Below are 71,256 nucleotides of genomic sequence, written 5' to 3' on the forward strand. Positions count from 1 at the left end.
CAGCGAGAGAGAGAGAGAGAGAGAGAGAGAGAGAGAGAGAAGCAGACTCCCCACTGAGTGAGGAGCCCCATGCAGGGCTCTATCCCAGGACCTCGAGATCATGACCTGAGCCAAAATCAAGAGTTGGACTCTTAACCCTACTGAGCCCTTCATTTTGCATATTTTTATGATCTCTCTCTCTTGCTCAATAAATAAAACTCCTTGAACTAGGATTTTGCCCTTTCCAGCTGCTTTTGGGAGACTCCCTCCAATGGGTCTTCAAACCCAGTGCGTTCGTCAGCTGTATCCATTCTGCTGTGTGTTCCATCTGTTTGTTCTTTATTTTATCTATTGTATTTTCCATGCTTAATGTTTCCACTGGGATTTTTTTTTGAAAATTATTTATTTTTCTTGCTTGATTTTACTAATAAGTTCCCTTTTGACCTTAATATATTTATCATGCTTATTTAAAATTCTTAGTGTCTGTTCCAATAATTATGCTTCAGATGATATAAACTGTTCAGCTTGCAGTCTTTCTTTTACACTAGTGGTGCTTCTCAGGTGTCACAACTTAGCAATTTGGAAATTGTGCATCATGAATAGTTAGGAAAACAGAAAAGTACAACAGAAATAACAAAATAAAAAAGAAGAAATAACAAAATAAAAACCACCATATAATCCCACCTTCCAGAAATAACCAATTGAACTTTTTTGTTTCCTCCCAGTCGTACTATTTACATGTATTATATTAAATATATAAAATAAATATATGTAAATAAATATAATATTACATGTATAATTATATTAAAATTTTTCTATCTGGATTTTTCATTTACCATTTAAGTTTTTTTTCAAGTTATTAAAATTGCTCACAGACCTCATGTTTTTACTGAAGTGTAATTAATATACAGTGTTATATTCGTTTCAGGTGCACAATACAATGTTTCGACCACTTTATACATTGCTCAGTGCTCATCAAGATAAATGTGCTTGGCCTTCGTGCAATGACATCCTCCCCACAAACCACGTGTCCCTCTCCAGGACCTCCTCCACTCAGCTCCAGAAGAGGAGGAGAGGAAGCACAAGGAGAAGTCCCTGGTGCACGGCCCCAATCCCAACCTCACGGATGTGATATGCCCAGGATGCTGCAAGATCACGGCTGTCGTTAGCCATGCGCAGTGGTAGCTTGTGTGTTGACTGCTCCATGGTCTGTTTGCCACCTGCAGGAGGAAGAGGACGCTCCTTCACACCGATGCAGCGCTGCATGCACCCAGAATCAAGAGGAGCGGGAAACCATCCCAATGAGCACATAGTTTTTTTTAAGATTCTATTTCCAAGTTGACACTGAAGGTGGAGCTCAAACTCACAATCCTAAAATCACATGTTCTACTGAGTAGGCCAGCCTAGTGCCCACCCCCACCCTACCCCGCTGCCACCATAAACACATTTTGGATTAAAAAAAAAAGTGAAGTGTACTCTTATTCCCTTTATCACTGATTTCCATTATCCCATCCACTACCCCTCTGGCAACCACCAGTTTATTCTCCATAGTTTTGAATCAGTTTTTTTGTTTGTTTGTTTGTTTTTTTCTTTTCTTCTTCCTTCGTTTGTTCTGTTCCTTGAGTTCTACACATAAGAGGATTCATACGGTATTTATCTTTCTCTGACCGACTTCTTTCACTGAACATTATGTGGTCTGGATCCATCCACATTGGTTGCAAATGGCAAGATCTCATTCTTTCTTCTGGTTGGACATACACACCACACCCTCCTCATCCACTCATCCGCGGAGAGATGGTTGCATTGCCTCTGTGGCGTGGCTGCTGTAGATAATGCTGCAATAGACAGAGGGGTGCACCTACCTTTTTCACTGAGTGTTTTCATTGTCTTTGAGAACCTGGTAGTGGAATTTCTGGATAATATAGTGTTTCTATTTTTAATGTTATGAGGACCCTCCATCCTGCTTTCCACAGCAGCTGCAACAATTTGCACTCCCACCAACAGTGGACAAGGCTTCTTTTTCCTCCGCATTCTCACCAATCCTTGTTGTTTCTTGTCTTTTTGAATCTAGCCATTCTGACAGGGTGTGAGGCTCATACTGGTTTTGATTTGCATTTCCCCAATGATGAGTGATGTTCCACATCTTTCCAGGTGTCTGTGGGCCTTCTGGATGTCTTCTCTGGGAAAATGTCTATTCAGGTCCTCCGCCTATTTTTCAAATTGGATTGTTGCCCTTGTTTTACTGTTTTATTGTTGGTTTCCTCCACTGTGCAAAAGCTTCTTATTTTTGTGTAGTCCCAATAGTTTAATCTTGCTTTTGTTTCCTTTCCCTGTGGAAACATCTAGAAAAATGTTTCTATGGCTGATGTCAAAGAAAGTACTGCCCATGTTTCCTTCCAGGAGTCTTATGGCGTCAGGTCTCACATTTGATGGTCTCTAATCCATTTAGAATTTACTCTGTGTATGGTGTCAGAAAGTGGTCTAGTTTCATTCTTTTGCACGTAGCTGTTCAGATTTCCCAGCACCATGTGCGGAAGAGAATGTCTTCTCTGTTGTATATTCTGGGCTCTTTTGTCTTAGATTGATTAACCATATAAGTCTTGGGTTGAGTTCTGGGTTCTCTCTTCTGTCCTGTTGATCTCTGTGTCTACTTTTGTGCCAGTATCATGCTGTTTTGGTTACCACAGCTTTGTAGTGTATCTTGAAACCTGGGATTGTGATACTTCTAGTTTTGTCCTTCTTTTTCAAGATTGCTTTGGCTATTTGGGTTCTTCTGTGGTTCCCTCCAAATTTTAGTGTTATTTGTTCTGTTTCTGTGAAAAATGATGTTGGTATTTTGATAGAGGTTGCATTAAATCTGTAGGGGCTTTCGGTGGTACAGACATTTTAACAATATCAGTTCTTCTAATCCATAGCATGGGATATCTTTCTATTTGTGTCATCCTCAATCACTGTGTTATCTACGATCAATGTTTTATAGGTTTTGGAGTTCAGGTCTTTCACTTACTGGGTTAAGTTGATTCCCAGTATTTTATTATTTTTGGTAAAAGGGATTGTTCCCTTACTTTCTCTTTGTGCTGCTTCATTATTAGGTATACAAATGCAATGGATTTCTGTATATTAATTTTGTATCCTGTGACTTTACTGGATTCATTTATTAGTTCTAGTAGCTTTTTGGTAGTCTAGGGTTTTCTGTATATGCTATCATGTCATCTGCAAATAGCGAAAGTTTTCTTCTTCCTTATCAATTTGGGTGCCTTTTATTTCTTTTTCTCGCCTGATTGCTAGGACTTCCAGTCACAGACTTAACTATTCACGATTGCAAATGATTTTGTTTTGAGGATATATAGTAATACATTTAACTCTTGGGCAGTTAGAATGTTTACAACTTTTTCCCTTTTAAAATATCACTGCAACAAACATTTTTTGGTACATACATCTCTGTTCACATTTCTGGTTATTTTCTTAGGATGCAATCCTAGAGTAAGTGATTCAAAGAGAACAGACACTTAAGATCCAGTTCCCAAATTGTTTGCCAGAAGGTTTCTATCACTTTACACAGGAAGTGTATGATACAGATCCTTCTGTTACACCCATCGTGATCATGTTCTTTGCTAATTTGACAGAGGAAAATGGCATTTCACCTTTTTCTAACTTGCATGTCTTTTGTTACCGGTGATCATTCATTATTTTTATTTATTCTTCTGTAAATTTGGGGTTCAGGCCCTTCCTCAGTTTTTTTTCTGCACTAGAAGGCTAGCCAACCAAAGCTTTCTAGCAAAGGCAATTTGTTCACACATCCCTCTAATGAAAAATGTTGAGGTGCCTTCCACACAGGGGTCCATGTTTGTGTTCCACCTCAGCTACCCTCCCGGATGTCCCCACCGGATTGGTGCCAAGTCGTGGTGTCAGATGGAGGGCTGGCTCTGAGGGTGGAGATCGAGATGTTTTGGTGTTTGCATAGGTAGAGCAGAGGGGTGACAGTTCAGCCTTGGTTTAAGCCTGGACACCAGGCAACAGAGTGTAAGTGTGCACACGTGTGTGTATTTGTGTGTGTAATAGATAAGCTCAGTCACTCTATACTCCTTTTTTTTTGTCACTGTATGCCAATTTTTTTAATTTTTTAAATTTATTTATGATAGTCAGAGAGAGAGAGAGAGAGAGAGAGAGGCAGAGACACAGGCAGAGGGAGAAGCAGGCTCCATGCACCGGGAGCCCGACGTGGGATTCGATCCCGGGTCTCCAGGATCGCGCCCTGGGCCAAAGGCAGGGGCTAAACTGCTGCGCCACCCAGGGATCCCTGTATGCCAATTTTAAACACACAAAAAATGCAATTAATGATGAGGCTTTCTCATGGTCTTATACGGGATCCTTTTTATTTTCAATGTGTCTGGATAGCTGTACCCCTCAAATCACTTTAGAGAGGCCTTGTTCATCCCAAGCAGAGAGGTTCCTCTTCACATTTCCCCTGGGTGAACTGTGAATAAAATAAGAAATAAATGTACTCTTTCTAGATATAGTAATGTTATTGTTTTCAATTCTCATATTAGAATTAAAAATAATAAATCTATTTCCAAGAAGTTAACTTATTAAACAGTGTAAGTAAATGCTAGAAGATTACAGAACTACAAGCATGTGCTCTTGAGAGTCTTATATGGAAGGTGGTCCCGCCCCGAAATGGGGGACTCCTCTCTGGGAGATGTGTGTATTTTGCAGTTTAATTCCTGATAAATACATCTCTTGAACTTTCGACTTGGGGGTACAAGATTTAAACATGCACCACTGCAGACCACTGAGATCAGAGCTAACTAAAGAAGTCTCTGTTTGGTGTGCGTTGGGGCAGGAGGGTGAGTCCAGGTTAACTGTGGTAATGAAAATTCCTGAGTCAGTGTAAATAATTTCGCTGTTATAAAACACAGATTTAGACCTTTCTGACATTCTGAATTCTTGAGGATTTCTGAATCCTGCTCAGAGGCCATGAAATGCTTGTTTAAGGAGCTGTTGCCCAAGCACAGACTGCTTAGTAAGACCCAGAAGGCCACTAAAATATCTTCTTCTCAACTCCCGACTACACTGCTGGAGACCCATCATTTGAAACTCGATTATGACATTTTATAACAGAATTCCCAGATTAATGGGCAGCCCCGGTGGCCCAGCGGTTTAGTGCTGCCTTCAGCCCAGGGCTTGATCCTAGAGACCCGGGGATCGAGTCCCACATTGGGCTCCCAGCAGGGAGCCTGCTTCTCCCTCTGCCTGTGTCTCTGCCTCTCTTTCTCTGTCTCTCATGAATAAATAAATAAAATCTTAAAAAAAAAAAAAAGAATTCCCAGATTAAAATAGTACCTACTCTTGGGAGAGGTACCACTACCCTCAGCCAGGAATCCCTTGTCTTGAGCTTATTTTCAGACTACCTAACTGGCCCTGGAGAAGCACATTTAGGGGGTGGAAAGAGCCTGGCCCGTGGAGTCCTGTGTTGGGAGAGGCAGCTGGAACCGGGACGTGATGACAGAAGGCTCTGCTCGCCATCACGACCTCTTAACACGTAGCAGCACCTGTGCAAGCCTGATTGCTCAGCCATCACTTGGAGGTACCCACTGCACTGGCTACTGTGACCTCGACATTAGCTTGGTGGTGTGTGTGAACCAACCCTCATGGCACAACCATTAGACCCCTAGAGAATGCGGAAGCAGAGGGACCTGGATGGCCAGAGAAGCATGTGAAGGTCATCTCAGGCCTCTGGGGATTTAGGACAGGTGAGAAGGCAGAAAAGGAATTTAAAAGTGTGTGTGTGTGTGTGTGTGTGCGCGCGCGTGTGCGCGTGCGCACGTGCAGGTGTCTGGGGGAAAATATTCACAATATTCACAAATATTCTGGTGGAGTCTTAACTCCTCCTGCTTAAAATCGAAGACGATGTGCAGAGTGTGAGTCTCCAAGTCTCAGGATTGTGAGCAAGTTGAGGTTACAAATCCAGAAGCGGGGGCGGGGGGGGGGGACTATTGCTGTGACTTCACTAATGTGTGTCCTCTCTTAGGACCATGGAGTTCCCTTGAGGATTTCTGGGGTAAGAAAGGCGCAGGACAGTGACAAGCACACCCTTACTGGGCGCATGTGGAGTCTCACAGAGAGCTGGGTGCGTGGAGGTTCACCAAGGAACAGAAAAGGAGAGAACCACCCCAACGTCCCTTGGTGGACAAATGGACGCACAAAATGTGGCATCTATATAGGAAAGAGTGTTATTCAGCCTTGAAAAGGAATGAAGTTCTGATACATGCTACAAGGTCTACAAGTCTCTACAAGTCTACAAGTAGAGACCGCCTGTCAAGAGGACAAAGGTGGTGCTGCTCTACTTTTGTGAGGCGGCCAGAGGGGTCAGATTCATAGGGACGAGGTGGACTAGTGCTTGCCCCGGCTGGCGGCGGGGGCAGGACCCTGGGGTTACTGTTTAGTGGGTCCAGTTTCAGTCTGGGATGATGGGAACGTTCTGGAAATGGATAATGTGATTGCAGCAACGTGAATATTCTCCATGTCTCTGAACTGTGCTCTTCAGTTCTTGCTCCCCTGCGGTGCCACGGTGACGCCCGGGTGTGCACGTTCCTACTGTGCGTCACTTGCCTCCGCGTAAGGCTCTGGGTCTATTCGCAGGAAAGAAATTAAAAAGTGAAAATAAAGTCAGTTGTGTGCGATGTGTGCGTTAGCTCGCGCTGACCAACAAGCAGACAAAACGCAGGGCGAGGGCGGGCTGGCTGCGGCCAGGCCAGGCCCCCAGGCGACCGGTTTGGGGTGCGGGGAGCGGGGTGGGGGTGCGGGTTGCGGTTGCGGGGTGCGGGGAGCGGGGTGCGCAGTGGAGGAGCGGAGGGCGGGGTGCGGGGTAGGGGGAGCGGGGTGTTGGTTGCGGGGTGCGGATTGCTGGGTGCGGGGAGCGGCGTGCGGGGGGTGGGGGAGCGGGGTGCGGGGTGCGGGGAGCAGGGTGCGGGGAGCGGGGAGCGCCCACCCATGGCACGGCCAGGGCCCGCGGCCCCCCCGCAGCCCCCGCCAGGCGCAAGGGAACGTGCGGAGCCCCGGTGTGAGGCTCAGCTCCCTGGCTGCCCTCCGGCCCCTCCCGGGCCCCTGGGCGCCAGCCCCCGCGCCCTCCGCCTGCGTCCCGGGCCGCCGCGCCAGGAGGGAAGCCGAGCCGGCCGCGGGCCCCGGGGACGCCCCTGCCCCGCTCTCCCCGCAGGCCGCCGCGCCGCCGCCAGGGGGCAGCCTCCCTCCCCCGCCCCGGCCCGGGGCGCCCCGCACGGTCCGTCCACGCGAGCCGGCCGCGCACCGCCCAGCGCAGCACCATCGCCGGGGCCTGGGGGGCGGCCCGGGGGTCCACGCCACCGCGGACGCTCCGCTTGGCCCAGACCCACCGAGTCCTCGCAGGTGCCCGCGCCCGCCCGCCGCCAGGTGACCCGCCATCCAAGGCTCGCGGGGAGCACACCCCAGCCAGCCCCTCTGGTGGGAGCCCTGGCAAGGGGCAGCCAGCCTCTGGCCTCCTCCCTCTTCCCTCCTCGCCCTGCTCCCTCTTCCCACTCCTCCCTCTTCTCTCCTCCCCCTCCTCCCTCCTCGGCCTGCTCCCTCCTCCCTCCTCTCTCCTCCTCCTCCCTTCTCCCTTTTCTCTCCTTGCCCTCCTTCCTCCTCCCCCCTCCTCGCCCTGCTCCCTCCTCACTCTCCTCCCTCCTCACCCTCCTTCCTCTTCCCTCCTCACTCCCCCTTCTTCCCTCTCCTCAATCCTCCCCCCTCCTCGCCCTGCTCCCTCCTCTCTCCTCGCCACCCTCCCTCCTCCCTCCTCTGCGGACAAGGTCAGGGCAGTGAGAGGGCACGAGCACCTGAAGGAGCTGCTGGCCTGCAGCCCTCTTCCTCCCAGTGCTGCTCCTAGTGCTCCGCCTGGCGCCGCGCTGTTGATTTAGCTCTCCGCGGAGCGCTTCTAAAACGGACTTGGAAGTGCCAGCGTGAGGTCCTTGTAAGGACTTGGGCCACAAGAGCAGAGCGACGTAATGACCAACGACAGAGTAGTGGTGCTGACAGTGTTGGCTCAGGTGAATGCGGAGCCCCTTGCCATGATGCCATGGTTGTGCCATTTTTCAAAGGAGAGTCACTGAGAAACCACTTATTTAGGACTTGGAGGCACCGTCACAGCTTTCAAAGACCTGTGATGGATGTTAGGGGTCATTTGTCAGCGCAACTGGTGGGTAGCTGTCCTCGGCCCAAAAAACTCGATTTTAAAAGAATTCTCAGGTTGGGGCAGTTTATTTTTGAGAGTGTGATTGATAAGAGGATTAATAAGACATTGGAAAACGCAAAGAACTGGGTGGGAAAAGTAACATGTACACAAATTCAGCTGCCGGTCGTTGCTACAGAAAGCCACTGACTTTTGATACTTAGTTTTTTCAAGTGTTCATTTTAGTCAGAAAGCTAAAAATTGGAGGTGGGTCCCCACTTTGAAACAGGAGTGCTTTAGGAAATGTAAAAATCCAAAAGGAGTGGCCGCGTGAGTGTCAATTCCACGGGCTATCAGGACCTTTGCACAGCCGCAGCAATTACTGTGGGTTGATGACAAAGATAGGAATGCTTAAAATGACATCCTGTTTGAGTTGTTTCTGCTACGCTGTCACCTGAAAAGGAAAATTGGGTTGAACAAAACTTGAATCTTATTTTACAGCATTATTTCGTTGCTTCCAGCCAGTAGCTATTGGAGATACTTAGATTTTCCAAAAAACACATTTATTTATTTATTTATGATAGTCACAGAGAGAGAGAGAGGCAGAGGGAGAAGCAGGCTCCATGCACCGGGAGCCTGACGTGGGATTCAATCCCGGGTCTCCAGGATCGCGCCCTGGGCCAAAGGCAGGCGCCAAACCGCTGCGCCACCCAGGGATCCCTCAAAAACACTTTTAAAAGCTGGTTTGAAAGTGTTCATTACCCTATTATCAAGCCTGAGTCGAGGTGTGTGTACACCTTATACACATAAGGTTACTGTGGGCTGTTGATTAGAATCTCCCTCTTACTAAGAACCACAGAGTCCCTTACCTCGTCATGAAAGAACTTTCTGAGTTGTTCCTCGTTGTTTCTGTGTGTGTGTGTTTGGGTTTTCACTGACATTTTCTACGTCTTTTCTGCATTCAACGATTACTTGCTTTATTCCCAAGAAATTTGTCAGATCCTCTCATTAGAGTGGCTTAGTTTAGCTGTCAAGTTTCTAGGGCATTCAGTTGCAGATAAGTGACCAAAACGCCAGCCCTAACCACATTTTTATTAACAGATGGCGGAAAACAAACGTCTTTGGAGAAGAACCGAAGGGGACAGGTTAAAAGGTCAGTAAACAATTATTATTGTGCTTAAACGGGGTGTGTGGGGGTGCTTCTCAGCAGATTTGCTGGGGAGCCGCGGGCCCAGGCTGAGGGAGCCGGGCCGGCCCGCGGAGCTCGGGGGCTCCCTCCATGGGGACCGCTGCTCGGGGGCGGGAGCCCCGGGGCCACGTGGCTCCTGCGGGCCTTGTGGGGGGAGGTCGGCTGGCAGCGGAGTCCCAGGGAGGAGAGGGTCAGCTGGGGGGACGGGGTGGGATGCTGAATGGTGCGGGCCGCCCCAGGGAGGGGAGGGAAGGGGAGGGTCAGCTCGGACCCGGTCAGAAAGCTGAGCGGTGCACCGGCTGCCCGGGGAGGGTAGAGGGAGGGTCAGGTCGGGGACCAGCCGGGATGCTGAGAGGTGCGGCCGCCCCGAGAAGGGGAGGGGAGGGGAGGGGAGGGCCAGCTCAGATGGGGCCGGGATGCCAAGTGGTGCGGCTGCCCCGGGGAGGAGAGGGGAGGGGAGGGTCAGCTCAGGGACCAGGCCGAATGCCGGGATGCTGCGGTGCGGCCGCCCGGAGAGGGGAGGGGAGGGAAGGGCCAGCTCCGGGGCCCGGCCGGGAAGCCCAGCGGTGCGCAGCCCCGGGGAGGGTGGGGTAGGGGAGGGCCAGCTCGGGGACGCCAGGCAGCCGCGAGGTGCGGCTGCCCGGGGAAGGGAGGGGAGGAGAGGGGAGGGGAGGGGGAGGGGAGGGGGAGGGGAGGGGGAGGGGAGGGCCAGCGCGGGCCGGGCCGGACGCCGAGCGGCGCGCAGCCCCGGGTCCCCCGCCGCGACCCGCGCGGGGCCGGTCCTCCGTGCGCTCCGACCGCGCCTGGCTTCCCGCGCCCCTGCCCGGCCCTCCGCGGCGCTGACGCGCGCACCATGTGACAGGCCGCCCGCTATAAGCCGCGGAGAGGTCCGCCCTCTCCCGGACTCGGCCGCCGCCTCGGCTCCCGCCCGCCCGCCGCCGCCGCCGCCGCCGCCCGCCGGGGAAGGTCGGCCCCGCTCGGCGCCCGGGCCCAGGCGGGGCGGCCCGAGCGGCTCCCGCGGCCGCCGGCGAGGACTCGCGGGGCGCGGCGCCGAGGCCCGAGCGTGGCGCCCCCGGGGCCGGGGCCGGGGAGCGGCGGGAGCCCCGAGCCGCGCGTCCCGATGCGGCGCCCCGCCCCCGCGCCCCCCGCGCCCCCCGCGCCCGCCGCGCCCGCCGCGCCCCCCGCGCCCCCCGCCGCCCCCGCCGCGCCGCAGCGATGACCCTGAGCGCGGAGATGCCCGGCCCCGCGGAGGACACCGACATCGACGTGGTGGGGGAGGGCGGGGCTGGCGGCGACGACGACGAGGACGGCGAGGGCAGCGGCGCCGAGGCCCCCCCGGGGCCCGGGCGGCGGCGGCGGCGCTCCTACGGCGGGGAGGACGAGCTGGACGACGAGGACGACGACGACGACGACGCGCCCCTGGCCGCGCGCCCCGCGCCCCCCGCGGCCCCCGCGACCCCGGGCCCGGCGACGACGGCGGGGGCGGCGGGCGCGGCGGGCGCGGCGGGCGCGGGGGGCGCGGCGGCGCGGAGCCCGCTGGTGAAGCCGCCCTACTCGTACATCGCGCTCATCACCATGGCCATCCTGCAGAGCCCCAAGAAGCGGCTGACGCTGAGCGAGATCTGCGAGTTCATCAGCGGCCGCTTCCCCTACTACCGGGAGAAGTTCCCCGCCTGGCAGAACAGCATCCGCCACAACCTGTCGCTCAACGACTGCTTCGTCAAGGTGCCGCGCGAGCCGGGCAACCCGGGCAAGGGCAACTACTGGACGCTGGACCCCGAGTCGGCCGACATGTTCGACAACGGCAGCTTCCTGCGGCGGAGGAAGCGCTTCAAGCGGCAGCCGCTGCTCCCGCCCCACGAGGCGCTGCTGCTGCGCGGGGCGGCGGGCGCGGGCGCGGGCGCGGCGGGCGCGGGGCCGGGGCCGGGGGCCGGGGCCGGGGCCGCCCTCTTCCCGCCCGCGCCGCCGCCGCCGCCGCCGCCGCCGCCGCCCTGCGGCTACGGGCCCTACGGCTGCGGCTTCGGCCTGCAGCTGCCGCCCTACGCGCCGCCCGCCGCGCTCTTCGCCGCCTTCCACCCGCACTCGCCGCCGCCGCCCCGCGCGCCCGCCTTCGGGTACCGGCCGCACCCGCTGGGCGCCGCCCTGCCCGCCCCGCTGCGGGCCCCGGCCGCCAAGGCGCTGGCGCGCTCGCCCTTCTCCATCGAGAGCATCATCGGCCGCAGCCTGGGCCCGGCCGCCGCGCAAGCCGTGCAGGCCTCGCCCGCGCCGGGACCCGCACCCGCACCCGCGCCCGCACCCGCGCCCGCACCCGCGCCCGCGCCCGGCGGCGCCCAGGCTGCGGGGGGCCCTGCCGCCGCGCTCACCCGCTCGCTCGCGGCCGCCGCAGCCTCCTCCGTGTCCTCGTCCGCCGCCCTGGGGACCCTGCACCCGGCCGCGGCCCTGCCCGGCGGCGACAGCTTGACCGCCCGCGTCTCTAACTGTTAAGGCCGCCCGGTTAGGGCGCTCGGCAGCCCGCAGGTAGGAACCCGCCCCGCCCCGCCCCGCCCGGCGCGCGCGCGGCCCCCGCCGGGGACTGCCCGGGGTGCGCCCTGCGCTGCGGCGCGGCGCGGCCCGGCCCCTCTATTTATAAAAAGCCGCCCCGAGGCTGCAGCCCCCCCGGCCCGGCCCTGGAGGAACAGGGGGCCCGCCGCCGGCCCTCCCTTGTGTAAGCGCAAGGGCCTTCCTCCGTTTGTGGGAACTTTTTTATTGATCACTTCCTAAATCTAAGCCTTTTGGAGGTCTAGAGAGTCTCAGGTCCAGGCGTTTAAAAAATACCAGTAATGTTCAAAAGAGTGATACACAGACACTAAAGGTCCTGAAGAGCGCCAGCGAAGCAATAGTTTTTATATTCGAGGACTCTTGTCTGGTGTACTTTTTTCATACAAATATGGGGGGGAAATGATTAACGTGTTTACACAAGGAACAACAACAACAAAAAAGTCAAAATGATCGTTTCTTATTTTAACCTGTGTTTTTGTATCATAATAGACACGCGGGATTTTTATTTTGTACTTGCTGCGTATTCTTTACAAGGAGTATTGTAAATTTTACTGGCAATTATTATTGTGCTATTCTAATGTAAGATTTTTACACTTTTTTCAGAAATAAAATGCTTAATTTTCAAAGAAAATCCACCAAAAAAATTGACTCCAGTCGTCCCCTTCTTAGTTTATTTTCTTTTCTGTTAAAAAAAAAAAAGATTTCTGTGGGAATGAAGTAGGAACCCGACATAGAATAGGAAATTTTATTTTCAGAGAGGATTTTTAAAGAGCATCACGGCATCATTTTTCATTTCTGCTTTCCAGGTCAAAGTCAGTGCAAGAAATCAGAAATTACTTCTAAATGGTGACAATAAAATAAGCTACTTTAATAGACATTTTCAGACTTCCGTTCCATTTTGAAGAGCACTGGGGCTGTTGAAATTGATGCCACAGTCACCCTCAGATATTTTTGCAGAACTTTTAATTTTTTTCCCCGAGTTTCCCACTTTAACTTTCACTTCCCTTTGAGCACAATACTGTATCTGTAAAAATTCTGCAACCTGACAGTTATATTGTAATGAAAGCAGCACGAGCAAATAGGCAATCTTTAGTCCTTGCAAATTTAATAGATACAAGTAGCTTTGAAGTCCTGAATAATATTTACCTGTGTAAAATAAACTTTATTTGAAAGCTCTAGTATTTAAAGCTACTATTTTCTTGAAAGAAAAGATGTTTAGGAATTGCATAAAGAAGTTTTTATTTTAAACATTTTTTTTAATTTTTATTTATTTATGATAGGCACACAGTGAGAGAGAGAGAGAGGCAGAGACACAGGCAGAGGGAGAAGCAGGCTCCCTGCACCAGGAGCCCGACGTGGGATTCGATCCCGGGTCTCCAGGATCGCGCCCTGGGCCAAAGGCAGGCGCTAAACCGCTGCGCCACCCAGGGATCCCCAAGAAGTTTTTATTTTAAAAGGCAAACAGTGAAACTCTAAATGAGTAACGTAGAGTATGTAAGAGAAATCTTCAATTTTAGCATAGTACACGCTTTAAGAATAAAAATGAAAGTGTATCAGTGTTTATTGAAGTAATTATACAGCTTTTGTGATTTAGGGTTTCTTTTTTTTCAAATTTTGAGTATTTTCATTAACTACTTGTTGCAGGCAATTTCTAGTTATGTGAAAAAATATGAGACTCTAGTTTTGATAACTATAGATATTTGCCACGGGCTACAAATAAAACCAAAGCATATGTAATACGTAATTTAAACACTTAATATCAGTGAGTTGCAGAGGAGGTTAAATATGTTTATCAAATTCTTTTCCAAAAGCCTAGACAGGTATGTACCTGAAGATCTGCACCACTAACCTATCAAGTTAATGAAGACTGAATTATAGGCCAATATTTTTGCAGTGACAGTCGCTCTTGACGCCCTGGCCTCGTGTGCCTCTTTAGGGAGGAGAAACTGGACTCTTACAGCCTTAAAATTAAGTCCTGGGTTTTTTCCTATCAAGCATTTGGAGAAGATTAAGTAAGAGTTCAGACATACCCTCAAAGTTCACCACTGACTATGCAGATACAAATGGAAACATTGTTAGACCAGAACCTTATATGCAAAAGTTACTTTTACCCTAGCCCGGCTGGCTGCCAGAGAGGAACCCCCGGGGGCTGGGATGTCCGGATGCCCAAGCCGCCCGCCTGGGGAGAGGCGTTAGCAGGCGGATCCCGGACAGCACAGGCGCTGCTGCGCACCTTGCAGCCTTCTCTCAGTAAGTCACAGACCTGCAGCTCAGAGCTGGAAGTCATTATGACGAGCGGGGGAAAGAGCAAGACCATGCGGGTTATTATTTGTGTGATGCTTGGACGTCCTGAAAGCAGGGAATCTCTGCTCATCCTGTTAGATGCCCGCACCTGTAAAAAAAAAAAAAAAGTGCCAGGCTGGGCTCTACCCCCCAACTTGTCAGAGCGGTTAAGGGGATGGTAACAAGGCACCGTGCAGACCCGCCGCGGGCTCATCTGGAGTCTGGAGCCCGGTCCCGAGTCACACGCACCAGCCGGAGAGACCAAGCGCTTGTTGAGCCCCCAGCCCGGAGAAGGAGGAAGCCCCAGCCGCCTGCAGGCTCCCTAGGTTTCCCTCCTGCACCCCGGGGGCTCTGGGCTCCTCCCCAGGTGTGGCCAGCGGCGGGGGGGGGGGGGGACGAGATAGTGGGGCGCCCAGGCGGCGGGGCCTGCAGGCGGGGAGCGGGCCGCCCGGAGCGCAGGGCGGCCGTCGGGCTGCACCGGGAGCAGGTGCTGGAACAAAGGCCGAGGGGCTGCGGGCTACCGGGGCCTTTGATGGGCAAGGACGTCTCCTCCCGGGCTCCTCATTCGCATGCAAATCCAGCCCTGGTCCCCTTTTCTTTGAAGGCACACAGAAGGATGTTTGTGTGTTTGGAAGGACCGAGCTTGCTTGAACAAGCCTTCCTCAATAGGCTGGGTCTCGAAAAATAAACCAGTTGGACAAACATTGGCCACCAGCTCTCCTCCTCCCAACTACAAAGTGTGGATTTGCTACAACTCATTAACCCGACGCTTTTCTCCCCTCCGTCTTGTTTCTCTGCTCATCAAACGCCCCCGTCGAGCCCGGAGACAAATGACTGGGGCGCAGTCGGGAGGGAATTGCAGTTAATAGGGAGAGGGATATATTGGGGCTAATGGTGCAGGCAGCTCCGGGAGGACGAGGACCACACAAAAAGGAGCGTCTCCATTCAGGGCTCTGCGGAGCGGCGGCGATTTACTCTGCGGCTGGATTTAGCCAAATGTTATCTATTGCGGGGGTAATGAAGCCCTTATGGATTGAATTGCTCCTTGTACCACACACGGTGTCACGACCTTAGATCGTTTCTTGGTTGATTTCTTTTTTTCTCTGTTGGGTAATTATTTTATTTCTTCAAAATGAGAAGCTAGCGCTTCTGTTCAACAACGTGTTTCCTTCCCATCCCCATCCTGTGCATTTATTTAAGAGCCACTTCCTTTCCTCTCTTAAAAAGGAGAAAAAAAAAAAAAGAAAAGAAACGAGGGATGAGAAGGGAAACATTCTGAGAACCTTTCCCTTTCGCTCTCACTCACCGAGCCATCTCTGTATGCGTTTGCACATCCCTCCTTCCCTGGCCCCCACTCAGTGGCCCTTTCCTGCCCAAACTTTCTGCTGGTGGAACTGGGATTTGGCGTAGGGTTACTAACAAAATTCTTACAGTGAATGTAGTAAGCATCCATGTGGGGGAAAAGCTTCTGCCTTTCAGTGCCCCCCCACCCCCAAAGCTCACCATTTCTTCCTGTAGACTGTCCTCTGAGAGAACTGGGGGAGGTGGATTTTTTTTTTTCAAATGGAAGGTGATTATTTTGATGGAATACCAGCCTGTGTCATTTATTAAAGGCTGTCGGAGGCCAGTGGTGGTGCCTGTTTTGTTTTCCTCTCTCTGGCCCTGGTGGCTCTCATTTCCTTGCTTGACCGAGGACCAAGCTTGGAGCGGCTAACGGTGTTATTACAACTGCTCCAGGCGGGCAGGGATCTGATCTTACTGCCTGAAGCCAGGAATTAAGGACTCTAGGTTTAGTTTTAAAACTTCTCTGCTGGCTACCCATTTTGCTCCCACCTATTTTTATTACTGACTGAGAAAAGTCATGTGGGGGTAACTTTAAGGTCGTATCCCCATCAAACTCAATCCGAATCAGAAATTTGCCCACCAGTCACTCTGGTCTCTCTGGGCTCCTCCAGGGGGATAACCGTGGGATGCGTTGGAGTGCCGGGGGTCCCCGTCCCCTTTGAGAACTGAACCAGACGAGGACAGGCCTGGGAAGCAGAGGACAAGCAGAGTGGGCCCAGCATTGTCAGCATCCATTCTCATCTCTCCCGGCTTCCTGGCGTTGCAGCTGGGTCACACATATACACACACACAGGCATGCACGCTCATTGCCCATCAGCTGCCACTTGCCTCTCTTCTCCCCTATGATTTTGTAATTAGGCATATGCTTTTTGTTGGTAAATGTGTTTGATGTCACGGCCAGTGAAATGTGGAGTGTTTATAGGGCCGTGAATGTAAATGTGTAAATATGTTTAGTGTAAAATCTGGCCCTTCGACTTTAGCAATAAATACCCTGCCAATTTGGATACGATTACATTTGACAGAAAGATGGAGAATCTGATCATGACCAGCTGCTCTCGGCTCTTTGGGACTTGTACTTTCCCAACTGAATTCACTTTTCAGATAATTTCTTTGCATGTCACATCTCTCTAATCACATCTTCCCCCTGATGTGAACAGCTTGGGCTCCTTTCTTTTTTATTGTTGACCCCTCTGGCACGCGGGAAACTTCCTGGTTCATTCCTCCTGCCTCTTAACCGGGAAAATACTATTTGGTAACAAGCAAGAACACACATAGAAAATAACTGATTGTTACCGTCAATCCCCCTGCCTCCCTTGAAGAGTTCCGAGCCTCCAGGTGTGATAAGATGGCTAGGAAAAAGAAATGAGATCAAGACTATGAGTTTCTGGCCCACATTTATAATTTCCTTATCTTTATCATCATTATCACCAGCCTGACTCTAAAGACCATTTTTGAGCTATTCTTTAAAAGTAAACATTTTAGGAAGTATGATATATATATGTACAGAAAAATGCACAAATCTTGATCACTTCTCACAAGGTGAACACACCCTTGTAATCAGCATCAGGGCAAGAAGCAGATGTCCCTTGTTCCCTAGGAGCCGCTTATCCGTCCATTCCATCCACTACCCCTCAGCACACATCAACTTTTATTTATTTATTTATTTATTATTTTTAAAGATTTTATTTATTTATTCATGAGAGACACAGAGAGAGAGGCAGAGACACAGGCAGAGGGAGAAGCAGGTTCCCTGCGGGGAGCCTGACTCAGTCCTGGGGCTCCAGGATCACGCCCCGGCTGCAGGCGGCACTAAACTGCTAGACCACCCGGGCTGCCCACACATCAACTTTAAAAAAGGATTTTCACTAGTACTTCTCTCAACCACACTGGAATAGTGAGGACAAGAGTTATTATGGATCTCATTTTACAAATAAAGGTATTAAGTTTAAAAAAATATGAAATGACTTGCCCAAGGTCACAGCTACTGGGACTTGAGTATTTAAATCCCATTTTATCCCCTTTACATCACACTGCCACTTGGTGGCCATCATTGCGGTTTATTAGGCACCCACTGTGGCAGGGCAAATTGCCTTAGAGGTCACGGTGTAGAAGAGTCATTTATTTCTTACACACTTTTTGCTTCTTTGCTTGCTCTTCCTGTCCCCTGTACTGAGTCGCTACCCCAGTGCCTTCTTGCAGATACATTTGGAATCTGTAGCCAGTTACTCCAGATGTGTCAGCTTCCTCTACCTGCTTCTACGTGACGCTCCCCTGGCTTCGCTCTTCCGATCCATCGGCAGTCTTTGAGTCATTACACACACACATCTACCTAACCCGGTTCATCTTTGTGCTATTTGTCCATTTCTTCTGCTTTTCTCCCTGATTTCTAATGTTCAAAATCTTCCAAAGTGACAGAACTTTTTTGCCAAACTGCTAAGCATGTTTTATAACTAGACTTAAGGTCACCTTGTCTCCACGTGGGAAAAAGGAGGAATATGTATAAGAGACCGATCGACTGATCTAACACTTAAGGAGAAAGCACGTCATTTTTCTCAGAATGTGCCCCCACCTCCATCCAGACACATTCTTGAAGATTTTTCTGTCTTTGAACAGCTCTGTAGGGTATGGGTTATGCGGATCCTCTTAGCCCTCCCACAATCCATCCATTGTTCTGGAGCCTCCCAAGGGACAATCCCACCTGGGACTCAGACCTGCCTAAAATGCTTTGTTGGGGGAGAGAGGGGATTCCAGGCCACCTCCTGGAATCACACCTTCCCCTTGACGGAAACAAAGCATCCTTGCCAGTCGCCACCACAAGTGTTCCTGAAGCGCAGCCACCTCGGCCATTGCTGGGGCCAGTGCTCTGTCCCTTAGGAGGACCTCCAAGCCAGAGTCCAAGTCCTACAAGGATTGCATCTGATTGTGAGCTGCAGACCGCGGAGGAAAGTGTAAAACGCCGATCTTTCCAAAGGGCGGTGCTTAACGCAGGATCACATTGATTTTTCTAGAGAAAGAGTGTTTCTGTGAAACCAGAAACGTTTTCTTTTTTAGATACTACACCGTAAAAGACAACAAAAAGCCCATTTCAGGAAGAAAAGCCTTCGGTTAGTATCAGAGGCTTTATTTAGAAAACCTGCAAAGTTCTGATTCTGAATTTGGAGAGAGGAGAGTTAGGAAGGTTATTTTTCTCTTCTTAAGAGTGACTTGATTTTTCAAGATGGGGTGTTTCCCTGTATGTAGCATCTTCTAGTTAAAGACGAATCTATGTAATCGGTTAGGAAGAATGGAAGCTACATGGAATCGTGCAAGGCCAGGGAGTCTGCTGAGCACCAGGAGAGGATCTGGCCGCCAAGGGTAGCAGATCTGGGGCCCTGGGGCCTTGCCTGTCCCTCTCTGTCCTGGGGGAGCCAGGCACAGATTGAAGATTCTCTTATTTGCAACTACTGATTAATAACAGACTAGCAAAGGCAAAGCAGGAGCACATATTAGTTATGGCAGAGGGCAGAAGCTTCTTTGCATACTTGCTTAGGAATTCCCATTAATATAAACAAAAGGCAGATATTTTCAGCAATATAAAGACAACATATTTTCTGAAACATCAACAATGAAGCATTAGTATGAACGAAGAATAACTATTATTATTTAAATGCAGAGCTTCACATATATGAAAATGACAGGACAAGATTATGTGTGTGTGTATGTGTCTGTGTGTTTTTTAATGATTGACTATGGAAGGGAAAAAAACCACAAACCAAAAAAAATCTCTGAAGCTCACAACAGAATAAATGAGACTAGGTTGAACTTAAATGTTAGATCAGTTTTTACACTCGTTTGTCATTTTGGGGCGTATGGGGATAGGTTGTGAGAACGAAATAGGACAATTCATGTGAAAATATTTTGGAGAACATAAACCCTGTACAATTGTATAGGATGATTCCCTGTGATTCCTTTCCTACATCCTTATTCTTCCAGGAAGTAAAAAGTAGAACTTCTAAACTTTGGAGGACACCCGAATTCTTACATTAGGTTAAGGGAAGTCTTTGGCTCAATGTGAAAACTCTTTCTTCAAAATTCCCATTCTATGCATGAAATAAATTGTTACTGAACCCCTTCTAGAAATATTGAGAAGAGATAGCATCGTGTCTCCTTGTGCTTCAGCCAGTTGTGTGTTTGGACATCTAACTTTCTCCTCCCTTCTAAAATAAACAAACCAATAGTGTTTTAAAATCCACTCTTCTAGACTCTTGATCCACTTCTTTCCCCCAGTTACTTATCTGCCGATCATCTCTTTAACCTCTAAGCTTTGAAAAGTGGGATTAGTCTGCAGTATTTATTGAGCACCTGCTACAATGCAAATCCCTTTATTCCCACTTTAAACATAGGAAACAAGTGAAAGAATTCCTGCCACCAAGTTGCCTCTGATAACGCAACCATACAGCCAGGGAAACGAGGAGCAAGCCATTTCAGCAGGAAAGCAGTGGGGTGGAGGGAAGAGGAGGAAGATATGTTTTTTCACCCCCCCCCCCATTTAACAGAACTCTTTAAAAAAATCTTGATGGCCTATAAACAAAACAGAGATTGGTTCTTGATAATATTTTCCCAGTTTGGCGGTTGACTCACAAAACGCCGAAAACACCGAAGGGTCTGCGTGGTTTGCAGACAACTCAGTGCCAAACTCCTCCATGCAGAAAACTAGAAATTTGAGTTTCCTCCCTAGTTTTTAACGTTTTTTCCTAAGATATCCCCCATTTGTAGTATCCCTAGCCACTATGCTGTGTCTGTGAAGTACTGGCAAGGAGGAGAAGCACATTCTGAAATGCTCATGCTACTGTGAACTGAGAATGTGAGCTACTCAGGAGGAGTGTACGTTCACATGGGTGTGTGAAGAGTTAAACAGAGGCACCAAGAAGAACCCTAGGATAGTCGCCCCCCACCCCACGCTTAAACATTTTATTACAAATCAAAGAAAATTTAAAAAGCAAAGCACAGTCTATTTTTCGTGTATTCTTTTACAGACTTTAAAATAAATATTTTTCCACTTGCAGAATTTGTAGACACATCAATGTGCAAACTCAGAGAGTGCAGTCCTGGCCCCCGGGAGTGCACGGCACCCTGAGCTTTTGTGTCTTCAGTTCAAGCGTTACCCTCACCTTAGCGTTGTCAGCACAGAGGAAGTGTCAGGGCAGGTCACCAAGTGCGGGGCTTGTTTTCTTCTTCAGAAGTAACCAGGGGTACAGAGGATAAAAATAAAATGCGGAGGCCTCTGCCTTCTGTTTTCCTAGGTCAGGAATTTAATATTTCTTCGCCTCCCTCATCTTCCCCTTGCTCGGCCCCCCTCCCCCAGCACAGGCAGGGACTCCAGCAAACCATCCCCCACACTTCTGTAGAAGGATCTGGGGAGGGAGTCCTTATTTTAGGGAGCTGGGGGGTGCGAGTTGTTATTGTAACTCTATTCTGTAACTAAAGCTCTGGCATGTAATAAATCTCTCCCCAAAGACTTTTGGATCTTTGATTTGAAAAATCGGATTCCTTTTGTGGAAACAGTTGACAGGAACCTAAAAGGATTAGTTGCATTCCACATAGGATAATTTTTACTGGCAACATTTTGAAACGATTTGGTCCCTTTCAGACCTTAAACAATGTCCAGAAAAATGATCTAACGAGACTTGTATTGTTTTCCTTTGTCTGTGAATCCGTTTGCCGCTTGTGCCAGCGTCTCGATACCGAGTCGACAGGCTCTTTGCTCCTGAGCCGCGCACCGGATTCATTCCTGATCGTCCTCTCCACTTAGTTTGTTCCCTCCTCCGGCCGCCCCGCCGGCAGCCTCCGACCTGGGGCCCGGCGGGGCCTGCGTGCCGGGGCGCCGGGGGCGCGGGGCCGGGAGGGGCGCAGGCAGCGGGCCGCAGGGGGCCCGGACCTCAGTCCCGCACGCGGGGGCCCCGGGGCTCCCGGGCCTGCTTCGCCTCCTTCCCTCCAGCCCGGCTGCCCCGCACCCAGCTCCGAGCCCCCGCGCCCCCGGGGCCTGCTCGCCCGGCCGCCCCACCCAGGCTCCCGGGCCCCGCGCCCCACCCAGGCTCCCGGGCGCCCCCAGCCCCCCCCAGGACTCCCGGGGCCCTCCTCCCCCCCAGGCTCTCGGCCCCCCCCAGTCCCCCCAGGCTCCCGGGCCCCCGCCCTCCAGTGTTTACTTTGTTGTCAGCGGACTTATCAAGATGTTCGTTTGCAGAGGCGCTGACCTGCCGGGCGCTGCGGCCAAGCGGCCCCGCTCTCCCCTCTGTTTTTACACCTGCACCAGCCGCCCCCCCCCCCACGGCTGATTTATGGCCCGATTAGAGGTTCAGCGTCTGGAAGCCACCCGCACCGCTCCCCACCCGGCCTCCCGCGGGCCGCGCGGGCGCAGGAATGCGCGGGGCCCCGGCTGGGCTGCGGACACCCGGGAGCTCCGCCCAGGGGCGCGCGGGACCCCGACGGCGAGGGGCCTGCCCCGCGACCCTGCGCGCACCACCCCGCCGCCGCGGCCCCCCCTCCTCGGCCCCGGGGTCTCTCCCACGCCGCGCGGGGCCCTCCTCGGCGGGTGGGCGCGTCCGGACGCAGGGGCCCCGAGGGCGCGCGGCTTTCGGTGGCTACGCGGTCGGGCCCCGCCGCTGCGCTGCGCAGGCCGCCTCCGCTCGGTTCCCGGTTCCCCGGCGGGCAGGGGGTGCGGCGGGCCCGAGGGTGCAGCGGGGCGGCGGTGGGGCGGGGCGCGCGGGTCAGGGACCCCGGCCGGCGGGTCCGCTCCAGCCTCCTTTTCTGCGCCCTTTCTTCCCGGAGAGAGTAAGTGGCAACCCGGCCGAGATTGGCAGCATCGAGCATCTTCCTAACCCAAGTCTGTCTTCCTCCCATTTACAGTCCACCTTTCTAATTAGACTAATTAGGAGCGCTCCGGAGTGTCGCTGGGCCCGGGACTGAGCCGCTTAGGGGCTGTGAAAAGAGCCCTGAATGGCCACGCTGGGGGCAGCGGGAGCCTCCGCGACCCATTCAGCCCAGAGTAACAGTGGCTACATTTATCCGCGGCCATTGAAAGGAGGCTCGATTAAAACGTTTGGGAACTAATGCCACCCTGCATCCCTTCCCTAATTAGAGAAGCCTGGGGTGGCGGCGAGAAGGCCGGGGACCCCGCAGACTCCAGTCCCGCGCGCGCCACTGCTTTCCGCCCTTTCAGCGCAGCCCATTTCCTTCGGGAGACAAAAGTGCACCAGCTCCTCCCCACCTGTTGCTGGGCCTGCTTCCCCCCAGTCCCTGCTCTTCCCACTGCTCCCCCCATCCCAGCTTCCCCCCCTGCCCCCATCCCTGCTTCTCCCCTCTCCCCATCCCTGCCCAAGTCCCTGCCTCTCCCCATCCCTGCTCCTCCCATCCCTGCTTCCCCCAGTCCTAGCTTTCCCCTGCTCCCCCCAGTCCCAGCTTCCCCCTACTCTCCCCAGTCCCTGCTCCCCCAGTCCCTGCTTCCCTCCCGCTCCCCCATCCCTGCTCCCCCCCTCCCCGTCCCTGCCCCCCATCCCGAGCGCCTTCCCCGGTCCCCCGCTGGAGGCCCAGCCGCCTGTTAGAATGCCCGGCACAGCCTAGAAGTTGGGGCAGCCAAGTGGAAAGAGGCTCCTAGTTCCCTCTTCCTGAAGATACCCCTTTGCTTTCCGCAGCAGCCTCCATACTTTTGTCTCCATCTGTCTCCCTCCTTATTCCTCACATTGTCTCTAAATAGCTGGAGCTTACCTCTCCCCCAACCTATTTTTAAATGTGGAATTTCCAAGAGGAGCATCTGGAAGTGGGAGTCTCCGCAGGGCCCCCCATCCTCCGTCTTGGTCGCACACGTTGCTGCGGGAGTTCTTCACTTGCATAAATAATCTGTGTGCTGTCACCAGCCTTCTTTAAAAGAAATATATATTGAGCATCTACTATGTTCTTACCATACTTTTCAGCCTTCTCTCACCCTTCTTAGCTCATCATCCCCAGATATGCTTTAAGAAGTTAAACCTGGCTTGGTTCAGTTCCTTAAGCGAGCTGTTGATTCTATCACCATGGTTTATGTGGAGATTTTTTTTTCTTTATTATTTTCCATGGTTTGGTTAGGAACGACCCCAAACACAATGATCAGGGATACCAGAGATGGAAATGAGAACTAGAAGATATATTGCTACTACAGATTGCGTGTATGTGTGTGAGGTTGTTTGTCCATTTTGTTGGGGAGAGGGGAAAAATGTGATGCTCTAACAAAAATTTGAGACACATTTTATTCTAAAATAAAGATGACCAAGACGGTTATATTTCTTCTCTCCCTCCCTCCTTTCTCCTCTCCTCTCTTCTTTCTTTTTCTTTCTTTCTTTCTTTCTTTCTTTCTTTCTTTCTTTCTTTTTCTCTTTCTTTCTTTTTCTCTTTCTTTTTCTTTCTTTCTTTCTCTCTCTTTCTCTTTCTTTCTTTCTTTCTTTCTTTCTTTCTTTCTTTCTTTCTTTCTTTCTTTCTTTCTTTCTTTCTTTCTTTCTTTCTTTCTTTCTTTCTTTCCCTAATCCTCCTTTTTGGAAAATAGCCAGTGTACAAAGAAATATCATCAGGTCACTGTTCTTGATCTTGTTAATTTAGAAAATGGAACCTCAGCTAAAGATGCTATTAACTAAATGCCAACCCACAGCATGCAAAATTCCTTGGATCCAAACTTCAAAAAAGGAATGAGAGATGTCATGTGAGTGAAGGGAATCGTGGAATTTTAAAGGCCTAAACGGATCTTAATAGAGTTTTATTGCTTCCACACCCTGCTTCACAATATTTTAATTTAACAGTTACAACATGCATGACTTTGCAACATAAATCTAACTAATTAAGAAGCTGGGAGGGGAAAATAAAAAGAAGCTAGGAGGGAAAAAAGAAGCTGGGAGGGGCAGAGAAGAAGTAAGAGTTGAGAAAAGTGGTTCACTTGCACTGAGGAGAATTATAATTTGCAAAATTTAAAAATTCTTGGAACCTTTGAAATGGAATACCCAAGTCTATTCTGTCTGTGATTTTATCATCAGACCTCTGATTTTTTTATTTCCACTGCCAATTTAAATTTCAGTTAGAGAATAACAGCAAAGTGTTCAACTCCTAAGCAGTCAACTTGGTGGATTTGTGGGTGTACACACACGCAGGTGCACACACACTCCCCACCTGTGTAGCCACTACTTAGATCAAGATATGGAACACTTTTACCATCCTACAAAACTCCTCCATGCCTGTTTCCCATCAATACTACCCTACCCCCAACCACTGTTCTCATTTCTGTCACCACAGATTAGTTTTAAATGTTCATGAACTTCATATCGATGGAATCTTACAGTGCCTATGGAGGCTTTTGTTTGGCTTCTTTTACTGATCGGTATGTTTTTGAGATTCATCTGTTCAACTTTTATTTATAAGACAGTATACATGGTAAGCCAATTTGTATAGGTCAAGAAGAGGAGGTAGGCACTGGAAAATCTTACCTTACTCTGAAATTAAAAACAAACAAAAATTAAATTAAAAGCAAACACTCTTTCCCCCACCCCCAAACTCCAACCCCCACCAAAACACATCATTATCAACCAGCAGAGGTAGTTTAATGATTGCAAGTGAGTAAGTAAATACGATGAAGTGTTTTAACTGTGGTAACTATTAGGCACATCATTTTCAATGTACATTTGTGGGTCCCTGTAAGGAGAGCAGAAGCCAAAAGCTGCTTTTGTAATTGGATTCTATTTCCTACTTGCCATTTTAGCCCTTAATACTGGTAGTAAGTACTTTGGGCCTCTTCACAAAGAATGGCGTGAACTTGAGAGCGAAAGTGAATTACATCTAGTTTGTTCTACCTCAGACGTGCAAGTGCTTAACGTAACAGCCTGTCAAGTGTGCTTTGAATTCTGTTTGAAGTAAAGTGTTCATTTTGCAACTAACCTAGCGGTCTGTACCGTTTCTATGGATCGGTATACAGGCCGGTTAACGCTGACCATAGAAAAGCTGTTCTCTAGGAAGGAAAGAAGCATAGCGAACCTGCGGAATTATGGGCGTCTTGCCCTCTCCCTCAGTCTCCCCAGCGATGCAGCCTCAAAGCCAGCGCCCAGGAACTCAACCAGTGCTCCCCTCCCGCCCCCCCGAAACACAACATAATGCAGCCGGTAGGATGTGTCTCCCCAGGAAGGACAGGACAGGGAAGGTGTGGGCATGTTTGTGCCATGGGAGAAATGATGAACCCCAGCGGAAGAGCCTGCGGTGAAGTTTTGATTGCTAATTACTGGATGTTGATAAATTTGAAGTAGAAAACACATATTTTTATAATCTTAAATCTAAAAATCAATATAAATATAAAGTAAATCTAGAAGTTCCTACTGAGGAAGACAGTTCAAAGACAAAGGCCATCCCTACTGAATTATCATAGTACCCGTGGTATAGACTGAATCAGCAATTTCTGAAAATAAGAAAGGGAACTACACACCTAAAATAAAAATAGCAATAATATCAATTACTGGCGGGGATGCAGAGAAATTGGATCTGTCATGCATTAGTGGTATGAATGTAAAATGGTACAGTTACTTTGGAAAATATTCTGTCGGCTATTGACAAAATTAGATATGTGCTCACTCTACAGCCCAGAAACCATACTCTAGGGCATTATCCCACAGAAATGAAAATGTATGCTCATAGAAAAATCTGTACATAAATGTCCACAGCAGCTTTATTTGTTATACAAAAAAAATCTATATTTCCTTCAATAGGTGAAACTCTGGGGTGTTCACACAACAGAAGAATACTCAGTAACAAAAATGAATAAACTATGAAGCGTGCAACAAACTAGATTTATGCTTAGTGAAAGGATATCAACCTCAAAGGGTTACTTACTGTAGGATATTTGTATAAAATCATTGAAATGACAAAACTGTAGAGATGGAAACAGATTGGTGGTTACCAGGGACAGGGATATTAGGGAAGGGTCCATATATAAAAGGGTAGCAAGAGGGGGGTTCTTTTGTAGTGATGGAAGCATGCTGTGCCCTGATTATTGCGGTGGGTTACATGAGTCTATACACGGGATAAGGTTGCATGAGCCACACACACACATACGTGCAGACACACACAAATGAAAGCATGTAAAAAATGATGAAGACTGAAAAAGTCTTCTTATGACCTATAAGTTACTTAACAGTGTTAGATGATGTCCACTTTCCTGGTTTTGAGATTGTACTGCAGTTAAGTAAAATATCACCGTTGGAGGGGGCTGAGTGAGGGCATATATGAGCTCTGTGTGCTATTTTTGCAACTTCTTGTGAGTCTATAATTTTTTCAAAGTGAAAAGTTAAAAAATCAGTTAAAAAAAGTAATCAGGCAGCATTTCATTAATAGAACTCTCCAATGTGACAATAACTTTCATTGGTTGATTTCTCATAATTAATTATGGCAATGAATTTGGCCCTGTCCTTCCAACAGGTATTTTATAAGTGATGCTTAAAAGACTGATCATCTGAAGTTGTATTTTTCTATTGATAGGCCCAATGCTGAAACCTTTTTGGAACATGAAAATCTTGCCTGTTTGTTTGACAAACTTCATTTCTGAGGGTGTATTTGATTTTTACAAATGGCCAAATGTCAGTGAGAGTCAAATGTAGTTAATAAAACCGATGACCAAGTTGGGTCATATAGGTTTTTCTTGGCAAAACTGAAACGTCCCTGATGATTTATCATCTTGTATGAAGTAGTTACACAAGAAGAATTCTCAAAATGTTCTTGGGAATGATAGCATCATTCATATGGGTTTGGCCTCCCAGACTGATTGCTTAGAAGGAAACGCTCATTTGCATATGTAAGAATCCTAAGAAGGTTTAGAAATTTTGCCTCATTTCTAGAGTCAGTGTTTAAGGATGCTTCTTGGAAATGTGTGCCTTACTTTGGAAATCGTATGTTAAACAAGGTGTGGAGTGTTTAAAGAATAGCACTAATTAACCTCTTTCTAAGCAAAGCAGTACACATTTCCTTACTTGTGTAGTAATTTTGAACTTTTGCAAGTGAAATATTTACTAACTTTAGACATGGTTGTAGCTCTTTTACTCCCTCTACCAAAGCATAAGGGTGACTCAACCAGTACTACTAACTGGTAGTTTATTTCTTAAAAATCTCCATGGAGGATGAGCATGTTCGGCAGTTGCATAATTACAGCACGGTCTTATTGCAGATAGTGGTTAGGAGGCCTGGCCTATCTCTAAGTGGACCACGACATAAAAGGAATCTAAATTCCCAGCGTAAGCAGACCAAATCGTGAGTGATTGGATTTCAGGCAGGCTTTGAGTTCTGATGCCAATGTTTTAACCATGGTGCTTGTTCTTTTCCTTGAATGGTTCACTGCTTTATTATTTTATTTCCACTAGGAATTGTGGAGTTCTAAATATTATTAGTGGTTCACCACTTTTACACACATGTATCCTATTATTTTTGGAGATCTGTATGTGGAGAGAGAGACTGGCTTCATTTATTCACCCATTCGTCTACCTGCTTCCATAGATGGGCCCTCCTTCTTTTTAAATAAGCCAGAAGGGACCACACAGAATCTAAGAGACTTGAGCAGAAGAACCAGATCATGGGTATCTGACAAGAATGTGGGTTTATTATAGAAAAATCTCCAATTAAATTAAATTAAATCTTTAATCTTTTAATTAATATTAAATTCTGTTCACTTTTTGATTCGCCTGAAAATAGCTCATTATCTTAAAAATAGAGTAACTTAAGATATGTTATTTTGTTCAATCTGAACAGAGATTCTTGAAAAAAATTATAAACATTTTCATTTAAAAATTCAATGAAAAACATAAATTTAAGAAATTCAATGAAATACACGAAAAATTAGTAACCAACTAAAACCACTTCCTGTGAAATGCCTATATGGTGTCAAAAGTTAGGAATTTGTTACCAGATTCTTGGGTCTATATGGTATTATAGCCATAAAATAGCATACGGGTTGAAGAAAATACAAATAAAAGTCTTATGTTCAAGGCCTTTCACATGTGGGCCAAATACAAATAAAATATGATATTGTAACTAAAAGAAATGATTGAGGGAAACCAAAGACCTGTATTTGATCATTCATTCCTTTATTCATCCTGCATTTGGTGGGCACCTGCCGTGTCGCGAGCATGGTATGACATGTATGCTATGGATACAAAGAAAAATAAGATATTGGGGTTGGGTGTAGGTGTGGAAAATATGTATAGTAATTAAGATATTTTATGATGTGTTTTAATAGAAGTGTGAACTGATTTAGTAGAAGATTACAGAGAAAGAAATAACAATGTCTGGAAGGGGTCAGGGAAGTCTCTGCAGAAGAGGTAATGCTTAACATGAGTCTTAAAGAAGGAAGAAAAATTGTACATGGGAATAGAACGTATTAAAAAAATATTAGCACGAAAGAACAGAATGTTTTCAGGGAGCAGATAAATGAATACTGGAGCCTCATCACACTGAGTGTCCAGTGTATACAAATGTAAATAAAGTGATCAACAGACACTCCCAGTCCGATCACCATATCCAAGGTTTCTTTGGCTGTGCCTGGAACCATTTTGGACGTAAAGAGAAGGAAAAGGTGGCCTAGGGGTCCTTTCAGTTGAGTTACGTTGGTTAAACAATGTTGTTAAACATAGTTTTGTCCGACTCTTCCCGAGTATCCCTATTACTTTGATTCCAAAATGGAAAAATCCTATGGGATGTGGGACTTTCTGAATGGCAAAAGGAGAAGAGGAAGGGTGATTTTAGAGACAGGTCTCAAACATGTATCGTTTAAAGCGGTAGAAGGAGGGATCCCTGGGTGGCTCAGCGGTTTGGCGCCTGCCTTTGGCCCAGGGCATGATCCTGGAGTCCCGGGATCGAGTCCTGTGTCGGGCTACCTGCATGGAGCCTGCTTCTCCCTCTGCTTGTGTCTCTGCCTCTCTCTGTGTCTATCATAAATAAAAATAAACAAATAAATCTTTAAAAAAATAAATAAATAAAGCGGTAGAAGGCGCTCTCACTGGGGCCTGAAAAGTGAAAAAGACAATGAACGACGAGGCACAGGGAGCCCGAACCCTGATGATTGACTGAGGTGCCACTTACAGCCACCCATCAGGCCCTTCCCTTACTCAGCTGATAACAAACATCTTCTCCATGCTGTAGTACCACATTTTCCACTCCTGCTACACAAATCCACTTAAAAACCTCCACCTTTACGTTCCTAGGATTAGCACCCTTCTCTAATCTTAGGCTTCCCTTCCTGACCACTGTACTTCCATCCATTTTCCTATTAATCCTGACTTAACATTTTCTGAATCGTCTTTTATTGCTTCATCCCTATAACATCCCTATAATTCTCCCATCCAGTCGTTTGCCACACATGGTCAGTCCTTCCTATGCAAAGACTTGTCTTTTCTCCCTTCTCCACTCCCACTGTTAGAATCAGAGATCAGGCCTTGATTGCCCTGTGTCCATACCACTGAAATATGTTTTTCCCCCTCTGGTCTCCTTATCGCCAGTATCCCCGTTGTCCAATATAGACTGCAGATGCCCTTCCCCCAAACCTCTCAGTCATATCACACTCTGCTCAAGAAGTAGTTCTTTATTGGGGCTCCCAGGTGGCTCAGCGGTTGAGCACCTGCCTTCAGCTCAGGTCGTGATCCTGGGGTCCCGGGATCCAGTACTACATCGGGCTCCCTGCAGGGAGCCTGCTTCTCCTTCTGCCTGTGTCTCTGCCTCTTTCTCTAATTCTACAGAAGCTTTTGTGAAGTGTCCACTATGTTTTAAGTTGCTTTAAAGTATGGCCATGCCTTGTGATTCTTTGCTGTCCCATAATGCCTTGTACATAATTATCATAAATATTTTTTGACTAGTGAATACGTTGACCATTGTACTTGGTGAATAATCTGGGTAAAATAATTTGGAGTTGATTGACTTTGTCTATGAGGCAACACAGTAAAGGTAAGAAACTGCTCTAACCATAAAATTTAGCCTAGTGGATCCGCACTGTTCAACTAGAGTGGTAGAGTTACAGTGCCCCGTGCCCCCAGATGTTTGACATTTGTACTTCTGTGCTGGATGACTGTTGATTGCTCTGACCAAAAGTCATAGACAAGTGTAGACATATCTATAATCTCCACTTACCTGATGAGAGGGAAGACCTCTTATTTTAATTTCTGGTACGTGACTTTTGAAAGGCCTTTTCCATTCAAATTGACTATACTTTTCTTCCAACTTTCATTTATTTGCCTGCCAAAAGTTGATTTTTGATTTTTCTTTATTTATTTGTGAGAGAGCAAGAGTGAGAGAGATCACAGCAGGAAAGGGAGGAGCAGAGTCCCTGCTGAGCAGAGAGCCCGATGTTGGGCTCAATCCCAGGACCCTGGGATCATGACCTGACCTGACCTGAAGGTAGATGTTTAACAGACTGAGCCACCCAGGTGCCCCAAGTTGATTTTTTTTTAATTAAGCAAGTAAAAGTTACACCCATACATTTACAAATTAGTAAGTGAAATCTATTCATACGTGTCTTTAGACACTATAGTTCTTTGGAGTTCTCCATAACTGTAAGGCAGAGAATTGGTTCTACAAGATCTTTTTTGACTCAGAGACCATTATAAAACTGGACTAGAAGATTTGGTGTACTGTACTTTCTTTTGTGGTGGTCGCCGTCATGTGTGTTTTTTACTGATATGGCTAACTTACAGTAAGTCAACGGGAGGATTGGAAGAGCTGTCATTTTGGCCCTTTCTTCAGCCGATGACCACAGAATTGCCAAAGTAGGGCAATACTCTTCAAAATTTAAGTACATATGTAGTATGGGTAAACTCTGTTGGCTGTACCCACAGAGACCTGGGAAAGAGGTGTCAACTTACAACAGTGGGGCTCGTTTCCCATGTTCGCTATCCATATGCCAAGAGGGCAGTGGAGGTCTTGGGTGTTACCATCTGGAGGTATCATCAGATACATCATTATTGCCCTATAGGGAACAGGACACTGCCACCAACACAATCACATGAGGTTGTTGAATGAACTACTCATATCAATACATTTAGTACATTATATAAATAATCAGAATGATTCTTTTGGAGAATCTGCCTCCTATGATATTAAGAATCTACTCACTCTGTGCGCTAACAGTGGACTCGTACATTTGTTGGCTAGGTTGTATGCTCTTCTACTTCCCGAAAATACCCAGCCTGTCTGAGGGCATAGGTCTGGGTTCGCTAAAGGCTTTTTTTTTTTAAGACTTAGTTATTGGGCAGCCCCGGTGGCTCAACGGTTGAGCGTCTGCCTTCAGCACAGGGCGTGATCCTGGAGACCCGGGATCGAGTCCCGCATCGGGCTCCCTGCATGGAGCCTGCTTCTCCCCTGTCTCTGCCTCTCTCTCTCTCTCTCTCTCTCTCTGTCTCTCATGAATAAATAAATAAGATCTTAAAAAAAAGACTTATTTATGTGAGAGAGAGAGAGAGAGAGAAAAAGAGAGTTGGAGGAGAAGAGAATCTTCAAGGAGGCTACCCGCAGAGCACAGAGCCTGACCTGGGGCTCGAACTCACAACCCGTAAGGTCACAGCCCGACTAGAAACCAAGAGTCAGATATTTAACAAATGGAGCCACCCAGGTGCCCCAGGATTCTCTGACATTTATGGAAAACCTGAGATGTATAAACTGTTATGCTAAACACTAAGGGGAATGCAAAGGAAAGTAAGGGTAGAGTAACATTTGTCACACCTGTGTTCTTTGCATCAAATCAATTTTAATTTACACGTTAAACCAATGAGGTAGGTGTTTGGCCTCCTACATTAGGAAATAAAGGCTCAGAGATGTTAAGTAATTTACTTGAGGCTATCTGGGGACTAAGTAGCAGAGCTCAAATTTGAACCCACACCTTCCAACCCCACAGTTTATATTCTTTCTAGAGTCCATGGAGACCTCCCAAAGATGATTTTGAGATGGATGTTAAAGAAACCCAAGGGACACAGCTGGGGAAGAGTGGAGATTTTACCACAGTATTCCACGATGCCAATTCACCTCGGAGTTCACAATTACACTAGAAGGACCCAGAATACAGAATTAGCCTCATGAGCCTCCTCATGCTTTAGGAGTACACCTGTGGCTAATAGAAACTTTTCCTTTTTGAGAGCAGGTACAGAGATTAAGAAGAATCTAGATGTTTGAAGAATCTGGCATTTATTTTTTAAAATATTTTATTTATTTATTCATGAGAGACCCAGAGAGAGAGAGAGAGAGAGAGAGAGAGAGAGAGGCAGAGACACAGGCAGAGGGAGAAGCAGGCTCCATGCAGGGAGCCTGATGCGGGACTCGATCCTGGGTCTCCAGGATCACACCTTCAGCCAAAGGCAGACGCTCAACCACCGAGCTATCCAGGCACCCCAACAAGCTGGAATTTAAACAGCTGAATGACTTTTTTTTAAATTTTTTATTGTGGATTAGCTGTTTTGGAACTTCGTTCAAGTAAACTATTTCCCTTTGGTTCCAAACCTACAAAGTACTAGCTATGAGGTTAGGAACACGAGATCCGCTACATTGAAAAACTTAAACCCAAGACACAGGAAAACCAAAATCAGCCTCTTTTGGAGATGCCTGACGAGGTACATTTGTGACGTGTCTCCCGGTGTGTGTCGCAAATCATCACCATCACAACATCAGCAGCAGCTGTGCGTATGCTGACGATGTGGGCAGACCTTTGCATCATTGAAATCTAGGTCTTGCAAGAGAGAAATTGCGAGATCCAAATCAGCTCGCCTCCTTCATTTAATTTCATTATTTTATTTTTATTTTTGCTTCCTTCATTCTAAAGGTATTCCTTCTCAGGATCACCTAGGATCAACTAGAGTATTTGATTCAGTAGGTCTGAATGAGGCCTAAGAATTTGTAATTTTAACCAAGTTCCCAATGGCCGCGGGCTCAGTAATCACACCCTGAGAACCACCGTCAGGAGTAGGAAGCCGGCAGAGGACCAGCGCGTTGGTCCCTGATAACGGTCGGGACACGTAGGCGGCTTCTGACCGAACTCGCAACCAGGTAAGCCCCACAGGACGTGCTTCTGTCAAAAAAGTGATGGCATGTCACTTCCACGCTCAAGATAGGACACACCGCGGCTCCGTCTTGCTGGCACTTTCTCTCCCGCTGGTGCTAGCTACTGGGAGCCGGTTAGCTGAGGTGCCCTGAGGCGCCCCCGGGGAGGGTCCCCGAGGGACCGAGGCCTCAGGTCCCCAGTCGCAAGGAACGGAGTCCTGCCAACAACCACGTGGACGAGCCAGGGAGCGGGTCCTCCCCAGGGACCCCGATGGGTGCTGCGGTGGGCAGGGGGACTGGAGCTAGAGGATCCAGCTGAGCTGTCCCTGGAGGCCTCACCCATAGAAAGTGCAAGATAAGGAATGTCGCTGTCTTAGACCACTAGGTTTGGGGGCGGTTTACTATGCAGGAATAGCCGGCGAATCCCGGTGACCTCCTGGCCTTCAGGAGCTACTGGCTGGGCCGAAGGACCAGAGGGGCAGAGGTCGCGCCCTGGCACGAGCGGCACAGCCTTCCTGCACTCGGAGCTCCGGCGGTTGTGCACAAAGTCACCCCAAGGTCTCTATTCCGATGTTTAAAATTATTCCTTTTGCATTTCGAGCATCATCTTGAAGGGAGAATGCGCAGTCCCGTGGCCGGTGGCTGGTGCCCCGGAGTCCTCCACCAGCTGTATGAGAAGGAAATGCCAACGCGGTCAACCCAACCCAAACCAAACAACCCCATCTGCTCGTTCGGAACGTCCATGCACGCTCTGGCAGCGAAGTAGCACGAGTGTAACACGTTTACGCTTCTTTGAAGCGAATACCTAGAGGCAGATACGGGCTGAAAAGAGTTCTCGTGTCTAACGTAGCACTCGCATGTGAAGTACGTGACCAAAAGGAACGTCTCAACACCCTCTGGTTGGAGATGCTGCTGCACATTATTTAAGTTAGATTTTTATGTTTTAGTTTCTTTCTATGGAGGAAAACCAGACCAAAGGACATATTCTTAATGCGGTCCTATCTGGAGACCATCTCGTCACAGAATTCTATCCTAAAAGACAAATAGATTCTAGGGAGAATGTGTCTTTTTTTTTTTTTTTACAATGACTACATGACTTTTGTGGATTAAAATCGGGATGATTTAAATATTAATAGATTAATTTATGTGGAGGAAAAGTTACAAATCATTCACTTAAAGATTGGCTCTGCGCCCGCATTCTGGAGGCACCCTGGGGAGCGCTGTAGCTGCACAGCTAATGTCTATGCACAGTGAATTTCTGAACATAATTTATGTAGATGAAGTGTGCAGAAGGTTTTTATTTGTTCTACATCTCAATGTCTCACCTCTGCATGAACTTCCCAAACCCAGATCTACTCCAAATACTCTTACTCCCCTTCTCCACACTTCCCCCCAACGTGTTTGCTTTGGCAACTTTCATGTTCTTACAAACAATTCTCCCAACGAAATCAATCACTCTTGCACCCAAAGAGAAATACTGTGCACTCAGTGCGATGACAAAATGAAACATGTTTGAGGCAAACCATGTGTTCCCGCGTGTCCGGAATTATGCTATTTGCTCAAGGAACATGTTCCTAATGTGTTTGGCTTCTGTTACCCCTTGTGATTGCAACTTTCATTGTCTTTTGGAATTTATGATTTCAGAAGCAACTGCTTGGACTCATTTAATGGGACGCTCTTGGAATGGGGAGTCTGAGGGGATTCAGTGGGCAACGTCATTCTTTTCTCCTTTCCAGGCGGGTTTGGCCCATAAAAGGGCATGTGGTGCTTGAAGGATTTTGGGGGCTTGATCCTCTCTTCCATGTGGAACCCCAGACAAATGGTTTACCTAAATGACACGGATCTGTCCTGATTCAAAAGCTCTTCAGTTCACCGATCACATTATTTGGGGAAAAAATACTTTCTGGTGGTGCAGTGAGACAACATCATTTTAGAAAAGGATTTTTCCATGGTGCTTTCCTTGGAGGCACCCAGGTTACTTGACCATATTTGCCCCTCAGTGTGACAGCATATTTATTTAGAAGAGAAGCACCAGTGTTGCCAGTTCCATTTTATAGGTACAAGACCCATGAGCTAATCAAGACCTTGCCCCCATTCCTTTTTCTCTGATTGATGGATATCCAACCCTTACTCCAAGGATTGATATAGGAAGAGATCATTCCCAGACCCACTGGGCATTTTCACTGGGTCTCTGCACTCTCTTCCCTTGGAGCTCTTCAGGAAGCCTTGGGTTCATTTCCTGCCCCATTCCACCTACCTACTGGGGGCCTTGGGAAACTCAGTTCCATGTAAGCCTAATTCTTTTTTTGTATTTCATCACTCTAAACTTTTTTTAGAATGACAAATGGGATAAGTAAATTTTCCCACCAGTCTGGTGTTTAATACATTTAAAAATTAAAGCTATCAATCATCATTGCAGCAAACAGAGTGACGCAGGCTCAGGGAAGGTGCACAGTGGAATCTAGTCATATGTGATGGAAAAATACCTTAGTTAAAAAAAGGGGGGGGATAAGCATTAATACGTTGTAGAGACTGGAATATAGCTTTGCCTGTGCGTGTGTGTGTTTACCCAGTAAGGAAGAGGTCAATACCCCCACATTTTAGACTTCTTTTTTTCAATCTCAGGGGAATTGAAATGAAATATTATTATCTTCTACAAATATTCTGTGGAGGGGGGGCACTGTGTGCTTAAGGAGGAGTTCATGTGGGGATCCCTGGGTGGTTCAGTGGTTAAGCGTCAGCCTTTGGCCCGGGGTGTGACCCGGGAGTCCTGGGATTGAGTCCCGCGTCGGGCTCCCTGCATGGAGCCTGCTTCTCTCTCTGCCTGTGTCTCTGCCTCTCTCTCTCTCTTTCTCAATCTCTCAAATAAATAAATAAATAAATAAATAAATAAATAAATAAATAAATAAATAATCTTAAGAAAAAAAGAAGAAGGAGTTCGTGTGATAGTGCACTGGTTTAGAGCTCAGGCTCGGGAGGCCAGTGGTTAACACCCAGCTCTGCCACTTACTAACCTGGTGAATAAGCTGCAAACCTCTCTGAGCCTCAGTTTTCTCATTTGTAAGAGGGCACTAATCACACCCACCTCATAGGTTTATTGTGGAAATTATATGATATGATGCATGCAAAGCCCTGGCAAAGTCAGCGTTAACTGCGGCTGTCATCATATCGCTACTATTATTGCTGTGACATTCCAGTTCGTCACATACAATGTAACTAGTCCCCCTCCCCTTAAAAAGAAAAACAAAACCCAAACAAACTAATCCAGAGGAGCTTATGCTAGGAAATTAACGAGGGTGGCAAAAGTAAATGCTTGGGGAAGTGTTTTAATAGAGGAATGAAGGGTTTCAAAGAAGGGAGACAGCAAAAGCCTCAAAGAGGGAGGTGGGTCCTTTGTAGGGACCTTGGTCTGTGCCTAGAAGGTAGGGTGGCATTTGCCACCCAGTGTCCCATCCCATCGGTTCTACAGCCGCATTGCCCTAAGTGGTGCCTCCCTGTTGTGCACTAAATGGCTGCATTCCCTCAAATTCATATGTCAAAGCTGTAACCCTAATGGTATTTTTGGGGGGAGGTTGGGAGATAATTAGGTTTAGATGAGGTCGGGAGGAGGGGGCCCCTGTGATGGGTTAGCGTCCTTATAAGAAGAGGAAGAGACTGGAACTCAATCTCCAGGCCGGTGAAGACCCAGGGAGAAGTCCGTGAGTTCGGAAGGGGCTTTCACCAAGAAATGAATGTGCTGGCGCCTCGGTCTTGGGCCTCCCCGCCCGGAGAACGGTGAGGAGGAGGTCTGTGGTTTGGGCCCTGCGTCGGCCTGATGGCTGACGCTGCCCGAGCTGACCCTGACGGCGTCCAGGGGCGAGAGGGGGCAGTGGGAGCCCCGGCTTGCGTCTAGGAGCACGCCACCTCCCAGACGGGCAGTCTCCTGGGTTTCCTGGACGCCCAGGCACTGAATTGAGGTCTTTTTTTTTTTTTTGAGGTCTTTTTTTCTTGACTGGCAGGAGCTACGTGTCGTCTTTTGGCTGGGGTCACTGAATAACGGAAATTGGAGTTGGGAATATTGAAACTCATTCTCTTTCATTCTGAAATTCTGAAGAATTTCAGCTGAAGTGCTTCAGCTCTGATTTCTTTTCTTTTTTTTTCTTTTCTTTTCTTTTCTTTTTTCTTTTCTTTTCTTTTTTCTTTTCTTTTCTTTCTTTCTTTCTTTTTTCTTTTTTTTTTTTTTGGCTCTCTAAGACTTACTTTCCTTAGTCCCTTCATCTCTGCCAGCCAGTTTCAAAATAGCATAAAGTAGAGGCAGTTTTTACTAGTCGACTTTCCTTTTCTGTTTAAGATTCAGGGCCGTGGATTTCTTTGATCAAAAGGAGCCACAAGCTCTTTTCACACTTCATGGAGACACAGACAATTTAACTTTGATTTGGGGAGTATTTGGCCCAGCTTAGTGACAGGTGGCAACTGTCATTAAGTCATTAAGATCAGGACACTTAATGACCAGCATAAACCAAGCCAGCAAGGTACAGGAGAGAAGGGAGGCTATGGTGATTCTCTACATCTCTCCAGCTGTGGCTCCCCAAATGACAAACAGCTCTAATAGAGAATAAAGGGAGAAGAGGGTTGATGGTTTCTACCCATTTGTTTTGCTTTCATTATCCTCGGATTATGTTTGCTCTTGAAAGCTACCTGATTGCACGGTCAGGCAGTCCTTGGCACGGGCTCTCTAGGCGTCCGAAGGTGTTTTTCTTCCATCTGTACATTCCGGCCTGCCCTCCACCCTCCTGCACTGGGAAGTTGTCTTTTTCAGGGTGGACAAATTGCCTTCTGCTTCTCTGATGCAGCTTCATGTAAACCTGCTCACTTACACTTTCTGTAGGCACTTGTTGGCAGTGATGCTCTATGTGCCCTCCTGCCCCCCCCCCCAGCTGCTGGAGTCTTTTTTTTTTTTAAAGATTTTATTTATTTATTCATGAGAAACACAGAGAGAGAGGCAGAGACCCAGGCAGAGGGAGAAGCAGGCTCCATGCAGGGAGCCCAACGTGGGACTCGATCCCAGGACCCTGGGGTCACGCCCTGGGCCAAAGGCGGCACCAAACCGCTGAGCCACCCGGGCCGCCCGGAGGAGTCTTTTCTAGGAAGCGCTGTCAAGTGGATTGTTAGCTTGTTCGGGTTAAGCATTAGGAGTTCAGGCCAGAGAGCCTATTTTCTTAATTACTTAAGTCCAATTTCTTTATTATTGCTATGAATGAGGGGATTTCAAACCGGTTCTCTGTCAGCAGCATTTTAAAAATTAGAGCCTGGTACTTTTGCGGGTATCTTTGCCGTCCAAGGCTGTTTACCATGAGCCCTCATTTCTCCATTTTCAAACTTGATCGACTTAACCTTTCCAGACTTTTCCTAGATGGTGGCCCAGGGCTCCGCAATGACTGGAATGATTAAACCGGTGGTTTAATCAATATTGACTACACTCAGCATCTCTACTTCAAGGAAAGCTAAATGTGAGTCTTGGCCACTGGGAGGAAGAAACAAGGCAGGACAGGCTGTTAGCCCTTTGCAGAGGCTATTCAGGTAGACGTTGTGTTAATCCAGTTTTGTTTGTGTTTATCCTGGAACCTCTGAGCCTTGGCTCTGCTTTCTCAAGATTGGGACACTTGCCTCCACCTCCCCTTCTGTTGCTTGGCAGGGAGAGGGCATGTGTCCCTGTGTCCCTCTTCTCCTTCAGCCCAGACATGGTGCCGGAGCCTGAGCCTGCCGACTATGGGGGCAGCGGGAGATGTGAGGTTGTGTTCTAGAGCCATCTGCACAAAGCGGGCCTCGGGAAGCTTCTTCCCCAGGGCAGAGAGTCGCCCCGAGCCATCCCCATCCGGGCAGTAGGCCCGCCCGCCCGCCCGGGCTGCGTCAGGAACCTCTGCCGGCAGCCCGGACTGCTGCTCGGGAAGTCTCCAGCCAAACCGAGTTCTTGTAAAAATAAATACTCATCAGCAAATATTTTGATTAGTTAAAAATGTTCTAAATGGCTAACCCCTGCTCCCCCGCTCCCCACCGGTGCGAGGGCAGAGAAGGGGCTCCGGGACGGGCGGCTCCATCGGGCCCTGCAGCCAGCCTGGGGGGATTTTGGGGGGGGGCTCAGAGGGGGGCTCTGGGGGGGTGCCTCTGGGGGGGAGCTCAGGCGGCCTGGCCCTTCTGGAGCCCGCACCCCGCCCTGCAGCCCTCGGTGAGCCCCGTGCCTGCCCGGGTCCCTGCGGCCAGCCTTGGTGGGGGTGGCTCGGGGGATCTGAGGGGGGGACACAGGCGGCCTGGCCCTCCCGGGGCCCAAACCCGCCCCGCAGCCCAGGCCACGGCTCCCCTGGGGCTCCAGCTCCGCTGCTGTTGGTCCACATTCTTGGCAGCACCGGGCACCTGGGGTGGGGGGCAGGCACCGACGTCCAGGCCCAGGTTCCTAGGCGTCCGCAGGCCAGGAGCTGCTGATGTCGCACAGGCCCCCGGTGCTGGGGAAAGGCACACCCGCGACCCCGTCTCCTGGTGGTGAGCAACCCCCGCTTCACGGGGTGCCTGGCTGTGTTGGGGCGGGTGAGGCCCGTGCCTCCCTCTCCGGCCTGCGTTCACAGGGGGCGAGCAAGGTAGGTGGCCCTTCCAGATGCTCTTCCCCTTAGGGGACCCCGGGAGGTGCAGGCGGGCCTGGGTGCCAGTGTGAGGCTGGAGCGCCTGCCCAGGGCTCCGGTTCCCTGCAGTCCGGGCGTGGGGGGCGGCTGAGGGCCCAGCTCCCGTCGTGGGGCTCCTGCCCCGGCCCGTTGTTCACGGTGCTTACGTGCTTACGCGGGCTTTTCCCAGGCACAGTGTCGCCGCCTGGGGCTGCCGGGAGGACACACTGGCCCTTCACATTCCTGCCATGTCATGTGCCGGGCGACGTCCAGGTCCCCCTCGGGGACCACCGCTGCCTGCGATCGGCCACCCACTGTCGCCTTGCTCCTCGCTCAGAGCAGGCTCAGGCCCCTGAGTCCCCCACTGAGCCATGGGCCGCGCTGGCGTCTGGGGTGTGGCGTCAGCGTGTGGAGGTGGCTCAGGCATGTCCTTCCTCCAGGGTGTTGGCAGGGCCTGTGGCAGCTTCCAGCCCGCTCGCCAGCCGGCCCCCGGGGCCCTGCCCATCGCCATACTGGCGTCAGCGAATCGTGTGAAGCTCCTAAGTGGCACCTGTCAAACTGTGATGGTGGCATTCATGTGGCAGGGCCGCCACGGGAAGGCTGGGCCTGGTCACCCCCCAGCGGGCCGTCACCTGCCAGCCCAGGGGGTGACGTGCTGACTCTGTCCGTTCCTTCTGTCCTTTCTTTCCAGCAGTGTGTTTCTTGGATGGAGGGGCACGTTCCTGAGGTAAAGAAAAGCTTTCAGAGCTGCAAAGCTTCCAGAAAAACAATCAGGAACCGGCTGGCAGCACAGTTTAGAGGTTTCAGCCTGGCCCTGCGGAGACGAGCTAGCACGGGCACGGGTGGTGCGCCCGCGGCAGGGAACCGCATTGAAACTAAGTCATAAATAAATGTGCTGAGGAAAAGGGAAGTCGTGGCACCCCCACCCCACCCCACCCCACCCCGACCCCCACCCAGCATTGCCTTGAGAAACCTGCTAAGGCAATAGAAGCTGCTGAGCTTGAAAAGAAAAGAAAAGAAAAAACCCCAAGAGGCCCAGACAGGCTCAAGCTCCGAGACCGCCTGAGAGTGCAGCAGGTCGTGCTGGGGACCCTCTGCCCTGGCTGCGGAGGACGCCTTGGGCTCCTTCCGGCTCTGGAACTGCGGGGTTTACTTGAGGCCCCGTGGGAGCCTCTGTGTTACTTGCAGGGCGGCCGGTGGCCTGATTTCTGGGGATCCTCTCTTCTTTTTCCCTGTTGGCACCTATACTCGATGTGGTCCGTATGGATCACATGGGTGGCCTCCCCCTCCAGGAATTCCTCCCCTGCCCCTTGTGCCTCGAGGCCTGTGGACCGTATCATTACAGGACCAAACACACGAACAGTGGATCCGAGTCAACCCGGAGGCGCAGGGACGGCCGTCCCCCCACCCCCACCCGAGGATCCGAGGATTGGGCGCCCAGGGCCCAGAGGCGCTCCGAGCCGTGCCTGCTTCACCCGCGGGGAGCTTCCAGGCCCTGCGTTCCTTACCGTCCTCACCTGGGGACATCCAGGACCAGCCACACCTTTTATGGACCCTGAGCTCCAAGAGGCCGCTTGCACGACCAAGTGGACAGGTTAAGCCCAGTGACACGGATGAAAGGTTAGCGCTCTTCCGGGGCCCACAGCGTCCCCTGCAAGTGTGGTTTCCTGTGTGCAGGCTGCAGTGACTGTGACCCGGCGTGAACCCATGTGCCCTCTCCTTTTCCCAGGTTAAAGATGAAGCTTTCTCATTTCCTGCCTTCCTACCTGTGCCCGTACTTCCTGGGGTCACAGGTCTCTTTTTCTGCTTGTTCTCGTGACCCGAGACTTTGATTCTTTTTTTAACCATCACTTTGCCCGGAACTATAGGATAGTTGTGTGTGTGTGTGTGTGTGTGTGTGTTTAAAAACATAGAAAAGAGGGCTCCTGGGTGGCTCAGTAGTTGAGCATCTGCCTTTGGCTCAGGGCGTGACCCCTCGGGATCAAGTCCCACGTCGAGCTCCCTGCATGGAGCCTGCTTCTCCCTCTGCCTGGGTCTCTGCTTCTCTCTCTCTCTCTCCTTGTGTCTGTCATGAATAAATAAATAAAATCTTTAAAAAAATAAAAACATAGAAAAAAGGGCACCTGGGTAGCTCACTGCTTGAGCATCTGCCTTTGGTTCAGGTTGTGACCCCGGGGTCCCAGGATCGAGTCCCACATTGAGCTCCCTGCATGGAGCCTGCTTCTCCCTCTGCCTGGGTCTCTGCCTGTCTGGGTCTCTCATGAATAAATAAATAAAATCTTAAAAAAAAAAACATAGAAAAGAAATACCCTAAAACATTAACAGTGGCGGTGGGATTATATTTTAAAAGCTTCTTTGTGTTTCTCTGCCTTTTCTCATACACCGTCCTCCCCTAATTTCGGTCCAAGAAGCATATGTTAGTTTTAGAGTCAGATGAAATACGTATTAAAGAGTGTTTTTCTGAAACGATGTTGGTTCTCTTGAGGGGAGCCCTAATTTCAATGTAGCATGGCCCGTGCTCAGGAAAGGTAACCCCAAGGCACAGTGTTACTGGCTTTTCCGGGTCCTGTGTTTGAAGCCCCGGGATTAGGCATGCCGAGGGCCTGCCTGTATTTCTTCGGGAAGGTGGAGGTGGGCCAGTGGGGGTGGGGAGACACACATAAAGCAGAAAAACAGCAAAATACAAATGTACACACACAAATAAGGCAGCATTACGTTTAAGAGGTGCTTTCTGGTATTTACGATGCTCTCTGGGACCCTGCAGAAAACAAGTACCTGGTGCCAGGGTCCAGAGGCCTCCGCAGGTGAGCCGAGGCCTGGGCTGAATCTGTGTTTACGTCTTCAACTGCGAGGGCTCTGGGTGAACACGGAGGAGTGGCGCAGCGTCTGGGAACTAGCAAGAAGCCCACGGGACACTGCGGACCTGAGAGGGACAGTGGGGACGCCTGTGGGCCCAGTGCGGAAGCCGCCTCCCACAGCTTCGCGGAGGTTGCCATTCTGGTAAAAACAAGCAGAGGAGCAAAGCAAAGGGAAATGGTGAGGAGAAGCCACACAGAGGTGTCGGCCAGGTGCGTCCCTGCCACTGGATGGCCACGACATCCCGGGAAAGCTGCTGCTGATTCTCTCTGGGCCTCAGCTTCACTCTTTCAAAATGCATCGGGCATCTGCTGATCTCAGGTCAAGTCTGAGGCAACCCCTGTCTCGGAGTGGGGAGGACTCATGCTCCATGGACATGCAGCTGTGGAGCTGCGAGGCAGGTTGTCCAGGTTACGCTGATGGGACTTTGCCTGAGACAAAGGCCCAAAGTGCTGCAGGAGTGGGTGAGGCAGCCAACCAGTCATGAGGCCCATCTTCACAGTCCCAACAACGGGAGGGAAGTGTGGCCCTCAGATGTGAGGCTGGAATTAAGAGGGAAGATGGAGTTGCTCTGATCATTTGTTTATGGGGAAGTTTGGAATTTTTTTCCCAGGAGACATCACATTGAACCCCGACACCTGCCAAGTACTACGTCGGGCAAGGGAATAACAGAGAGTAGACTCTAGGCTGTGCCAATAGTGAGTGTTCGTGGCTCCCACAGGGCCTGGCTTAGGAGACTAGTGTCTGCTGGTTGGTCTTTGGAAATCCCACTTTCACAGGAAAAGGCCAGGCTCCTGGAGGTTAGGAGACCAGCTGTGCCCTGAGCTATGCCCTGGTGAAGAGGGACAGGGCACCAGGCGGGGGTGTTGGATGGAGTGCTCGTCCCTCCTCCGTGGTCAGTGTTGACTCAGGGTTCTCTCCACACGTTGAAAACCTGACCATTATTATGTTGCCTATATTTCCTTTTGGTTCTTCCATAATATTCAGCTAAATCTTTTTTTGGAATGCCAGCCTGTCTTAGCTGCATGAAGGGACACTGAGGAAACGGGGTTTACTTGTGCCCGGGCTGAATTTCAGGGGAGGAGCAGGGTACTCTCGGGATCAGAGTGTGATAATTCCAGGAGAAGATGCAACTCTGGAAATGTCTCAGGTTTGGAGACACAGCTGGAAACGAAGAGCCACTAACACAGTTATTTCTAGGAGAAATCTCCTTCCGGAAAATCTCTGGATTTTTTGTGTTTAATAAGATAACACAGTACTCTTGTAAGCTGCCTTCCAGGGCTGAGATTCCACAACCAGTCTGCCCACACAACTCTTCGATGCCTTCTTGACTCATGGATTGATTCCAAATCCCTGGGACTGAGGCACAGTTTGGGGAAACTGGGAAGTGGTATTTTCTTCATCCCTTTCCCTTCATAGATATAAGGCAGTTCCAGGCAACCTGATCTTTGAAAACCTGGATATTTCCCTTAATTGTTATTTTCAAAACAACTATTCACTTTACAGAAGACTTTCCCACTAGGCTGCCACTATGGCAGAGACTGTTAATTGTCCCACGATACCTGCTTCCTCTGAAATTTGACTCTTCCTTTCCACCTTTACAGCCAAACCGAGTCTGGGTTCCAACCACCTCATGCTCAGGTCACTAGAGTAGATCCTAATGGTTTTCCAGTCCCAAATTCAGCCCAAGTGCCTGCCTGTCCACCACTAGATAAATCTTCCCTAAAGATCTTCGCTTCATCATTTCGAAAACTCCGCGGTTCCACTGAACCTGATGAAATTCCAAACAATGGACAGTACTGAGCCACACAAAGTGGAAGCTTCATATGGTCAACCTAATATTTAGGCTGATCTTCAAAGAACATCACTCCTTGTCCGCCCTTTTATTTGCAGCTGCAGTTCTGCCCAGCGATCTCTTTAGGCAGTGTGTTCAGATTCCTCAGTGTCTTCTTCATACCTCATCCTTTTTGCTGTGCATTTGCTGGTGTAGTTCGCCCTGCCTACTAAGGTTTTCCTCTTCTTGCCAACACCATCCTCCATGTCCTTCAAGACTCAGCTCTAACTTGACAGGATGAGCACTGGGTGTTATGCTATCTGTTGGCAAATCGAACTCCAATAAAAAATATACACAAAAAGGTCTCAGTTCTAGACTATCTTCCTTATTATGTTTCCTGTGAGCAATCACACTTTATGATGTAGTATGACTTCAGTAATAGGAAGATGAAATCAATACTTGTATTAGAAGCATGTTACTTTTCTGGATAATGTTTAAGATATTTACCTTTAATCATGCTCTGTTAGTATGAGAAGTTAACCTTTTTTTCCCCAAAATGATAAGAGCAAATTTTTCATGTCAAGCTAACAAATACCATTTTTAAAAAAGATTTTATTTATTTATTCATGAGAGACACACAGAGAGAGACTGAGAGGCAGAGACACAGGTAGAGGGAGAAGCAGGCTCCATGCAGGGAGCCCGACGTGGGACTCGATCCCAGGTCTCCAGGATCACACCCTGGGCTGAAGGCAGGCGCTAGACTGCTGAGCCGCCCAGGGATCCCCACAAATACCATTTATATGGCATCTTTCCCTTATGATAACTTGAATTTCTGTAGCGTTCTCTAACAATACAATTACCTTCTTTCCTAAATTATAAAAATCTTCAAGAGCTGATCGTGTCCTCTATCTTTGAAAGCAATTCCTAACTTGAAAAACGTTTTTCTGGTGATGGGTGCTTAATAAATGCTTTCTGGCTCGAAGAAGCCACTAAAACTGTTAGCTTTTCTAGCTAAAGAAAGGTCAAAATTTTCCATAGGATGGGAAATATGTGAATGGCACTAGCTTAAGTGATGCGACCATCCCCCCGGCCCCCAACACACAGAAGGGGCTCACTTGAATCATTTCTTCTCACTGGTTAAAGAGGTTTTAGGTCTGAAAAGCACCTCCTATTTTCTTCCTTCCCCTTAACTCGTCGAATTTCTTTCTTTCTTTTTTTTTTTTTTTCGAATTTCTTTCTTATTTGGAAACTCCCTTATTCAGAGTATATGTTGTAACTCTGGTCTTACATGTCTAGAATGTGAGTACTCAGAGGATGTTGATGCATGTTTGGTGAACGCATATGCGAATGATCAGCACGGAGGTCTATTTGAAGCGAGAGCAAAAGTCAAGGCTGAGAAGTAGGAGGTCTCACCACTAGGATGCTCAAAACTTCTGGCTCTAGCGGGATCGCAGGGTTGTCCAAGGTCCTCTCCAAGTGTTCTTTTCATGCTGCTCAAAAAGAAATGACTGGTTCTTAAGACGTGCAAGAGCTCCAGTTCAGATGCAGAGTTGCCTTGGTCTCGAGACCCTGGTGACCCCCTTTCCCAGTCCCATCACCTGCCTGTCCTCCTGATGCCCCACCGCAGGGCTCAGAACACAGACGGCCCCGAAGCTGGCAGGTTTGTTTCCTCGCTCATAAAATTTGATACAAGGGGCCGACAGGAAGGAAGGAGGAATTAGAAGCAGTCTCTACCTCGTGGGCTATTAATACTTAAGTATGTACCCTTTCTCCATAGCTAGAAGTAACTTCAGTGAGAATGGCTTCAGTGTGACTTCTCCAGCCTTCAGATTTTTCTAATCTGAAATATGAAACAGTGATATCTCCTTCCATGGCCTAAAGGCATGGTCTGTGATTCTGGAGATGACAAGGATTTGACCAGAGTGTGTACATGATTTAATGAGTAGAAAACACATCCTAAGGAATATTATTAGAGTTTATATGATGTGGTTTCATGTGGGAGAAAGGAATGAGGCGTACTTTTAGAATGGTGTTCAAATATTAAAAAAAAAATTGTTGACCAGCTGTTTTCAATTTCACCTGAAAAGAATGGGTGGGGGGGAAAGGAATGATTTTTAAGAAGCACCATGGGGAATGTAAAGCAGACTTTTCTGACACTACAGATCAGTGGTTCTCAAATTTTAGTGTGCACAGAACCCCCTGGGAGCTTGTTTAAAATGCAAGTTCCTGGCCTCTACACTTAGCAGTTCTGACTTGGTGGATCTGGGGTGGAGCCTGAGAATCTACATTTTTCACCAGTCCCTCCCAAAGTTGAATTGGGGCAAGTGGTCCTGAGATCATACTTTGAGAATGGGTGGGTTGGATGACTGAACCGAATGGATTTATAGGGGACTGACTGAGCTTTTTTTCTGGAACATCCCATAAAGACATTTTTGTTTTATTTGACTCCATTTAAACAGAGAAGAGATTATCATTTGTTTAGGGGGATGCACTAGGTTGAAAGTGTCCCTGCAAATTCATGTCCTTCCAAGTAGGCCAACACCTTGCGCTCAGACGTCTAGCCTTCAGAGCCAGAACCGTGAGGAAGAATGTCTGTTGTGCAAGCCCCCCAGTTTATCGTATTTTGTTAGAACAGCCGAGGCAGATTGCTACAACTGGTCCTCATAAAAAGAAGAGAAGAGGCCTAGGGACAAGGCCCTGGGACGGGTGATGGAGGCAGAGGTTGGGGTGATATAGCTGCCCAAGTGCCGCAAGCTAGGATCCCCCCGAGAGCCCTCAGAGACCAGGGCCCACCGACACTTTGGTCCTGAACTTCTAGCCTCCAGAACTGTGTGAAAATAAGTTCTGTTGTTTGAAGCCACACTACAGCAGCCCTAGGCAACTAATACAGGGGTTTAGATATAATCCCGCCATTAGGCAGAGAAGTAGGTGAGCTCTCAAGACAGGCATTTATTGTTCTGCAGGCTTACTTGCTCGTGTTTGGAGGGATATCAGTATTCAAATATTTGGAATTATCATGAACTAGACAGTAGTGTATTGGTGTTTTTTATTTTTATTTTTTTTTAGAAATTTAAGATCCTTTATTTTTTTTAAAGAATACAATTTATTTTTTTTAAGATTTATTTATTTATTTATTCATGGAGACACAGAGAGAGAGAGAGAGAGAGAGAGAGAGAGAGAGAGAGAGAGGCAGAGACACAGGCAGAAGGAGAAGCAGGCTCCCTGCAGGGAGCCCGATGTGGGACTCGATCCCAGGACCCCAGGGTCACGCTCTGAGCCAGAGGTAGACGCTCAACCGCTGAGCCACCCAGGCGTCCCTACCCCCAAACTTTCTAAACAGGAAATAAACTCATTTTGAGGTCGTGTTGTCAGCTGGAAGAGATTTGAAGTCACTTCCTCCTCTTAAAATTCTACAGGTTAACCTGAAGAATAAATCTGACTTTCCATTGATTTGAAGTGATGGTGAAATGTTGTAAAGGGGGTTTATCTCCTTGGATGAGACTTCAGTCCTTCAAACCTACTGGAAACACTCACGCAGGAAAACAAGCTTACTGCCTTGTAAGGTATGGAGCGAACCCCCTCATTTTTGGTAGTCGCTTTATAATTGTTAAATTATATGAATAGATTTCACTCCTCAGTGGTGAAATATCTTTATGTTTTATGGTTGGCACTTTATTGAACCTAATATTTGAAAAGCCATTGATTTGCTAGCATTTAATTTGCAAGCCTCTTCTCAGATAGGTGCTATATTATGGTGTAACATGATAGAGAAGGGGCAAAGAACTTGGAATGTTGCTGGCATATCCGTTCTTTCCGTTAATAAAACACTCAACTGAGTCATTTTCTCTGGCCACTTTTCCATTGTAAAAAACTTAAATCAAAGAACATGACTGCTTTTATTGGCAAAACAGTAGATAAATCAGGGATGTAAAAATGCAAGAAGGATTCTGTGTAAGCACGGTGCAGTCAGCTTGCTGGGTGAAAGGTTTTTTCTGTCAATGTTCCTCTGGAGACACTTAGGTTTAAGGAAATGTTTGCACTGCTCTAGAGAAAAAGTTGGCTGTGTGTTTTTCTTTTGTGTTTAGGCCACTCTGGAAGTAATTCCTTTGGGCACAATTATCTAACATATGGTGATTTAGAAAAAGCCCAAAGCAAAGGTCATTTGGATGTTTTAGACAGGAAAGAAGAAAATCCATCTTGGAGAATAAAATGAAGTCAGGAAGGGCTGAGGTACAACTTATGGTCAAAGGAACGTGAAAAGTAAAAGTGAGATAGATTTCAAGCAAAAAAAAATGCAAATCAAGTTTTTTGTTTTTCCTTTTCTTATCTTTCTTTTGCATGAGGACTGTGCGACGTGGAGATTAAAAAAAAAATGCCTCGATCAGAAACATTTGGTGCTGGACAAGGCACGGAAAAGATCAAGGCCAGCTTTGACCTGTGTGTGTGACCCGTGTGGTCACCCAGGCCCCACGCCTAGGAGGGCCCCACACTTGGTTTAATACTCTATTGTTCTCCTGAAAGTCTTCATCATTTCTGAACTCTAGATCCTATATTTTTACTTTAACCCAGGACCTGCAAATTAGATCCCCGGTGCTGCAAAATATGGTCTATTGCAAACTCCTTGTGTGTGTGTGTGTGTGTGTGTGTGTGTTTTTAGGTGACAAAATAAGGTCCAGAGATAATCAGTGACTTGCTTGGTGGAGCTGGGAATAGAACCAGCTCCTCTGCATCCAAACTGCAAAGAGAATTCATATCCAAGGAGTCTAAACACAGAGAAATGCTTTTCACTTTCACATTGAAAAGAAACTTCTTCTTGTTTTATCAACGAGCCAAAAAATAGAAAAGAAAAGAAAAGAAAAAAAAGAAAAGAAAAGAAAAGAAAAAACAAACAAACTAATCCGAAAGGAAGAAGGTTTTGGGCATGCTTGGGACACAAGTAAGGAAGACCTCACATTGATTTTTAAACCCATTTCTAAAAGCAACATTGGCTGCCGTATTCGTTTTCTCCCCCCCCCCCTCCCCCCCCCGGCGTCAGCCCTCGGATCTTCTGACATCACGTACTCTTGCTGTTTTCTGACCCAGAGAGCCAGGCTTGTGTCCAGGCGGAGGATCCAGTGGCCAAATCCCCCCTTGTGCTGTGGCGGACGGGCTGCTCTGCTCTGTGCACCTTCGCCCTTGGTGCCGTCCTGGCGAACATGGATTCAGTTTAACAAGCGCCTTTTTCTTCTTGCATGATGAGGAAGAGGATGAGACCAGTCCAGCACCAGCCAGGCAGCCAACAGCACTGCAGGTCAGAACTGAGCACATGCTGTATTGGGCCGTTTTCTCTTTATTCTTTTTTTTTTTTTCTAAGATTTTATTTATTTTTTCACGAGAGACACAGAGAGAGGCAGAGACCCAGGCAGAGGGAGAAGCAGGCTCCTTGCAGGGAGCCCGACGCGGAACTCAATCCCAGGACCCGGGGTCACCGCCTGGGCTGAAGGCAGCCACTCAACCGCTGAGCCCCCCGGGCATCCCAGTATTGGACCACTCCTGAGGCTTCCAAAAAGGTACCAAACTCCGAGAAAAGCAGCTCTTGGAGCATCTCATTAAGTTGGGAAACGTCCTCTGGAATTGTGATGTTCTATCTTTAGGCTGACACAGTGATCAGAATTTATATTTCCAGTGGGTTCTGGATGAAGAGAACTATCTTTTTTATTTTATTTATTTATTTGAGAGAGAGAGAGCAAGAGAGAGAGAGAGAGAGAGCATCACTGGGGGGCAGAGGGGCGGAGGGAGAAGCAGACTCCCCACTGAGCAGGGAGCCCAATGTGGGGCTCAGTCCCAGGACCCCGGGATCATGACCTGAGCCGAAGGTGGACACCTCACTGACGGAGCCACCCAGGTGCCCCAATGAAAAGAATGATCTTAAAGAGTTAGTTTTTAACTTTCTTATAAGATTGGAGCAAAAGAGAGGCTTTTAGCCACCCCCTCCCACCCAACTCCCCACGGCTTTGTGATGATGAATAACATCTACGGAAATAAAGAGTTAATCCACGACTCTGCCCAAAGGCTGTCACCTGAAGTTGTCTTGGGCCCGGATGGGCAAAGGAATTCTCGAAATGTATTTTTTTCCTCCATGAGAAACAACCTACTTCCACCTCCGTTGATGTAAATCAGAGATAAATGCACAGGCTGGCATCTGTCTCCCGATCTTGGGGTTGGAGGACCTCCTCGTCCTGCGCTCACAATTCAGAGAAGAGGAAACTGAGGTCCAGGGAGGTTGCGGGTTACCTGAGGTCACTCGGCCATTTGCAAGCAGAAATGGGCCCCTGACCCCCAGGGCAGGCGTCTTTCTCAGGGTGCGCCTGTCGGGTCGGGGAGGTTCTGGGGGAGGAGGTGGGTCTCTCCGGTGACCCTGAGACATTGAAGCACTAACTCCTAGTCCTTGGGGGCCCAAGGTGCACACCTCGGGGCTGTGTGTCCCCCCGCGCCCCAGCCCCATGCCATGACCACCTCGCAGACAGCACAGGGGGCAGGAAGGAAGAGAGCTGATGGCTGGGGCACCTGGGAGCCAGGGCACCTGAGGGTCAGGGGGCACTGAGAGCCGGGGCACCTAAGGGCCAGGGGGCAACCAAGAGCCGGGGCACCTGAAAGCCGGGAGGTACCTGTGAGCTGGGGGGCACCTGGGAGCCGGGGCATCTGAGAGCCAGGACACTGAGAGCCAGGACACCCAAGAGCCGGGCACCCAAGAGCCAGGGGACCCCAGAGCCAGGGCACCCCAGAGCCGGGGGACCCCAGAGCCGGAACAATAACAGGCGGCCCACTGCCCCCGAAGCGTCCTGCCCCCTTGCCGCAGTCCTTCCATGAGCCCTGAAGCCGCGAGCCCCCCACGCTTGGACGCCACACACAGGCCAGGCTGTAGTGACTCCTCAGCAGGGGCCGCCGTCTAGAGCGCCGTCAGCTCTGCAGGGACGCATGGCGGTGGCTCCCTGGGCCCCGAGACCCGGGGAAGTACGGCCGTGTCACCAACGTGGGAGCGCCCGTAATTGCTGTTTTGCCCAGGCCTGGCCTTGCCGGGGTTGGCGTGGAAGTGAAGTGGGCGCGGACTGGGAAGGTTCTGCGGCCTCCTGCCCCGGCAGGCTCGCAGGTGCCTCCGCTTTTGAAGCAGCTCCAACGTGACCGAGGAGTCCACACCAGGGTGGCCAGGGTGCCTTCTGTCCCTCTGGTCGTACGACTTCCCCACCTACACGGAGAGAGCAATGGAGCACAGTCATGTGCGTCCGGGTACCGCGGCTCACGCTCCAGGCCGCTGTCCTCGCCGGAGAGCACCAGCCCGCCAGCTCCACGCTCCTCGCTCCTTGGGGACTTGGCTTCGTGTGGAAGAGTGAACCGCCTTGGGGCGCCGGTGGCTCTCGGGCCGAGGTCAGGCCTCGGGGTCCTGGGTGGCGCCCGGCTCCGCGCTCAGCAGGCTCCCCGGAGGCTGGCCCTGTCCCTCGCCTCCCGCCCCTCTGGCCACCTGCGGCCATTGTCTCCCTCTCCCTAGAACAAATAAACACATCTTTCAAAAATTAACAAAAGTAAACCACCTTAAAAAAAAAAAGAAAGAAAGCAACCTCCCCCCCCCCCATGCACCACTCCTCACTCTGCCTCTTTAGGAGGGAGGCAATCAGGCTGAGAGGACACCTGATCTGCGACCCGCGTCCCCGCCCTGCGCGCTGGCCTCTCCTGGGCCCTTGACGCGGCTCCCGCGGGATGCTCGCGATGCTCCCAGTTTTCCTTCTCCCTTCTGACATCCTGTTTGGCTTCTGACCATCCTCCTTGTTCCTGACTGTTAGCCTGTTTTTCTCATTCACGCCTAGTGTACTGATGCCCCAAATCCCTTCAAATCCGCAGCTATAAAAATGCCTCAATTCTTCCTTCTCTGAATCCAAATGCTCACTAATTTCGGTGGATTTAAGCCCAGGATAAGGTGAGCACAGCATTGTATCTTTAATTAGGCACTTTTCAAATCTCCTGTGGTATGTAGAGTTTGGATTACTAAATTATGCTGAAAGCATTTCATGGGCCGGGTTTGGGGGGAGGTGGTGCGTGTGAAGATTAAGAAGTCGTGGTTTCTAAATCGCTTTAAAAGTCTAGAATGCAAGGTGTTTTGCAGATGTATGCTGATGCCCTATGAACAGACGAGGCCTTAGACCACTGAAAAATCTCCGTTTTGAGAACATGTCTCGTCCGACTGCGCCGGCGAGGATGTGCGTGCTGCGGTAGCCCCGGACCCTGACAGGACAGGCTGCTGCGACCCAGCCCGCCACCCTGCCATCCATCAACCTTGTTGGGTAGTCATCACGTGTCAGGGACCCTGCTAGGCCCTACAGGTTAAAAAAAAATCTCCTTCAAGGGGTTCTCCCCAGGACGCGCATACGTGTGCGGGGCGAAGGCTGGGCAGTGACAGGCACCTATAGCAGCAGGTGCCGTGTGACGGGGAAGCAGGTGTGGGGAAGGCAGAGAGGAGGGCAAGGTCGCAGCTCCATGGAGGTTCAGTGAGGCACCGGGAGGGAGGTGACATCTGGGTGAGACTTGAAGGGGAACTGTTGGGTTTTGTTTAATCCATTTTTAAATTTTAGACTCCACTTAAAGACACAGAAGGTCCTCAAAACAGCACACAGTGCCCTCGCTTCTTTCTCCCTTGCTTTCACCGTCCCCGGCAGCACAGTTGTGGATGACCGGACCGACACGGGCACGCTGCCCTCTCCGTGCGCCCCCCGGGATGTCCCCAGCTTTCCGCTACGTCCTCCTTCCGTCTCAGGCCACATCCGGGGGAACCACCGTTGCCTTGAGTCGTCGTGACTCTTCAGTCGCCTCTGGCCCGAGTCGGTTCCTCGGTCTTCACTCGTCTCCCGCCTGGGAGCCCGGAGTGTGCTGGCCATACAGCCCGGCCCCTGGTCCCGGCCTGACCGATGTCCTTCCCGTGGTTAGAACAGAGCTACGAGTTCTGGGGAGGAGTGTCCCACGGGCGCCCCGTCCCCCCGCCCCGGGCACCTGCGGGAGGTCTTGGGGTGTGTCAGCCAAGCAGGAGCATTTTCATGGGGGAAATTGCTCCATAGGTGAAAGGAGGCCGCATGGGTGAGGTGTGGGTGTGCACGGTGTGGGGTCCGCGTGGTTGGAGGCGGGCGCCCGCCAGGGAGGAGCGGGATGAGCGGGCGGTAGGGCACTTCCACGTCATGAGGCGTTCCGTGGAACCTGACGGTGTCCAAGCTTGGCGCCTGGTGGTTAGGGTGATGGGGGAGAGCCTAGCTCCCACGAAGGGCGGGGAAGCGGAGGCCCAGGGGATGAAGAGGATGGCCGGAGGTTGAACCGACGGGTGGCCGAGCCAGGGCTTGGCTGCGGTGCTCGGCTCCCACCCCAGGGCCTGCGCTCCTAACCGTGCTCCCTGCCCCTGGGGGAGGCCCAGGAACACCCAGCGGGCGCCTGGAGCACTGCCTGGGAGTCCCGTGAACCTGGTGGACCCCCACGCTCCGTCCCAATGCCCCACCTAAGCCTGTGCTTAACAAACCCGACAAAGCAAAAGTCAACGCTTAATTCCAAAGAGACTAAAGCTCTTCCATGAAGGTCTGGGGACGTTTTCTTCTGTGCTGCTCCTCCCCCAGTGCCGGCCCCACACACGTCCCTAAGGGAAGCGCACCCTGTGGTCCCCAGGGCCGGGCTGCGCCGGGCAGTCCCTCCTAGCAGGTGCTCCTGAGCGTGCCCCACGCCCCGCGCCCCGCGGGTGATGGAGCAAGTACGAGGGCAGCTGCTCAACTGACAGGTAGAGACGGAGGAGAGAACGTGGAAGAGCAGAGAAAGTCCCTCTCCTTCCTCAGTGAACTCTGGGACTGGCCCTTCACGAGGTCAGAAAGGAGCCACAGTTGGCTACTCGGGAGGTACCCTTAGACTTGACATTTTGGGATTTGATGTTTTGTTCATTCCACAAACACGTTATGTGCCCCCCCCCAAGTCTGGGTCTGCACGGCAGCAAGAGCGGAAGATGAGCAGAGTCAGCAGGGTTCCTTGCTTCTAAGAAGCGAGCGGAGAGGCAACAGCATCTACACAGCGTGGAAGAGGGGCGGCATCACTCATCTGGCCAGGGGCACGCCCGAGTGCCCGTGCATGGAGGGTGTCGGGAGCCACGGGCGTGCAGCGGACAGGTCCTGCCCAGGCCTCCAGCCAGGGCCGCCCACCGCCCCCGAGTGGGGGCACAGGCTCGGGGGGAGCCCCCTAGCATCCGGCCTTCTGCAGCGCATCCTCCAGGCAGGCCGGCCCTGGGCTCTTCAGGGTTTTGCCTGACTTCCCACTCTTGCAACTTGATCTTGGAAGTATGTAGCCGTATGCCTAATCCCTTAAAATGTGTTGAAAGCATAACAGCATTTGGTCTGTGATCGGCAACAGATTCCCTTGAAACTAATTTTTATGCAGCTCAAGACTGAGTGGAAACATCCCACTGTACTTAATGCAGTGTTCCTATAAAACTGCAGGGATTTTTCTTTTTTTTTTTCTTTTTTTTTTTTTTGAGAAAAGAAGATTATCTGTTGATCTTTGATAGTCACTTGTTCACAGAGCTCTGTCAATATACTGTGTCACATGGCTCCCTTATAGTTTCCAAAGCCATTAAATACTAAAGAAAACAGGATTTTTCCAGCTCTGATCTCATTATGTGTACAAATTCCAAGAGCAGCCTCCCAGAAAATAAAAGTTTTTATACAACGGAGTGGATGTGTTCATGAAAGATATATTGTTTATTTTCTTGGCACGGAGCTAACTCTAAAATAAGATTACTTAATTGAAGAAAACATTTCCTGACATGCTGAGAAGCAACATTTGAACCAAATCTCCTCTCTCTTAGATTAAGTCTAGGGTGGATGTGTTCTAGGCTATTTAATCCATGTGAATCTCAAACAAAATCATTTTAACTACTGAGGCATTTAGTTGGTAAGGCAAAATGTAACTCAATACTATAGGCAACAACTTGTAATCAATTATGATTTTTAGTTGGGAAAGATCCTGCAGTTTGTTATTACAGTAGTGGCTTATTTATTTATTTATTGGCACAAAAAATCTTAAATCTGGAAACGTTCAATTCACTTTTTCATCACACTTGGCTGCTCCTGGCTTTGGTTTGCAGGATAACTTAGCTCATTTTTAGTGGTTCCTTTATTCTATTTTTAGGACTTGGGGATCAGCATCACAGTATATAATATTATCTAGTACTATATATTAAATATTTTAGTATATATAGCACATATAGTATTGTGTGTTTTTTTTTTAGATTTTATTTATTTATTCATGAGAGACACAGAGAGAGAGGCAGAGACAGAGGCAGAGGGAGAAGTAGGAGCCCAACGTGGGACTTGATCCCAAATCCTGGGATCACGCCTTGAGCCAAAGGCAGGGGGCCCAACCGCTGAGCCACCCAGGTGTCCCACTATTATATGTTGTTGTCATTTGTGGTGTACATATATATATATTAATATTATCTATTATATGTAGTAATATTTACATAATTAAAACTAGTCTATGTACTGTGGTAGAAGAAGTCAGTTGTCCATCAAAAGACCTTTGCTCTTTCTTTCTGGGTGCATGAGCACTTGAATAGAAGAGATTTCCGAGTCTTCCTTGGAGTTGGGTAAGGCCACGTGATGAGGTTCTCATTTACAGACCGTGAACAAAAACGACGGGTGCCATCTCCAGGGCCAAGGTCTTATATGCTGGGTGGACCTCCTCTGTACCCCCTTGACCTTCTCTGCTCACTGGAATTTGGCTGTGGAGCCAGCTTTGACCTGGTGGGGGAAGACAGTGCCCTGGGATGATGGAACAGTACGAGGGGAGCTTGGGTCCCTGGACATTCGTGTGAAGCACAGCTGGGCTGCCCACTGGGCTGCTCACCTCTGAGCGGTTACATATAAGGCAAGTAAAGTCCCCTCTTCTTTATGCTGCTGCCGTATCAGTCCGGGTTCAATCGGAGAAGCAAAGGCACAAGAAGATATATGTATGGTAAGGGATTTATCACAGGGATTTGATCTTAAGCAATTGTGGGAGCTGGTTAAGCCATTTCTGTAAAGGCCATCTTTGTGATCGACGCTGGAAAGCCAAGTCCAGAGCAGACGGTAGAGAAGGCAAGGGGAGCGCGAATCAGGGTAGAGTAGGATAAGGCGGAGGTAATGCTGTTCAGAATGGCACGACAGTGGGGACGTTATTCTGAAAGTCTGTGGTTCAAATGTTGGAGAGGATGCGGAGAAAAGGGAACCCTCTTACACTGTTGGTGGGAATGTGAACTGGTGCAGCCACTGTGGAAAACTGTGTGGAGGTTCCTCAAAGAGTTAAAAATAGACCTGCCCTATGACCCAGCAATTGCACTGCTGGGGATCTACCCCAAAGATACAGATGCAGTGAAACGCTGGGACACCTGCACCCCGATGTTTCTAGCAGCAATGTCCACAATAGCCAAACTGTGGAAGGAGCCTCTGTGTCCATTGAAAGATGAATGGATAAAGAAGATGTGGTATGTGTATACAATGGAATATTACTCAGCCATTAGAAATGACAAATACCCACCATTTGCTTCAACGTGGATGGAACTGGAGGGTATTATGCTGAGGGAAGTAAGTTAATCGGAGAAGGACAAACATTATATGTTCTCATTCATTTGGGGGATATAAATAATAGTGAAAGGGAATATAAGGGAAGGGAGAAGAAATGTGTGGGAAATATCAGAAAAGGAGACAGAAGATGTAGACTCCTAACTCTGGGAAACGAACTAGGGGTGGTGGAAGGGGAGGAGGGCGGGGGGTGGGGGTGAATGGGTGATGGGCACTGAGGAGGGCACTTGACAGGATGAGCACTGGGTGTTATTCTGTATGTTGGCAAATTGAACACCCATAAAAAATACATTTATTATTAAAAAAAAAAAAGAGCATGCTGGAAAAAAAAAAAGAAAGTCCGTGGATAGTGGTTGAGATAGAAACATCACAGGCAAGGAGAGTCGGCATCTGGTGAGAACACAGTGCTGCTCCTTCCATTGTAGAAACAGCCCAACGTAATCAACTGGTCATGAGGCAGCTGGCTGAATCCCCTGGGGAATTTGGGGCACACTAGGACCATCGGAAGTTTGGGCACGCATCGGACGTCGGTGTTGCTGAGCCCACACATAACCATCCTTCCTGCTGTGGCCATCTTACTCTTGAGCCCATTGGGCACTACCAAGCGTGAGTAGAGAACGATGCTGATCAACATCCACAGAATGGGTCGTCCTCTCCACCGGAGGCCGCCTTTCTGTGAGCATTCGTGTAAGGTACAAACATCTCACGTGCTCTACCTAATTCAGAAAAGTCTATCCACAGACTCCTTCCTTGGGAATATCCTTGTCGCCAGTTTTCCAGTCATGTTCCTTTCAAGTCCCTCATCATCCTGCCAAACCATTAGCCATAGCGCATGAATCATTGTGATTCATACGTGTGGCCACTCCCCTTCCAGCGGTAGCAGGTGGTATGAACTGACCTACTGACCTTAGAGACCTACCTTCAGCTACTTCCAAAGGACTCTACTACGTTTCTGGGAAACTTGTAGCAAAGAATAGCTTCCAACCTACCTTTGGCTCATAAACATTAATCCCCAAATACCGTAGCTCTTACACGTGCGCTATAACACAAAGTCTTAAACAGGGTGGGCAGGCACCCCATCAATCATTGTGCAGTGAACGGGTAGCCCTGGCACTTGCCCATGCAACTGCTGAGCCTTAGAAAGCAGCCAAATGCAGAACAAGGCTATGCATCTGCTTAGCAGCTGAGAGTGCATGACACGCAAATGCTTGCAGCCAGCACGTCTGTACTGATTGACTACTGTGTACCTGGGTACTATTCCACAATAAATCTTTTTATACCCATTGTTGAGCTGGGTCAATTTTAAGGACACATGATAGCAATTATATAATACTACATTTCTTTCTTCCCCAGGTTAAGCACATGTGTGTATCTGGGCTTGGAGTTGTAACTGCTGCCTCAGACGTGCTCAAAGGAGAAGAAGGGACTTGATGGGTTCCTGGTAATCACACACCCAGGCTGCTGAAGCAGCATGCTCTTAAGCTGTGGCAGGTTATGGCCCAGATCTGATGCGGGTCTTGTTCAACACCCTCGAACTTTCCTTGGTGTTTGACACATGACAGAGATTTATGAACAATCATTGACACCGTGAACACGTTGGTCACCGGGACCCTGTCAGATGCTAGGAACCTTCTGAGATGCCGCAAGGAGCCCAACTGTGGGAGCAGAGGGAGCGCAGCATTGCAGACCAGCGCTGGGCCGGGGCGGTTGTAGGCCAGCTTTAGCTTTGTCTCTGCCTCGCTACGTGACCAGGGGTGAGTCTTGGTTTCTGGAGTTCGAGAGTCAGAGGGCAGCCTTGAGAAGTCTTTCATGCTCTTTGAACGGCACGGTGTACTGAAGAATCCGTATTTGGATACCTTTTGGGACATGGTGTGCTAGTTACCCCTCCTTCCTATTACTTCTGTGCATTTTTACGACTGGGCATGGTTAGGGGCCCGGTTCTAGATGTTTCCACCTGGGCTCCTGGCCTGCTTCCCGACCCGGTCCGTGCTGTCTTACTACTGGATCCAATATAAGAACTTCTTGTGATCTTCCTACTATGTGTTTTTAAAAATTCCTTTCTGGGGGTATAACCCCACAGCACTGCTGTTAACACTCAATAAAACTTTTCTTTTTTCCTGGTAGCTGTTAAGCTTCAACATCAGATTATAGTGCACAGCAGCAGAATATTTTGCACACGCCTTCCTTGCTAGGCATGAGGGAGTCCCCCTAACTCATCAGCTTTGGGCAGAGTGCAGACCTAGCTCACTTTCATCATCACCGGGGGAGAAACGGTGCTCAAGCAAACCTTCTGGTACTTCAGAAACAGCCCTGGCCCTTAGAAACATTTGAGTGCCTCCCAGACACGGGCGCCTGAGTGGCTCAGTGGGCTGAGCACCCGAGTCTTGGTTTAGGCTCAGGTCACGCTCTCACAGCAGGGGGATCAAGCCCCTATTCGGGCTCCGTGCTCAGTGAGGGGCCTGCTTCAGATCCTCTCTCCCTCTCCATCCTGCTCTGGCGCTTGAGCACTTTCTTTCTCAAATAAATTTTTTAAATAAATAAATAAATAAATAAATAAATAAATAAAACCCTTAAAAAAAACCATCTCTCAGACGGATAGACGAGATGAAGTAAAAAACGTGAGGCTTAAAGAAGCAGTTTTGAATTAGAAATGAGTGCAGAGTTACTCATAGGTATGTTTGCCATTTTCTCACATCTTCGAGCTCCAGTACTTTATCAGCCAAGCCTTCCGTTTGTGAATTGAAAATGTAACTAATTTGATACATATTTTGTCTGACAAATCCAGACTAATACTCCTCTGGATTCAAGAAGGAAAAGAAAAAAAAAACAAACAAATAAAACCAACAACCGTGTTCAAACCCCACAAGACAGAGGGCAGGGCAAAGAATTCTTGGGTCTCTTACAATCTAAAACAGCAACGTTGACCCCAGCCTGGAAGCTGAAAGTCTCAGGGTGAGCTCGGAACGCCACGAGCATGGTGATGTTTGACTTATTACGTGGATGGGAGGGTGGTGTCTGTTGGGTGCTGAGCAGAGCATGTGGGGGGGATATTTCTCCATAAGCACAGGAAGGAAGGCCTCCTTTCTGGGCTCCAGTAGATGTTCTCCAGTAGCATCCCAGCCAGACTTCCCCCTCCTGATTTCCCTTGCCGTTTGTAGGCAAACGAACCTAGAGGCTTTCACTCTGCCCACCAGAGAACAAATCTGGAGACGGCTTGGAAGGTAAACATGAAGAAGAACCTGGGCGCTCGTGGATTAGACCCTGAGGTGGCACAGCGGTCGTCCCACGGGGTGGAGCTGGGTCATGAACTGCAGAGTAGCAAGGCGTGTTTATTGGTGCATCTCAGGCCTCTACTTCGTACGCTATGATCTCCATCAAGTGACGTGATTAGGAAGATGTGAAAATTTGTCTGAACAGAGAGGGAGAAATGTTATTTAATACATATATCTGGACTACGAAGTGAGATAGGTGTTAGGAAAATAGAGGTGAGCAAGAAGAGAGGGGGTCCCTGCCCCGTGGCCTCACCGGGGGTTGCAGGAGCATGCACCAGTCACGTCACCTGTGGCTACTTTTGCCTTTAACCGCCCTTGTGAGGCTCGTGGGGATACACAAGTGCGTTGATTTGCTGTGGTTTCTTCTTCTGTTGGGCCGCGTCCTAAGTCCCTATTTGTTGTAGACTTGGCTCCTTGGAGCAGAATGTTCACCTCTGCTACAAGGCTTCAGCAAAGTTGGAAATATTTGTTGATGGAAAGAAAAATGGGTGAATCCGTGTCTTATTTTAGCTAAATCAAGAGCCTATCATATTTGCCCCCAAAGTTCAAGCCAAAGTGATCATCTAAAGTCACTCCAGCCCTGTGGTGTCACGTGGTAGCTCTGAGAAGGACAACGAGAGAGATTCCAGGTCAGTTCGTAAGAATGATCCCGCAAAACTGTACGGGTCTGCACAGATGTGGGCTATCACAGGAGCAGTAGAGGGGTAATGACTTCATCTCTTCCTTTAAGCGCAAGTGGAAGGTAACACCCTCCCCTATTTTCATCATCTTCAGCATCTCCAAAACCAGCAGAGGCCATCCGAACCTAATCGTGTTGTAAGGGTTCCCAACGTCAGGGTGACAGCGGTGACGGAGATGCCCCTGCGGAGACACACAGTTAGAGAGCAAGCACCTAGAATCCACAGCGAGAGAACGTCTGTTTTCAGGGGTAGGCCTCATAGGAGTCTCGCACCAGGTAAAATCTTTTTACCTGTCCTTTTTAAATTCATTTTTATATCCCTCAGAGCAATCAGCCCAGTGTCTTACAAAAAAATGTGGTGTCAGGAAGATCCTGTAAAGCAAAGAGGATTTCTACATTTGTTTGGGAAATGGGGTAAAGTTCACCCCTGCAGTTCACTCCCACATCTCTTAGGTTAAAAGTAAACTTTTCCTCTGGCTCTCTTTTTGGGTCTTGTCTCTACATTTTTCTCTTCAAAAGAAAGAATTTAGAAAATCACCCTCCTTCAATGTCCCCAAACCGTTCTCCCTAAATCGGAACACTCCCATGAGTTACTGTGTTTCTCCCACTTCCTGGGAAGGTGCGTTTCCTTGTGGCAGCTTTTGGGAAACTGCCTCCCCACCTGAGAGCCGGGCGGGTGCCTGGAAGGGCCTTCCCTGGAGCCTTCCTTGCGTCACCGTCGGAGTGTCCGTGTGACTCCAGCGGGCCACTTTGTAGCGATGGTGCTTTGGAGTGAACTCTTTTGGAACCCTGAAATCAGTTGAATTTAGTTGGAAATGCCTCAGTGGGGACCCCTGGGGGGCTCAGTGGTTGGGCATCTGCCTACGGCTCAGGTTGAGACCCTGGGGTCCCGAGATCGAGTCCTGCATCAGGTCCCTGCACGGAACCTGCTTCTCCCTCTGCCTGTGTCCCTGCCTCTCTCTCTCTCTCTGTGTCTCTCATGAATAAATAAATAAAGTCTTAAAAAAGAAGAAAGAAGAAAGAAAGAAAGAAAAAGAAAGAAAGAAAGAAAGAAAGAAGAAAGAAAGAAAGAAAGAAAGAAAGAAAGAAAGAAAGAAAGAAAGAAAGAAAAATGTCTCAACGAGTCAGAAGTAGCCTACACATTAGTAGGCCTCTCAGGATGAGATTCTGAAATGTGCCAAGTTTTTTAAGAAACTGTGCGAGACAGAAGAGCTCCGACCTCGGGTGGCGTCAGCGGCCCTGGAGCTGCTTCTCCGTGGGCTGGGGGCCTCCATCCACCTCCCAGCCCGCTGGCCCGGGTAGAGCCTCCCAGCACTGCCTCCACCAGGCGTCACCCCGTACCCTGCACCCTCCCATGGGTTGGGAGGCCACGCAGATCACGCGGTCTCAGAACACCAACGACCACCACGGCGCCTAGAGCGCAGCACCTGTGGCCTGTGACCTGTGCCCGGGCTGGAAGCCCTGTGATGACGGCGCTTTTCATTTAGTGTTTACTTCTACCAAAGGCAGGGCGCAGGCAGGTAGAGAGGCGAGGGGTTGCGGAGGCTCACGTGAAAGACAGAAGGCCATTGGCCTTGAAGAAATAAAAAGGATTTTATGGAACATTATGATCTCTTATGCCAATAAATTAGATAATCTGGTTAAAATGGCAAAGTTTTAGAAAGACATAGAATGCTGATTTTAGTAATTTGAATCTTATATCTTTTTGTCTTAGTCTAGCAAAAGAATTGTCAATTTTGTTGATCTTTTCAAAGAACCAACTTTTGGCTTCACTGATTTCTCTCTCTCTCGCTCTCTCTCTTTTTTTTTTTTTTTTTTTTTTTTACTATTCTCTATTTCATTTCTTTCCACTCTGATTTTTACTTTCTTCTTTCTGCTTGCTTTGGATTTAGTTTCCTCTTTTTTTTTCTATTTTTTTAAGGTCAAGGGTTAATTATGCATTTAAAAATCACTCTTTTTTCTTAAAATAGGCATGTACAGCTATAAATTTCCCTCTAAAAACTGTTTTAACCACATACCACAAATTTTAGTATGCTCTGTCTTTGTTTTCATTAATCTCAAAGTATTTTCTAACTTCCTTTGTGATTTCTGCTTTATCTCATTGGTTGTTTAAGAATGTTTAGTTTCCACATATTTGTGAATTTCTTAAATTTCCTTCTGTTATGGCTTTACAATTGCATTTTCTTAGAGTTGGAGAACATACTTTATATGATTTAAACTCATTAAAATTTGCTTTTAAAAAAGAAAGAAAGAAAGAAAGAAGGCCTCTACTTGCCCACCTCTCACTTCCGGAGGGCAAACCCACTGGGCAGATCTTTGCCATTTGCATCTGCATCTCTGAGTCCCGTGGTTTTTATTGCTACCTCTTGAATTGTCATTTTTAAATATTACCTGTTGACCACCAGGGTGGAAGATAAGGATCTAATACTCTCACTCCTTCCTACAACCCCTATTCACCTGACCAGTCACCTTCTCAAATGGTTTCACAGGCCTTCAGTGACACAGCTTAGCTCTGTCGTCCACTGTGATTGCTTTTTTGCTTTCCTCCACAACTTACTGTGGCATTAATGATCTTTTTTGTTGGCTTGGTTTTCTGTATATTTATCACCAAATAAACCCCAAACTCTCCTTCAGTGTGGAAATCTCTCAATAAGTTCAAACACATTAGACATTCTGTCAGAAGTTACAATCTTGATTGTTTGGCCCCTAGACGGGTCACATATTCGTTGGCTTGGGATTTTCCTTCTGCTGTCAACCTGGGGGTTACCGTGGCCTCTGTCTTATGTTGAACTCCCTGTTTCTTAGACCTCATGTCTCCCTCTTTCTTGATTTATTAATTTGTTTTGCTGGAACACATCCTCCAGTAGCTTTTTGAGAAAGGGTAAATGGTAAATATTTTGAGAATTGCACCTCTGAAAATATCTTTATTTTACTACTCTGCTTGATTAATATTGGGGCCATTTGGCCAATTGGCCAATGTTGACCAATTTGGGGCCAAATTCTAGGTTGGGAATAATTTTCTGTCAGGAATGGAAGACGTTTCTTCTTGGCCTTCATATTTCTAGTGTTGCTGTTGAGAAATCATAATCTATGCTAATTCCAGGCACTTTGTACCTATATTTTAGGAACTGTGTCCTAAAATGTTAAAATTTCAGTGACAGGCCTGGGTGTGGATCTATTTTTATCCACTGTGGCCAATACCTGGTAGGTGTTTGGTTCTGTTAAATTTAACGAGTTGTTGGATGATCTCTTCCTGTTTTCTCTGTCTTTTTCTGGAACTCCTCATCAGATGATGAATGTCCTGAGCTAGTCCTCCAAATTTTTTTTAAGATTTTGTTTATTTAAAAAAAAAGATTTTGTTTATTTATTCATGAGAGACACAGAAAGAGAGGCAGAGACACAGGCAGAGGGAGAAGCAGGCTCCATGCAGGGAGCCCGATGCGGGACACGATCCTGGAACTCCAGGATCACGACCTGAACTGAAGGCAGATGCTCAACCGCTGAGCCACCCAGGCGTCCCAGTCCTCTAAATTTCTTACTGGATCTTTGCTACTTGCTATCCCTTTGTTTTACCTTTAGGGATATTTCTGAACTTCATTTTTAAACATTTTTATTGGGATTTTTATTTTTCATTTCCTACTTTTAATTCTTTGAATGTTCTTGTTTGTATACGTAACATCTTGTTCTTGTTTCACATATGTGATAGTAATGTCCTAAAATTTTCATCTCCTTGAGTTATTTTCTTCCACGTCGTTGTGTATTTGTTTGATGATCTGGCATCTTTCTTTCCCAATAGAAGTCCTCCTAAAATGTTGGTGATCTTGTCTCTCTCTTCCTACGTAATAGCAGCGCACTACAAAGCTGATAGGAAGCTCTGTACGCAAGGCTGGACTGGTCAAACTCTGAGCTTCTCAGTGCTGTGATCTGGCTAGGCCATTTCATAGGCGCATCCCTGGTGTCAGTCTCTGGGGCTTTTCTCTTGAGCTTGCCAGATTCCCCCAAAGAAGTCTTTTCTAATTGGGAGTGTGGAGGGCGGGGACAAAATATTGCAGGGTTAATTTCAACATGGTGTCAGTTTTCATTTATTCACTCTGTTTTCAGGACAGTTTTTCTACCCTGGCTATCCTTGTTGTTCCCAAGTCCAACCAATCCTTGTCCTATTCTCTTCAGGAAGTAAGTTTCTGGTTTTCTGTTAGAGTAGTTGCAGGAGATATATGGGGGTCTCACTGCTTCTAAGTGAGCTCACCCAATCCTCTGGGTTTTAGCCCCAGGGGTAACCGGTACTGCCAGTGCTTAGACATTTGGGGGATTCCATGGACATGAATTAGATCCTTGGATCTGCTAAGTCATTACCAGTCCTCGAAATGCTTTACAGTTTCTAAAATGTTATTGTTTCTCCTTTTCTCTTTGTTTACTTTTGCTCTTTGTTTTTATGTTTAATCCCTTAGTTGTCAATTTAGTGGAGTTTCTGGAGGAAGTGGAGACAAATCTGTGTATATAGCTAGTTATTCTAAACTGGAACTGCAGGGAGCCTGATGTGGGACTCGATCCAGGGTCTCCAGGATCAGGCCCCAGGCTGCAGGCGGTGCTAAACCGCTGCGCCACTGGGGCTGCCCTGATGTATTTTTTTAAGAGAAAAAATTGTTCTATGGAAAAAGCTTTGCATGTGTGTTTGACACGCATAGAGTCTAGGACCTAATGCAAGTTGCTAAATGAAAAGGAAAATGATATCTTTGTCAGTTCTCCCCAATATCCGATCTGTAGGTTGAATCCTCGATTCCTATCACTGCCCTGTTGGTCAGAAGTCCTGAGGATAGTCCTCCGCCCTTGGGTCAATGCTGATGAGAATGTCGCTCCACCATATTCACCCGTGGCTGCTTGCTGCTTAAGAACACAGAGGCTAAAATGGGTGAGGGAAAGACACTGGGAATGAAGCAGAAGACCTGAAACTCCGTTCCGTGCATCACTTCCCTTACCCTGTGGCACAGCCAGGAAGCACCCCCTTTTAAAAAGAATATTTAAAAAGAATATTTTATTCTTTTAAAAAATATTTTAAAAACTCCCCCTTTTAAAAAGAATATTTTATTTATTTGAGAGAGAGAGAACATGAACAGGGGGAGGGAGAGAGGGAGAAGCAGACTGCTTGTTGATCACAGAGCCCAATGTGGGGCTTGACCTCAGGACCCCGGGATCATGACCTGAGCCGAAGGCAGATGCTTAACCCACTGAGCCACCCAGGGCCCCTCCAGCGGCCCCTCTGAGCTCTCCTTTCCCTGGTCTCCTTCATGACTCCAGGACAAAAGGGGAAGCACGTACTTCATCAGCGGTAAGGACTGCCCCGCCCATGGGGTCAGGGGCTAGAGTTTGGCCAGGGCACTTCTTGGCAGCAGTGGCTGACCACATCCCTGCAATGAGATAGTTTAACATGCCTCACGTTTCTACCACTTCTTTGGAAGGGAAAAAAGAAAAAAAGATTTTAAAGTCTTTAAAGCTAAGAGCTCCCAACAGGATCAGTTCTTAGTTCCAACTACCTACTTAGGCTCATGTATGCACGCGTACACACACACACACACACGCACATGCACACCTACTCCCTTCAAAGATTTTTTTGTAAGAAGGCTAAGGCCTAAGTATCAGGCAAAGCTGAAATGGGCAAGAGTCCTCAAAATGGGACTGGAGTAGTCTCATGAGGGGGGAAGGAGGACCCTTAGCTTGGCAGATGTGAGATGGAAGTTTTAATGAACCGACTGTGTAGACCTGCCTCAGGATTGCCTGTGTTGGCCTTTTAAAGTGCCACCTGGCTGTGTAGGACCTGAAGCTGCACACCCTGGGCATTTGTCACCTGGCTGTGTCCTAGCGACATCTCTGGTCCCAGGATTGCAGCTTCTGATGTATTATTTGGACGGTTCCCACCAAATCTCCTTGACATTCCCTGCATGGGCTGCGGGGTGTTCTCAGCTGACGGGGCCTTTCTTCCCCTTTACCCTCTGATGCTCTGAATTTGGATTTCGATTCCTCAGTGTGCTCAGAGCTCAGGGGCTCAGGAGCAGCGGGCATCCCTCAGGGTGCCGGAAGGAAGCCGCCCGGCCTGTAACCCCGTGCTTAGCTCCGTCCTGCGGAAGCTCGGGGTGCGCTGCTTTCAGAGCCAACTCCACCTTCTGCGTGTGCATCTTTCCACATCATTGTCAGACATACTTTGCAGGCAGCTGCCTTTCTACATAGGATTAGCTGCCGGAAATGCAGGAAACCACACAAGCCAGAAACAAAAAGACACTCGGGTATTGTTTAGAGAACACATGTAAGATGTTAGAAACCACAACATCCTACACCTGCAGCAGCATCTACTGCAGACGGCTGTGTGCTCTGCGCTCCGTTTAGACTGTCCTGTGCGTTACTCCTAAGACGCAAGCCAGGCTGCCTTCCTGCCAAGCTCCCCGCTGGAGGTGGTGGCTCCTGAAAGGCCAAGCGTACTACAGCTTCGCTACCTCCCAAGCCAAGAGGAGACTCCGTTTACAAAGGTTTGGTCCAACTCAAGCCAAGGGCATCAGCCGAAGTTTCTGTCAGAGATACCGCTTCCTCTTTCAAAGCAAACAGGAAACCAAACCAGACTCTAGAGGGCTTATATTTAACACAACAGACGCTCAGCCAGTCACTCCTTCACCCAGCCGCTCATTATTGTCCAAAAGTAGCACCACCTACCACCTCAACATTAGTTCTATGGAAAACACATTAGCCTTGTTGGTTCTAATACCCTTCTGCTTGCATTTTCTGAGCCGGGCCTCGGGCCCAGTGATGCGCTCGCAGGACTCACCCGTGCGACGGGAAACTTGCCCCTGGCTGGTGCTCACGCGCCTTATCAGGCAGAGATTCTATCTTTATTAGTTTCCTACTTAAACCCAGGCCGTGAACACCATAACCATTAACAGTTGCGCCGTTTGGCCTACATGAATGTTCTCAAAATCGATGACCATCTACACCTTGGGGCAAGCTCCAAGACCATAAGCTCTTGCATGCTTTGAGAACCAGAGAGGCCGCGAGGCCGGGAGCAGCAGGAGTGTTATAGAATGCCAACCGCCTCTCAGGAAATATTTTAAAGGTAGGGACTCTCTGGGGATTCTTTTCTTTTCCACTGATTCCCTTATGCCCTTTTTTGAGGTGAAGAAAATCTTATTATAGCCCTAGCAGACTTTTCCTCAGACTTAATTGACCTGAGTCGGGTGACATGCCCATTTCTAAGCCAGTTATTGTCCCAAAGTAGGGAATTATAAGTTGTTCAAGGCCACTCTGTGGTGTGGGTAAAGGCTTGGCTTCCCAGGAGCACATGGGTAGAGGATGCCTTAAAAAATAATATGAAAGGGTCTGGGTGGCACAGTCGGTTGAGTGTCTGCCTTCAGCTCAGGTCATGATCTCGGGGTCCTGGGATTCGAACCCCACAGTGGGCTCCTTGCTTCTTCCTCTCCGTGTATGCTCCCCCCTCCTCAAGTAAATAAATAAAATCTTAAAAAATATGAAAGAAAGATGGGGGTGGCTATTGATGGGTCAGCAATGTATGTTGCAGGGTACATGGAGATAAAATTTTGAGAATTTTGCATTTTAAAAATATTCTTATTCTATCAGCATATTTGATGGGTATTCAGCTGGATATAGAATTCTAGACTGGAAAATTTTCTTTAGGATTGTAAAGGCATTGCTCTATTTTCTTTTCACTTCTAGTATTATTTTGGGAAGTTCAATGCCATTCTGATTCCTGGTTTTTGTATGACCCAGTTTTCTTTCTGGAAGAGTTTTGGTATCTCTATTGATTCATGAATTCCTGAAATTTCATGATAACGTCCTTTCGTGTAAGTCTTTCATCATTCCTTGTGCTAGGCACTTAATTAGCCCTTCTAGCCTGAGAACTTATCCCAGTAAGTTCTGGGAAATTTTCTTGTACTGTTTCTTGAAAAAAAAAATCCCTCTCTGATATTTCTGTACTTTCTCCTGGAATTATTTGAGTATTGGACTTCCTATATTGATCTTCTAGTTGTCTTTCTTTCCCCTATTTTTCTTTTTTCCCTTATTTTTCATCTCTTTCTCCTCTCGTTCTTTCCTGAAAGATTTCTTCAGCTTCATTTAGACTCTTTTCTTAATTTATTTCTGCTTCCATAATTTTAATTTCTGATATTTCTTTCTTGTTCTTGTAATGTTTCTCTTTTATAGCATCCTTTTCTAGTTCTGTGGATGTAATACTTTCTCTCGTCTCTCTAAGGATTCATGTGTGTGTGAATCTTTTCTCTAATCCTTCCCAGTTACTTACTTTTCCATTCTGGTTTTTCTCTTTTCTTCAAGGCTTTCCTTGAGATAGCTGGTGAGTCTTCTTCACTGTATCATGTTTCAGAAGGGGAAAAAAGCACTTTCCTCCACTTCACAATCTACCCATTAGAAAAATTGTAATATTAGAGTGGAATGACATGATGCCCCAGGTGAAACTGCATGTTATTTTATCTAATCCTCATCACTATGTGATACATGTATTATTACTATCCTCATTTTACAGGTGAGGAAACTGAAGCCTATAGGGTTTTATAATGTCTAGGGCCATACAGACAGAATGGTGAATATGAGCTCCTAGCCACAATACTATATTGCCTCTTAGTAGGTGAAACTTGTCCTTGGCATTGGTCCACACCTCTCTTTCTGGCCCATCTTTGGGTGGTCTTCTCACTCCCTAAATCCTTGGTGCCCTCTTGTTGCCATAGGCATCCTCACTTTGTATTGATGCCCATCCCTACTATTTCTCAAAATCTTCCACCTTCCCATGTTTTTTCCCCTTTCCCCACACCCTTTCTCCTCCTCCGATCAAAATTTCAATTTCTTCTGCAGTGTTCTAGCACTTTGGATTCAGAAGAGAAGCAAGTTTATTGACATAAAGTAGAATGAAGCAGGAATGATGAGGGAAGAGTTGGTATCTCCACCGACCGTAACCACTCTAGTTATTAGCATTTTGAGGGGTCTGTATTAATCTTAATTGTGGAATCAACGTAGGTAACATTTCTTGATCTGGCACTGAACTGTGAGACAGTACAGACAATTGGTCTTTACCATTGTCCCCAAGGTCAACTTTTACTCGAAGAGATAGCTTACAAAAAAAAAAGGTAATTATAGTACATCATGGTTTACTGGTATGCACTCTTTGAAATACTTAACACCTTAAAGGTAATGAATGACTGCTTGATGTTATGAAGGCAAGGTGACCTTCTAACTACACTGAGATTTCAGAAGAAGGTGTGGCCTGAGAACAGGCTCCACAAGGCTCAGAAGTGCCCATGGATGCAGGAAGCAGGTGAGTGGAATCTAGACAAGGGCAACTGATGAGTACGGTGGGGAGGCGGGTATGAGAGATGATCTAGTGCTGCCCTTGCTTAGGGCACCAGAAGAAAAGGGGTCTGTAGCCAGGCCCTCCACTTCGGAAAGGCCAAGACCATGTGAAGCAAGGAGGAGGAAGTTGCAGAAGTGACATATGACTCAGCGTCAACAGTCACACAAGTATCTTCCTGGTTAGGTTAGTTCCTAACCTTCCTGGTTCTCAGCTGCAAACAAAGCTTCAGAGAAAGAGGGCCTCTTAAGAGCAATGGCTCTTCTGACCTTTAGAGTATTTTTAAAAGTGCTTTCTTTGAGTATATTTGAAAAATCTGGAAGGAATAAGATAAATTGATGCTTTAAGCCTTATCAGCTTCAAATGCAGTCATTTTTCTTGGACTGATTTCCCCACAATGTTTGAAGAGCAAGAGGAACGCAGAACCCTTCGCACAGAAAGCTAATCTAGGCTTCAGGATGAACTTAGCGGGATCGATGGACTCTTACTCAAAACAAACACCAAATCCCTTTTCGACTTA

At 48.5% G+C, this 71,256-nt stretch overlaps 1 protein-coding gene across 1 annotated transcript; it reads left to right on the forward strand.

Annotated features, from left to right (window-relative positions):
* The first annotated feature begins 10,537 nt into the window (after positions 1–10,537).
* FOXD1 (forkhead box D1) lies at positions 10,538–48,297 on the forward strand. The gene is made up of 2 exons (XM_055332180.1): positions 10,538–11,867; positions 48,236–48,297. The coding sequence occupies exon 1, from the start codon at positions 10,566–10,568 to the stop codon at positions 11,832–11,834; it is 1,269 nt and encodes a 422-aa protein (XP_055188155.1). The 5' UTR covers positions 10,538–10,565; the 3' UTR covers positions 11,835–11,867; positions 48,236–48,297.
* Positions 48,298–71,256: the final 22,959 nt, after the last annotated feature.

Source organism: Nyctereutes procyonoides, unplaced genomic scaffold (assembly GCF_905146905.1).
Source record: "Nyctereutes procyonoides isolate TBG_1078 unplaced genomic scaffold, NYPRO_anot_genome, whole genome shotgun sequence".
NCBI classification, from domain to species: Eukaryota; Metazoa; Chordata; class Mammalia; order Carnivora; family Canidae; genus Nyctereutes; species Nyctereutes procyonoides.

What these genes read in the sequence shown, in the direction of transcription:
- FOXD1 (XM_055332180.1), top strand. Translation starts at nt 10,566, where the DNA reads ATGACCCTGAGCGCGGAGATGCCCGGCCCCGCGGAGGACACCGACATC.